We start from the raw sequence: 72,089 nt of genomic DNA, 5'->3' as shown, positions 1-72,089 counted from the left end.
ATTTTCTTACTCTGAGAAAAAACTTTTTCTAGACTACCTTGAATCTTAAAATAATTCTGTTCTTAAGTTTAAGTATATTATTAAGCTACCCAGTTATACTGTTATAATTTTTAAAGCAGTTTATGCATCGTGGTTACATCCTCATTCATCTAATATTTTTATATTTCCTGCACGGTAGTTTACATATAGGCTTTTGAACTTGCCTGAGCTTGTATGCGTATGAGAGAAAAGGTCAAGGCTAATAAATATATTACTTCAGTAATCTGCATGTGACAAGACTAAGAGTCAGGCATTAGAATTACATTTTCTGTATTATCTTGAAGTCACTATACACAGGAAAAAAAAAGGGGAAGAAATTGTTTCATAAAAAAAAATATGGTTATGATCTATTTCACATTTAACAAGTGTTAGGCAGTAGGACGAGGTTTTTCAGATATTATCTCTAATTCCTAAATATCACCTCAGAAAAGTGGCTATTATTTCTCTTTGTCTATCCTCACTACTGGGTAAATATACATACATAAATCTTTACCACAAGTCAAATAGTAGACTTCAGTCTGTCCAGAATGGGGACTAAGGAGCCAATGAAAATTAGTGCTGGGCACTCGCAGCCCAGCCAGCTCATCCCTAGACACAAGTACAGCTGCATATTTTGAACATTTAGACATTTCCATAGGGTGACTCCTCAATGGTAGGGCTTGTGCTCCAGAATCTTTATTCCTATCCTCATTCTAACCTTTTTTCCCAATCCGTTGCTTGCTCAAGAAACCTCCTTGTTTGTTTAACCTTGTAGTTTAGATATTTAAACCATCTTCCAGCTTGAGTTGCATCTCAAAGCTCTTTTTCTATTGATTTCCATCTTGCAGGCCACAGGCTGACTTGCCCTTTCCCAATTATCATTTGTCTTGCCTGTGTTGGGTCAGGTGTCAGGTTATCCCCCTCACTGCACATCTCCTGCCCTGTCCCAGGGATACCCAGGATGGCTGTCCCAGCAGTGTAGAGCCATTCACACAATCTTCAAATTGGATGTTGCACCTAGAGTTGTGCTTTTTGACATTCCTGTTTTTTTTTTTTACTCCAAAACAAAATACAAAAGAGAAATTTAGGAAGTAATTTAAGAAGAGTAATTTAGAAGAGCAATTTAGGGGTGTGCTCTGTGATCTCTAGTGGCTTCTTAACTCGTAATTTCTGGAAGTAAACTCAAGGGAGTTAACACTTTAAGACAGTCTGAAACCTGGACCCACATTGGACTTAACTTTCCCCATTGACTCCTCATTATACCTTCACTTCTCCATAGAAATGATTCTTCCTACCTAATATTTCTATAGAGAGGACTGATGTCCAAAAGGAAAGCTAGAGAGAGAAGGGAGGGTCAAAATCACAACGTCTACCTCCCCGGCAGGCCCCACAAAGTGTGCGCTCACAGCTCGGGGTTGACCCAGCTCCTCGGGGATTCATAAGCCCACAGTAAGGTTATGGGGTTGTACTTCTGAGTTTTCCTCACAGTCACTATTCAGAAGAGGCAGAGGAAACAGAGAAATCTCTGGAATGAGACTGGTAGCATATTAGAATATGAAATATGGGTTCTGGACTCCCTGCCATCTCTTGAGCACAAAGGGGAAGACAGGTGTTCCCTCCCGGGTACAGAATGTGGGAAATGGGTCATTTAAAACATTTTAGTGGAGAGACTGGATTTGATATATTAACCTGGGGTTCCCCCCAGAACTTTATTTTATTTTCTCAAAACTCATTTCACTTTATTACCATAATTTGTTGAATGTATTAGTTGAAATAGCTCTGCTTTTCTGACCTGTGAGTCAGAGATTTGACTCACAGGGTCTCACAAAAGCTGCCTTCAACTGGGAAGAGCCAAGAGCCAAGAGCAACATTTTGGCTGAATATCAGAGGCTGGAGTTGTCTGAACTGTAATAATGTTAAAATATATAAGATAGAAAATTTCTCTCAATAGCAATTACTGACACTGTTACATGGCTCAAATTGTCAATTATCCTGCTTAGAAATACTAAAGAGAGAAAATAAAATGAAATGAAATGAAATGAAATGAAATAAAATGAAATAAAATAAAATAAAATAAAATAAAATAAAATAAAATAATAAAATAAAATAAAATAATAAAATTAAATAAAATTAAATAAAATAAAATAAAATAAATAAAATAAACAAAACAAAAACACTTGGCTTGGGATCCTTATAAAAGTTGTAGAGGGATGATGTTACCAATACAGCCCATTCCAATGTCGATGAGATTTCCTATCTGGGAAATCTCCACGGAATCTCAGCCAAACAACCCAGATCCTAATAGCATCTTCTGGGCCAATGCTCATGTCTTTTTACAGTACTCTGCTTATCCAGTGCTCAGATTGCTGGACCTTCCTTCCTTTTCATAGGACCTGTGCCCCTGAATGGGGGATCCTAGACTCAGGGGCTTTTCTAAAGTCATCAGTTTCAGTAGAAGAGACACTGGCACTTAATGCATTCAACCATCACCTTCCATGTCTATAATATGTTATGATGAAGCTCTTTGCCCACCAGAAATGGAGAAATGATCCCTCTGATATCCCCTGTTAAGGGCTGAGTTATGTCCCTTCAAATTCATATATTTAAGTCCTAACCCTCGGTACCTCAGAATATGACTGTATTTGAAGATAGCAACTCTACTTACATTGTAATCTTGGACATCTAGTCTACAGAACTATGAGAAAGTAAATTCCTGTTGTTAAAGCCACCCATTCTGTAGTAGTACTTGGTTATGGCAGTCCTAGCAACCATCAGAGACTAAAAATTCTAGCATTATTTGGATATTTTTTTCAGCATCTGTGTTAGGGGTAAAAATGATTTCTTATTTCAATGTTTTCTTATTTCAATATCTTACCTAGACTAATAATGCCTTTGGAATCCCTCCTAATGATAATTCAACAGAAAACGAATTTGCAAGTTTTTCCCCCCTCATATGCATAAATGGAGAGTAAGAATACACATTGGGCCACGGGAAGTGATTAAGAAAAAAAGTATGCAAGTTTTTAGTAAAGGTAGGGAAGGAAGAAGAGAAAATCATTAAAACTCCGACATAACTATATACTCCAAATCTCTATTGTTTGTGATCACTGCTTTTCATTCTACTGAAATCAGAAATTTTAAGATGAAGTGAAATAGAAATTACAGGACATTTTAAAAAGAGAAAAAAGAGAAAAGGATTTCAGCTTATTAGGTTAGTTTTTTTAAATTTGTATTTGAAAAGCAAGTAATATCAGAGGAGTTTTAAAGTTTATTAAAAACAAAAGTTGTTTTATTTTAGTTCATTGAAAATAAGGTTATGAAGCTGAATAAAAGCTCATATTAATAAGGAGGTAAGACATTTAAAGATAATGAAGGGAAACAGGTTTGAGGTTTGGGAGGTGAGAGAAGGACGCATAGGGCTTGAGGTAGAAAAGCCATACAATGTTCACTAGAAAAGAGAGAATTTGGGAGCAGAGGAGAGAACCCCACCACTGTTTGTGTTTTTAACTGAAAATAATAAATTACTATAAAATCTGCATGAGGGTCCCTTTGATTTCATCCCATGTGGTCTGTGGATCGTAGTGGGTCCCCTTTGCCCTGAGGATCCCTGACAAGGCTCTGTGCTTTCCCTGAGAAGACATGGAGGTGAGGGCCTCCAGACAGACACACGCACATGCACACGCACACGCACACGCACACGCACACGCACGCACGCGCGCTCCTCTTGACTTAGCTTCTCCTCAGGGCCCATCTCCCTGGTAAATGTTGCTCTTCAACTATACAATCTCTCTGATCCCATTTCCTCTGCAATTTCAGTGATAATCTTCCCTTTTCTGATTTCAGGGGAAAAAAAAAAAGTAGAAATACTGTTCTTCCAGCACTGATTAAATGTGAGTGCTCTGAACCGGGGAGGGGAGGGAGGGTTGGGGAGAGATGACCAAGAGCCTTATGTGCTCTGTTCCTTTCTCTTCCCTGTCTCCTAGTATTCTGTCTTTTATTTTAGGGTCCTTTAGAAATGTCATTTTACTGGGTTTTATGTACTACATGTAAATGTTCCATGACTTGTTTTAGGTAAGTAAAGAGGGAGTGTTTCACTGATACTTTTATGAAAGGCCGTGATAACAGTAATGCCTACCGTTGAGCATGTACCAATGAGCCATGCCCTGTGCTGACACTTGATATTTATAAACTCAGTTAGTTTTTCTCTACAACTCTATGAGGGGTTGACTCTTAACAATCTACAGATAAAGAAATGAAGGCACTTAGAGATTAAGCAACATAGTTAGTAGATGGTAGAACTGTGACTCAAATTCAGGGCTTTTAGCCATTCCAGTACAAGAGAAAGAGATAAGACAAAGAAGGGAAAAGAGAAAAAAGAGGTAGAAAGGACAAGTAAAATAAGTCAAGTCCACTGGAATGATTCTTAATAATAAAACTCAGCAGCAAGTGTATTAGTTTTACAGAACTAAACAGTAAACTCTAATTCCTAAGCTAGCAGTTCTGGTAAGAAGGATTTTTTCAGGCATTTTTAACTGAGTTCTCTCAAGATCTTAATTTGTCTAAAGATAAAAATAATGCTCCCCTCCTTTCCCAATCAAATGATATTGTGTGTAAACATGCTTTCAAAAGAATTGAAAACAGATGTAATATATGTTCGATTTTCAAAAGCTTTCTGAACACATTGGCTTAGTTCTGTTTATGAAACAGATGCCTTGAGGTTTTCCTAACAAGTTTAAGAGAAATGGCCAAATTTGTAGCAAGAAGATAATAAAACTATCCTACCACAGAGAGCAATTGTCAAGATCCTAATGCCTAGAGCACAATATTGATAATAGCAGCAGTAGAAATAAATTGGAACAAATAATAAATGTGTTGAGTCAATCTGATTGAACATTTCCTGGCAGAAAGATAGCTAAGTTTCCACTGACTGTATTGAATACAACAGGAGCGGTTCACCAGGAAAATAACCAGTATTCACAATGAAGAGAATTACTGGGGCAAAGTACATTTTTCCAATGTTAACTCTGTTTAATCAAGTCCCACAGACTTAGCTGATGTCAGCCTAAACTTATGAACTGAAAAAAGCTCTTTAACTCCACGGTATTTTTTATTTAATTATTCCTGTGTTCTAACTAATAATGATAATGATTAAATCATTTAAACATTAAGATAGGATAGACTGGGAAATAATATTGTAAATAAAAATGCATGCATATTTCTGGCATATTACAATTTTTAACATATAGTAGTAGTAGTAATAATAATCTTGAATGAGTACTTTGTGCCAGGCCCTGTTTTAAGCACTTCATACTCATTCAGCTTGCTTTTATAAAGTTTGATACTATTATTATTATTATTATTTATTGTATAAGAGAAAACTGAGGTAAAGAAATATAATGTAATAGCTTGGGAGTAGAATATTTACTTATTGTAAATAACTTTCTAAGAAAAGTGCTAAACGAGGAGGTAGAGCTTATATTCTAAATATGGCTCTACCTTTCACATATTATATTAATATTTGAATTATACTTTGAGAACTAGTGAGATAAGGAATAAAGCAAATTCAAATGTATGAAAATCTGTGTTGTTAAATTAACATTACCCACTCCAAAGTAATCATTCTGAGTAATCTACATATGGATTCCAGTGATACAGCTAAATGCCTAAAATGTAACTACTATTTGAATTCTCTTGACCATTATGGCATCTCTTTTGGAATTTCCTCATTGGTATCAAATTTTAATTCTTTAAGGAAGGTCAGCAAACTTTTTCTGTTAAGGGCCAGACAGAAAATGTTTTTGGCTTTGTAAGCCACATTGTCTCTGTGGGAACTGCTCACCATTGTCATCCTTGTAGTGCAAAAGCAACCATAGACAATGTGTGAATGAATGGGCATGGCTGTGTTCCAATTACATGTAATACACAAAAACAGTCAAAGGGCTAGATTTAGTTCAAAGGCCTAGTTTAAGGGTGAATTTATGGCTGTTTGTGGAAGAAACAATCAAAGCCATTCAAAGGCAGGTAAAGATACAAGTGAAAAAACATATATATAAAGACAGAGATGGCTATAAAATATTACTATTGATTTCCTGTGTGACTCTAAACAGTCTCAAGGAAATACTAATAGAAGATGTCCAAAAGAGCTATTATAATAACTGAATCGTTTCTCTAGGTGATGAGTTTGTGGAAGAGAATTCTTGTTTTAAATGTTTAATGCCTTGTGTTGTGCGTAATTTAGAAGTAAAACTTTGATTTCAAAGAATTTTTAAACTTTTTGGTATGTCTCTTCTTTATTGTTTGTGTATACTTTAAATGAAAACTTTCCATTTAGCTTAACATTCTAATTATGTATTACAGAGAAATGTTTAAAGTAATTATACGCATTAGTTGCAGTTTGCAAGCATAAACATAAAATAATGAAGCTTAGAAAGTGATATTTTAATGTTTCTAGTGGGACTGACATTTCCCATGATGGGAGTGTTAACTAAAATGCCATTAGTGTTTAGAGGAATACTGTCTTGTGATTTACAAAAGAAGGTATTTGTTCTAGTTTCAGCTGCTAAATTGTAAATGCTTTCTGATGGGTTAATCAATGATGGTAGAGTCAGTTCACGTGAGCAGATTTTCTGCTATAGTGACCAAATTTTCTATGAAGAGAGTAAGATGGTTGTAAATTTTTTCTCAGGAGTAAAAATAATTTTCTGTTGCTCCAGTGATCTGAGAAATGCCAGATTTTATCAGGCGGTTCATGTACTTCTGTTTTATGCCGACTAGAAAGATTACAAGTCTTCATCTTTCTCTTTCCAGGGACAGAAGAGGCTGTGAGTCCAATTGCTGGAATTCACCTTCAGACTCAAAACCCTGAGCTGTATCCTGTTGCATGTTTTCGCACTTTAGGTCCGCCACCTCCCTATGAAGAAATTCTAAAAACAAACCGATTTTAGATCTGGATCATCACTTGAAAGTATTAGAAATTTTGTAATTCCAGAAACTTCAGATTTAGTAACAATTCTCTCAATTAATGAAAATTCCTGGAGAGCTATTGCTATAGTCTGAAAAAATAAATAAATAAAAGACAAATAGACAAAAGAAAGGCTGCAGGCAAAGAATTTTGTTCAAGGAAATGTTTGAATAGTGAATTAATGGATTCTTGATGTATCACTGCAGTGCTATACTTTCATGCTCCACAACCAAGTTCATGTTTCTTCATTAGTATCCAGACAGGCAGTAATTAGGTGCTAGGAGTAGTCTCCATTAAGTTTAAGTTTCCACTGCTGTACAGATCACACCATTCTCTGCCTCCGTATCTCCATCTTAGTCTGACCTCTCCCTAGTATGGAGTCAATAAAAATGGTCATAATTTAACAATGGCCCAAGCAGAGATTAAGACATGTCTAGACTCAGAAGCAGAAGGAGAATATTTGAATTAGAGTGAGGGGAGGGAGTAGGAAGAAGGGAAGTTTGGAGTTGGAGGGTGAAGGATAAACAAAGAGGAGAAGAAAAAGATTCCAAGTCTCAGCCCAAGAAGTTTTGTGCCTCTGCCTGAGGAGGGAGAGAATGTAGACAGAAGCTGAGAGACACTGCTTAAGACATGGACCATGTGTGATGCCAACAGGGAAGGAGAAAGAGTTTCCCATTTTACATGGTAAATGCAGACTCCAGTGCCCTCAGCCTTTCTCTGGTGCCTCAAGGCTTGTCATTTATTACAGCACCGTAGTAAGAACCTTTGGCATAGATACCAGTGTTCTCATTGAGGACTCTGACTGCAGAAGTAGCAGTGACATCTTTAAGTGGCATTTGAACAGTGGCCGTTAGTGGTGGAGGGAGGGGGTCACAAAAAAAGAAATCCATGGCACATGCCATACAGTCTTCTGCTAACAAATTTGTCAAACAAAACAATTGATATCTCACTCGGCTGTCAATTGATATCTCAAATTTAACTTGACCAAACTTATCTCCTAATCTTCTTTTCTTAAATCTGTTTTATCCAGACCTTTCCTGTTTCAGTTAATGGTAACTACAACCTTCCTGTTTCTCTTGCCAAAGAACCTGCAGTCATCCTTTAGTCCTCTCTGTGTTACTTCCTACATCCATTTTGTCAGGAAATCTCATTGATTCTACATTCAAAATATATCTAGATTCTAAACAGTTTCTACCTACCACATCTCTGGTATGAGCCACTCATGGTCAATCCTTTCCTGGACTGCTGCAATTGCATCTAAACTGGTCCGTTTGCTGCCATCTTTGTCCTCCTATATTCTATTTACAATACAGTTGCTAGAGTAATACTTAAAAAAAAAAACAAAAACTATTTTTAGAGCAGTTTTAGGTTCACAGCAATATTGAGCAAAAGGTACAGACATTTCCCATGTACCTCCTGTCCTCACACATGTATAACCTCCTTCATTATCAACATCCTCCACCAGGGCGGTGCATTTGTTACAATGGATGAACCTACAATGACACAATATTATCACCCAAGGTCTGTAGTTATTCTAGGGTTCACTCTTGGTGTTGTACATTCTATGGGTTTGACAAATTTATAATGACATGTACCCACCACTATAGTATCATACAGAGTAGTTTCACTGCCCCTAAAAATCCTCTGTGCTCTTCTTATCCATTCCTCCCTCCCTTATCAACTCCTAGTAACCACTGATCTTTTCACTGTCTCTGTAGTTTTGGCTTTTCTAGAATGTAATATAGTTGGGATCATACAGTATGTAGGCTTTTCAGATTACTTAACCATTCACCTACTGAAGGGCATCTTGGTTGCTTCCAAATTTTAGCAATTATGAATAAAGCTGCTGTAAACATCCATGTGCAGGTTTTTGTGTGGATATACCTTTTTAACTCCTTTGAGTAAAAACCAAGAACATAATTGTTGGATCATATGTTTAGTTTTGTAAGAAACCACCAAACATCTTCCAAAGTGGCTATACCATTTTACAGTTTCACTAGCAATGACTGAGAGTTCCTCTTGCTCCACATCCTCACCGGCATTGGGTGCTGTCAATGTTCTGGATTTTCGCCATTTTAATAGGCATGTAGTAGTATCTCATTGTTGTTTTAATTTGCATTTCCCTGATGATATATGATGTGGAGCATCTTTTGATTTGTAATCCTTTTACAATATAAGAAGTATCATGTTCCTTACCTACACTCTAGTGGCACTCCCCTCAGTCAGAGGATATGCCAAAGTCCTTGACATGTGGCCCTAAATGATCTGTACCCCTTTCAGGCCTTCTTTCTTATGACTCTCCCCTTTACTCATTTGCTCCAGAAACACTGTCCTCAAACTTATCAGATAATATTCTACCACCATTTGCCCTTTGGGGCCTTAGCACTTGCTGTTCCTTTTATCTTTAACACTGTTCCACCAGATACCAACATTGTTTCATTCTCTCACCTCCTTTAAGTCTTTGTTCAAAAGTCACCTTCTCAATGAGGCCCACCCTAATTACTTTAAACTGCAGTATCTGCCAACCCTTGTGCTCCCCACCTCCTTATCCCAGGTACACTTTTCTTTTTTCCAGAGCACTTATTTTCTATTGCACTACACAGCTGAATTGTATTTGTAATCTGGTGTTCCTCTTCCGTTGCTAGAATGGAAATCTGTAAGTAGAGAGATCGTTGTCTAATTCACTGATTTATACCCTGAGTGTCCAAAGCCGCTTGCCTGGTACTTTGTATGTATGTATGTATGTATGTATGTATGTATGTATGTATGTATGTATGTATGTATGTATGTATGTATGTATGTATGTATTTATTTATTTATTTATTTATTTATTTTATTATTATTGTTTTTTCTAAAAAGATGACCGGTAAGGGGATCTTAACCCTTGACTTGGTGTTGTCAGCACCACTCTCTCCCAAGTGAGCTAACTGGCCATCCCTATATGGTATCCGAACTTGTGGCCTTGGTGTTATCAGCACCACACTCTCCCAAGTGAGCCATGGGCCCGCCCAATGGTACTTTGTATTTAAACAAATTTTGTAAGTAATGTTCCCTAGTTCTGGTAATTCCCCAAAATAAGTGGATGAAAGTTTGATGGGGATGAGGGTAATAAAAGTGGGTGTGGGTAAAAGCCAGGGACTTAGTGCTGTTAACATAATCTCACTTGTATTCACTGATGAAAGAGGTCTGAAGAAACTCATATCGATGTACTGTCATAGTCCCTGATATGTGTGTAGGGCTTTATGATGCACACACTGATTTCATATACACTCTCAGGTTTTGTTCTCATGATAATTTTGAGACCTGGCTATTCCTAACTTCCAGTTACACACATCTATTCCCTCTGAAAACCCACTAAGGTTACAGCACAGGAATAACAATATTCTAATTCACAAGAACAAAGACAGTTGTAGGAAGATGACAGAAGCAAGTTAGCCATAATATTTTAGTGCCTGGAAAGATGAATGAGATGAACACAGATGGTCGTCATTATTGACTGGGGTTTTGAGTTTCTCCACTTTGCTAAGTGTCTTCAGGGAAAAAATTGAGAGTAATTACACACATCCATGCTGCCGCAATCCAGAAATGACCAAGAGTGAGAGGCAGGAGAGGTGTAGAGAATTCTGAAAATGATGAAGTTAATGAAGGGGAAGATGACATTGCAGCAGCCTAGACAAGAACCAGTTCCAATTTGAACATGACAGCAAAGAGATGCAGAAGGATTAGAAGCATGATTAAAGAAAAATAATTAATGTAAATGTGATGATAAGTTAATGATTGATAAAAGAAAAATGAAGTGAAAAAACAAGGCAATTATTAAATGCATTTAAAAAGTTAAATTAAAAATGGTTAAGCTATAAATAATGTAAAGAACAGTTTAAGTGAATTAAAATTTTAGATTAATAGTTTTAAAATGTGAATTATTCATATTGACAAGCTAGGCAGAGGGAAAGTGTGTGTGTGATGGAGGGTAGCAAGATACAATAAGAAACCTAAATCCTAATCTCAGATTGTAGAAAGGCAATTAATAGTACCTAAAATTAAAGGAAAAAATCACATGGTGGTAAAGCATATTATTTAGAGATTAGGTTATAAATATCTAAAAGAAAACACCAAAAGAGTTGAAAATTATTGTTTCAAGAAATAGGACATGGAGGTAATGCTGTGTAGGATAAGGTAGAGGAGAGAAGTACTGATTTTTATCATGAGTCTATCATACTATCTGACTTCTAAAACTAAACACATGTTACTTTAATAAAAAGAAATATAAAATTAAACAGGTATACGGCTGGCAAAGTTATAGCTTGCAACTGCAAGCCAACAAAAGAAGTCAAACTATAAGGAAATACAAATGTTAAAAATAAATGTCATTAGTAATGGGACTACAGGTGATTTTATTTTTTACATATTTCTGGATTTTAATGTGTATATATTACTTTTATAGTTGAAAACTTCAACAAATTTCCATTTTAATAAATAGACACAGACCCACTATATATATGTATATATATACCCACACATAAGCACACACATATCTTACTGTCTTTATTTAACAGATGAGAAAATGTGGACTCTGTAAGAGTGTTTGACTTGCCCAAAGTAAGTACATAGCTGATTAGTGTGAGAGGCAAAACTATAGAAAGACTAGGTATTCTGATCTTTCAATTCCTATTCCCAGTATTTTTCCACTATGATCTTCTAACTTCAAAAGTGGTAATGAAAATAAAGATCAGACAATATGGGTTATAATTACCTTTATCTCAAATAAGTAACTCTAAGATAAGAGTTTTTGTTTGTACCTTATGAACTATGTCTGTTAAAACCCATTTCATTTACAGAGCAGACGGTGGTTATAATTAACACCTAGAAAAATGTAAGCACATCTAGAAACAGGGCTAATGATTTAGCAGTTGGATTTTGCCTAAGACATTAGTGAAAGTCAGAAGAGAAGCAACCAGAATTTATTTTTAAGAGACTTGGCGTTTATACATCAGTGCAAGTCTAATCAAAGTACATGCTTGGTGTGTGGTTGGGTGGTTTATTTTGGGGGGTGGGGCAGGAAGTTTGGGATAGGATGTAGACAGGTGGGTAGGCCTCGCAGAAAAAGTTTATTTTCACAGAAACTTTTGTGACAACAGTCTCTTAACAAATATCACAGGTTACCATTTTCATTTGATGTCTAAAAAATAATAACTATATTAAGTATTGTGCAAGGTTCTGGAGACATTGTTAGTATTTTTGAAAATACTGGAGTTTTCACCAGTTTTTCTTTGGAATAGCACATGGTTAATAGAAATTGCTCTGACCTCCAGACAGAGACTGAAATTTCTGTAGCAAGTACTCTTTAGGATCCACTGAAAACTACTGTGAATAATAAAATAATAATACTAATTTGACTTTTATGATTATCATGACACTTAAAAACAAAATTTAAGGGCTGGCCAGTTAGCTCAGTTGGTTAAAGTGTGGTGTTATAGCACCAAGGTCAAGGGTTCAGATCCCACTACCAGCCAGCCGTCAAAAAATAAACTAAAAAAGAAATTTAAGATATACTTGTGTTCCTTTTTTGTTACCGATCTCTGAAAACTTTTGCCTACATCTTAGTTCTTTGATAGATCCTTAAAATTCTATTTAAGCTCGGTGTCTCAGATCTTTATTCTAATAAAACTGATTTTTTCCCCTTCCCTTGTTAAAAAGTGTTCATTTTTTAAAAGAGGTTTTTCTTATTGCTAAAAGGTATGGCTCTTTCTTTGAGCAACCACCAGAGGGCATAAAAGCCTGTCTATGATTCCAGGCCATTAGTTAGATTTGATTTAATGGCTAAATGAAATGATGAAGCTGGGTTACATTATCAGATTTTTGACAAACCCTTGCAGAACAGAATAACACTGATGTTCAAATTTTCAAAGAAAAATCTGGTACTTTAGCTCATATTGCTTACAATGAAACTGAGTATCAGGAGCAATGCCTGCCATCAGAAGACTCTAGAAAATTTGAAATATACTCCACCTTCTGAGGATGAGACATTTGAGACTGAGTTGCCTGCAAAGGCAAGCTAATTTGCGAATATGGTGCCCATGTGGTATGCAGTATCTACACCACTGACGCTGTGGGTCTAGCCTATTTCCTTTTTACCTGACCAGAAATTCTCCTTTAATTTTCAGCTTCACAGTTCCAAATTTGTTTCATTTGTGTCAGGAGTACAACTTTTATAAAAGACAACTTCAAAATTCAATATCTTCCACGGAAATGAAATAGTGATAGGACTGAATAGTATTCATGTGGACAATGAAATGAAACTCACCCAGAATATTATATTTAATGCAAAATTGAAATACTTCAGAACTGTGTAAAGAAAATAAGACAATGAAAATGTGTTTGCTATAAGACCTCACACTCAATACAGAATGATATAAAAAAAAATCAGAACAAAGACAGGGAGTAGAATATACTGTCAAAGAAATCTTACTTTTAAATTCATTCTGCTTTGTGATTTTGTACAAAGTAACTTCATGCAGCCATTTTATTTTTCTATATTAGATCCTGGCAAAATGGTATCATTTTTATGTTATTTTACCAACTATCGTTCTGGGAAAATGAAATAAAAGTAGTGCCCCCTTACATAATGAAATTATTTGGTGATAAATAAAATGTAATTTATACTTGTGCTTTTGGGAAATAGTTATTTTCCCCCCTCTAAAATTATGCCAGTCTATACCTATGATCTTATTCATGTGAAAAATAATATATATCAATAAAGATGCCAGATTTTTACATTATTAAGATCAAAAATGGTAATTATTCAAAAGTACTGAAATTTTCAATGAATGTAGCTTGCTTAATTTATTATCATGTTTGTTGGGGAGGGTTTACTCTTTGGAAAATCTGTTTATGGGATGTAATAAGCAAAACTAATATAACTTCCCTTTCTGTAGTAATTAATATAATGTCTCTCTTTATGTTTAATAAATAGCCAAGGTTTCTGTTTCTCCGTTGAATAGAAGAACTGACCATGCAAAATGAAGTTACCTGCCAATTCAGATTATTCTTTTATGTATCTAAATCTAGGTAAATTTATAATATTAAGTAGTCTCAAGCACCACTGATGAATTGTCTTTTACGTTTAGCAAGGCTGGAGCTATTATCTTCTTGAAGGGTGTTGAGGGACACAAAATAAGAAAGCCTAAGGATTTATTAGAAATAATCAGTGGACAATTGTATGCTTACCTGATATCCTGTGGGATGCTTACCACCTGTGACCATATGAATACTACATGAGGAGAGTCGGTAGAAGAAATGGGATGCCAATCTCTTGAGAGTGCTGAAACATTGCTGGAAGGCCAAGCATCTTTGGAAATATAAGGATTTTTTTTTCTTTAGGGAGAATATTCAGTTGAAAGGAATACTTTGATAAGCTGCTAAAAGCAAGGGGCAGCCACCCAAGGGGCACACTCAGGTCAGATAACAATAAATGGTCATAAAAAGGGTGAGTGTGTAACTGCAGGCTTTTGAGTCATACATGTTTGGAATTAACATTAAACTATATAAGGCTTTGGAAGAGAATTTGTTTAATATATGTGTGTATATATATATACATATTTATTTGTATTATAATTTTATTAGCATTAAAAGGGGATTTCATTGCGAAGGCAACAAGAATCGTCATACTCTCAGAACAGCCATTACTGAAACATTAATGAAACATTAATTCATGTGATTAAGTCTCCCCTGTGCTTTTAGCTTCCCCATTTTTGTTCCCCCAAACTGTAATTTTTTTTGTTTTCCCATTTTTATTTTGTCTGTTTTCAGCAAGGTTTATTAACTGCTTCACTTTCTGCCATATTAACTCAGTTTATTTTGTTTCTATTTACAAATTTGAACACTTTCCCACCTATAAATTGAGTCCTGACTTCTTACCCTAATCAATATCTCCCATTCAATAGCTTTAGGAAACAAAGGCATTGTGTAACGTTTATTTTAATGAGCAAAAAGAAAATTACCTTTTGCTACTAGGGCGTTTCTGAACCTCTTACCCTAACTACCTGGGTTACGTAGGTTTAGCTTTGCCTTCACAACTTAACTGAGAAAACACCAAAAAAATTTGATGATTTCATCCATCCTCCCAGTTTTCCACCTACATCCAGTCCGTCCCCAGCAGACTCAGGATGACAATTGAAGGGTCCATGTATACTTTCCTTTATCTCCCTTTATTTGTATAAGGCTTTATCACAAAAGCATCCCTTTTACTTGCTTTTTACATCCATTTTCCTTTTCAACTCCAATTTTGTTTTTCCCCCTAATTATGGTCAACAAAATTTAACCTGTAGTTTTATGAAGGCAGCCTAAGTTTTGCAACGAAAACCTTATAGTATTTTGCATTGTTTAAAAGTCCCCCAAACCTTGACATAAACCGAGATTAAAGAATTTACAATTATAGTATTTTAAGTAAAAATTTACCTTAAAATGCTTATTTTACTTAAAGTTACAATATTTTACTTAGGAGTTGTAGCAACTTTAAAATGTGAACCACTTAGTTTTTAAATTTTGAATTCAATTGGAAAGAACTTTTTTCATACAACCGTAATAAAGCAGACACCATGAAAATTGATTTTAAGGAATTGTTAATTGTTATTATTATTGACTGTGATAATTGTATTGTGACTATATTGCTGAAGTCCTTATCTGTTATATATAACATATATATAATGAAGTTTTTGTGAGAGAAATAATATGATTTCTGAGATCCATTTGAAATAATCAAATAAATATTCTTATTTTGTTTTTTGGCTCCAGGTAAAGCCTATAAGTTGAATTTGAGCATTTGTTCATTTTATACTTGCTAACTCTAATCCTAGCAGTAAAATTTAATAAACTATATTACCTTTTGCTTAGAGTATATTTTATTGTAAGAATAATACATGGATTAATCCACTGTATACCAAAATTCAGTCACTCTGAAAAAAAAAATTCAGTCAAACTGAAAATCACTTTTACTTATTTTTATTTAATGTTTTTTTTTTTTAAATCAACTCAGTTTCAAACTTAAATATATTTTAAATGGAGGCTTTAAGTATCATAAATTAAAAAAACTGACATCTTTTTCAAATTCCCATAAAAATAAATAGATGGCTATAAAATAAAAATATTCCATGTACCACCTAAAAATATTTTAAATATTATTGGTAGTAAGTATGCCAATCTTTAAGAAGCTCATTAATATAAGCTTTGCAATTGGGGATATGACATGGCATGCGCTTAAAACAAAACAAAACAAATAGTAATTTCCATTTTAAGAAATACAGAAATACATGTTCAAAACACTAGTGAATATAGAAAAGTTTGCTCAATTGAACTCAATTTAATTAAACAAATGCAAATCAAAACAATAATGTGATAAAATTTTTACCTATAAGATTGGCAACAGTATTTGAGATTGCTAATATTTTGTGCTGGCAAAATTGTGGGAATACAAGCACTTTTATACACTGTTGCTGGAAGGATAAATTAATACAATTTTTTAAGGCCAATTTGGCTCTACATATCAAAAATCATAATGCACATTTACATAAATTCAGCATTTACATTGATTCTAAACACAAAAATTAATTCTACAGCTATAATGCTATATAAGAAGGAAAAGTTGTTTAGAAAAGATATTCATTGTGACTTTGCTTATAATAGCAAAAACTGGCAACAATGGAGATGTTTAAGGGAACAGTTTGAATAAATAAGTAAACATGTACATGAACTATGCAGACATTAAGAAGAATGAGGTGATATGGAAAAAAGTCAATAAATATTTAATTGCTAATTTTATTTTCAAAGAGAAAATGTGGAGTGGCAGTATGGGGTATATGTTTTCAAAAGATCTACATATGCCATAAGTTGAAAGTTTTTCTTTAAAAGGATACAAAAAATTGGTTTTAGGCGCACCTCTTGGGAGAAGGATGTCGGGGAACATCATGGGGATAGGTAAGAAAGACATTGCTTAATATTGGCATTTCTGTACTGTTAATTTTTAAAAACCTAATGCATGTATAGCTTTTTTAACCATGTTAACAGAGATTCTGGGTGCTGGGATAATTGGTGTGATATGTTTGTTTTCTTCTTTATCCTTTTCTATTTTAAACAAATGAATATCATTTCAGAAAATTCTTAAAATGACTAAATCATCAGCTTTTTTGAATGGAAACATAGGGTACCAATACTGGATTGTGTATAATATTGTTTTACAGTTCACTAATACATATCAGGGACCAACATTATGCACCTAACAGCAATTATTTCTGAGCTCACAGCTGCAGAACCTGCTCCAGGAATGAATGTTCTACCGAATTCCCAGCTTATCCCCTTACAATGATTTTAGAACTACACTCTTCAGCATGAGAATGTTGAGATAGAAACAAAATTTTAAAAAATAATAAAAAAAATTGAAAGAAGATTAAAGTGTAAAAGAGAGGGTATGGTAAGAAGATTAATTTGGGAATCAGAATTATCTCTGTGATGCTGAAATCTGGCTTAATAAACACTTTGCTACATATTTACTGCAGCAAATACAATTATTCCTTGAACAACAGGGGTTTGTTGTTGGAGGGACAACCTTTGCTACATGGGGCTCCTCAGGGCCTGCTGTGGGATGTCAGTATCTGCGGATTTTGGTATAGGTAGGGGTCCTGGAACCAATCCCCCGCAGATACGGAGGGATATCTGTGTATTGGGTTGTACTTTTCAAGGAAGACATTGAAGGCTTTTTAGCAAGCATCCTCACCTCAATTTTCCTACCTTGGAAAAAGGAAAAAATGCTATCTTCTCATGGTTTTCATTGTACTTTGTGACTACTGAAGTCCCCTTCTCCCAAATATACTCTGGGAACATGAAACTCCTTGTAATTTTTAAAACATTAATTGCTCTCTCTTGATTGTATTTCTTCTTGTATGTTCTTTTTGCATATAATTCTTTCCCTTTACTGTTTCGAAAATGTCTATAATTTTTCTCTACTCAACTGAGTATCTCCTCCTCTGTGAAACATTCCCTGACTCCACAAGCAGACGTAGAGATAGCTTTTTAATGGCATTTCCTATATATCCACATTACAAGAATTATTTTACTGCACTCTTGTTTTTAATGTCTTTATCCTGTCTATGCCTTCGGCTGCTTGAAAACAGAGAGATGGCATTTTCAAAAAAACTGCACAAATGCATTCATGAGTAAAGGAAGAAACAATCCAACAAACAAATAAATCACATGAAATAGATGTTTAGCTATTCCAGGCCAGGGGATTATTGCCATTTGTTTACTCATTATTCAAAAATATGTGTTAAGGGCCTACTGTGCATCAGGCACTGTGCCAGGTACTGGGAATAGAGCAGTGCACAAGGCCAAAAATATTTTGGCCTCTTGGAGCTTGCCATGTCACAGGAAATTGAGCTATAGAAAATGAAACTATGCTCATAAGTGAGTTCAATGGCGGCAATGAAAAGAGAGCCCTTGGAAGTTAGGGACATACCAATAGGTAACCCACCTAGAGGGGGGTGAGAGAAAGTCTCCCTGAAGAAGTGATATGTTACTGGAGATAGGAAGGATGTTGCAGGAGAAATTGACAAAGGGAGAAGGCGTTCCAGGGCTAGAGGCAAGAGGAGCATGGGGCCTTTGAGGCAGAGAAAGAAACGCAGTCTGGTTGAAAGGTGATGAATAAGAGAGAGAGTGGGGAAAGGAGAGGTAGGAAGGGTACTCAGAGACCAACGCATGGTCAGCCAAAAAAAAATCACTACAATTTTTGTTACTTTATCTAGAAAAATAAGATGGCAAGCATGGATTGGAGGAAGGTAAAGAAGAGTTTGTTGTAATCATCCAGAAGAGAGAAGACAATTTAGGCTAGGATGAAGGTAATGGCTTGGACTAAGAGAATGACTTAGAGGGCTTATAATGAGTTGAAATCTGTAGCAGTTAATGTTTGGCTGGCTGTGGAAATGAAGGTAATGAGTGAGTCCAAGACAACGTTCGATTTTACTACTAAGCGTAAAACACCTGGTATGTAGCACACAGAATGGCGTGTTTTTAAATTAATTAACAGCAGATTATTCATAGACTTAAGACATAATATTATTGTATATGACACCATTATTTTTAGAAAAGCCTTTATATTATTTTTATCATGTTGTTATTAAAAATAATTGAAACAGCAAGCACCTTTGTAGAATAAGTTAAACAAAATGACCTCAAAAATTTATTCTAGGACTAAATCATTATTATTTTATTCTTCTAAATCATTAATGTAGTGCTTCTCTTCTCACTAATTTTTTTGTTTTATGTTTTAAAAAAATTTTGGAAGAAAATAGTTACATTCCTGAATATTACTCTCTCTCTCTGTGTGTGTGTGTGTGTGTGTGTGTGTGTGTGTGTGTGTGTGTGAATTTCTAGTTCTATGGGAGAATTAGTTAAGAGACTGTGTGGTACTTTGATTCACACTTCTGTGATCACTTCTCTTGAAAGTGAGGGTGAAATGAAAGTAGAGGATGTGAATAATTAAATCAGTCAGTGTCCTATCTATGGCGGACTGCTTCATAAATAAGCTAGTAATCTAGATAATATTCTGTCCCTTCTATAATTTTTTACAATTATTTGCATTATTAGAAAATTTTAAACAATATCCCCATCCTTTTTTATTTCTTTCTATATTTTGTATTTTTATATGTTATCTAATTTCCTTGTGAAGAGAAACTAAAAAGAAGTCAGTTATCTTAAAATTTACTGGTTTGAATAATTGCCAAATTAAGAATAACCTTGGAATTATTTTCAGGACCTCAGTTCAGTTTTCTGTGAAAAAATGCTAAACAAAGTATTGTTATTCTTATAAGAAGTTTGTTAAAGCCAATACATCTACTCATAGGAGGTACATATACATAGGAGACATGTATTTTTCCACAACCCTGTCATCTGCAAATTAAAGGCTGGCTATGAAAATCATTCATTTTATTCTTTAAAATAAATTTATTCAAAAGCACTTGAGTTCATACTTAAGTTGAGCAGCAAATTTGATTGCCAAATTGAGTAGGTGGTAGAAATTCCTACTGTACTTAAAAAGAAACAGTTATTCATGAAATATTGAGTCTGTATGACATCCCAGGCCCCCATGAAATACAACCTATATTCAAAGGAAGGAAACTCTGGAGATAAAAGAAATACTCTTCAACATTATACTCTAAATGCTCTACTTGATTTTAATCTCAAAAAGTACATTTGTTTGTGAACTAGCTACTGGTCATTAGATTTTCATCCAGTATATTTGAAATTTTTAAAGTTCACGGTACTAAAAACAAGAAAATTATATGATGAAGAATATAATTAGAAAGCTGTAAGTTGTACTATCTAATCCCTTGTGTAGAAATCACCTTTATTCATTATTTTTCTTAAAGTGGTTTCTAAAGTTGTGTCAGTTAACTGGGGTTATGCAAGCTGTAGAGGAATCACCTAAAATGTGTGCGAAAAATAACCTCTGAAGTTCTGGCATAGTATTGTTTCTTGATCTAGATGCTGATTACATAGTGTGTTTGGTTTGTAAAAAGTTGTCAAATTATACATTTATGATTTGTGTACTTTTCTGCATGTGTGTTATACTTAAAGTTTTCACATAATAAAATATAATGGACCCCTAAAATACACAGTTTAGTAGAAACCAGAAAAGAATATCATCATAAATCTGGGTAGACAAAAATTTTTAATCAGGACACAAAAAATGATAAACAAAAAGAAAAAAAAATAATAAACTGAACTACACTAAAAAAAAACTCTTCAGAAAATACCATTAATAGAGTGAAAATACAATTCACAAACTAGGCGAAGATATTTGCAAACATATCTTGGACAAAAGACTCAAAAAATATGTAAAGAATAGCTACAAATCAGTAAGAAAAAGATAGACAACCCAATAGAAAAAAATGGCAAAGAAATTGAACATGAAATTCACTAAATAGAATATCCAAATGGCTAATAAACATAAAATGCAGGACTTTCAGCATTTCAACAGTAAGATTACTGAAAAAAAAATATTGATAGGGCTATGTCAAGAAAATACAGGAGCTATCTAAAAGAGGCCCCCAGTGACCAAAAATTTACTAATTTGAGTATCAGAATTGGATTAAAACACATTGAATCAAAGAAAATCTGTGAGTTCATAGTCATGCTCAAAATTGAAAAATACTGAAAAATTGTACTTGTCACTCTTGAGTTAATTGTATGCTTTCCCAGGAACATCCTGGCAATTATTAATGGTACCCACTCTTACTCCTAATAGAGTACCAGTTTGGATGATAAGTTATAAATCATCCCACTGATAATAAAGCTCCTTAGTTTGTATTAGTAAATTGGTGAATAAAGGGAAAGAATTGAACAGAGAGACAATATATCACAAAATAAAGTTGTGATAAAAATAAAAATAAAAAACAAGGTTGAGAAAAAAAGTACAGCACAAATTAAGTTTTAAAACACATAGAATAATCATTAAATAACTAGTACACATGATCTACAAATTATTTTTTAAATGCCAATAAGAGTTAATCATATCCACGAGTTAATGGTGAATCAATTGCTATTCATTGTGAGATTAGGTTGGAATTGCTCTAGAAAATACTGTTAAAGAGATTCTGTGTGAAGTCATAAACAAATTCTGAACATCAGTACATGTACTAGGGTTTCATCATCTCATTTCACATTGTTCTTAGCTTTTAAAATTTCAAACACTTCTTTTGGGGTCTTCAAAAATTCACAACTTAATTTCTGTTTTTTCAATGAACTAATTTCTAGTTCAGTTAATATTGTTTTAAGATATTGCAAGGGTATTAATATTACTTATGTAAATTTCAAAGAATCAGAAAACTTGAGATTAAATTTTATAATCTTTTAAAAAACTACAATTTTAGAAATTTAAGATGATTACATTATGAATAAAATGTCATTAGCTCTCATCAGCGACTTCTTTAAGTGTGTTTATAATTCTATTTTTTTCAAAATATACATATTTTATGAGGTAAATTGATTTTTTCAGTAGAGTTGTGAGCCTTTGTTGCCTTCAATAAAGATATATTTGTTGAATTTTGTCATATGTCAGGTACTTTGCTCCGTGCTGATGAACCAGTGGTGAATGGGCACCTGTTTGGTAAATTCTAGTACAGTGGACACATGAAATGTACTGGGTTGTCCAATCAATAAGTGAGTGAGCTCCTTGGTTGAGCTATTATTGCTGTAATAACTTGGCAATATGTAGGCAAGTTTGGAGTAGTGGTGAAATAGTACACAAATCTTTTATATAGTTAATGAGGTAGAAGGTCACCACTGACTTCCGTCTTAATTTAGCATTTGCCTTTGACATTTAGAGTGTGGGGGTGGAACTTCTTATCTTTAACTTCCACCAGTAGCTGGTAGATGAAGCTGTTATTTTATTTTTCTGTTTCAACAGAATCAGAGTAACGGTAGACTTTGATATAGTAGTTTGAATTTGGAAGAATCATCTTCCTCAAAGTTATCAAATATCTCACTCACTTGCTGAGATTACAAAAAATGGACCAAAGGACGGGGAGAGAGCTAACAGCTTGTCAATCCTTTCAAAGATTAGAATTTCTGGCCTTTTTCGAAGATTGCTTTCTACCTTTGAAGTGTCATTTTATTTAAATATCATGATGTCATAAACTCTAATAGCCATATAGAAATCACCAACAAATATTTCTACATCTTAGCAAACTTATCTTAAAATATGGAGAAATTGTGTGTGGGTGGGGAGGGGAGCAGGGACAATAAGGCATAATATGAGAATAACAGAAAGAAGTCATAGGAGAAGCAAACTTTTTGATTAAGCTAGCTATGAATTTAGTTGGACGTGTAGTCTAAATAACTGTTCCTGGATTGACCCGTTATTTTGTTAACCTGAACATATGGATTGATTAATTAAATAATATATAAACACAGATTGATATGTGACATTTTATACCCGTGTGTCTACAGCATACATTTTGGCAGTCTCTGACCGAGGGGCAACATATTCAGCAGTTGAATAGGCCTTCCTCATGGAATAAGGAGAGTTTCTCTCAGGTCCAACGTCTGTTTGAAAGAGAGAAATGCAGAGACATAAGCATAAGTACGACTCAGTAAACATTGGAAAGTTAAAAAAAAAAAAAAATGCCATTTTATATGTTCTTCCCCAAAAGAGGCAATTTCTGATGAGGAGAGGGATTCTCTTAGTTTTTAAAAGGGATATTATGGGAAATCCAATATAACACAACAAATTCTTTAACAACAGGTATTTGCTTGACTCTCAGTTCACTTCTGCATTTAGCTCTAAATATAAATTTAGTTGATTGGGTGAAGTTAGATATATAAGATCATGATGCATCAAAATAACCATTCTATACTTGCATATTGAACACAGTTGTCACTGAGGATTTTCTTTTTCAACTAATATACCACTAACTGGGTAATTTAAGGTTTGAGTACCGCAATTCAGTTGTCCTTGAGCAACTAGAATTGTTAATGGTAATAGGAAGGAATTTGAATAAGCAACATTGTTTTGTTCTTGTGAGCTGTGTTTCCATTGGCTTGGGAGGGATGGTCACGGAGGCAAGGAACTGTGCTATTTTATTTCGTTCTTACCTTTAAGGAGGTATAAGCAGCAAGTGAGGACAGATCCAGCCAAAAAGCAACCCAGAGACCCAGACATTCCAAGCCAACAGGACCAACCAAATTTATTTTGGTTGCCAACAAATATATTGTGCAAAACCAGAGAAGAACGTTCCACATAAACGTCAACAGCATACCACACGGAGCCAATGATTCCTGGGGCACCTGGAAGAAAGGGAGATGCTGAGAATAATATGAAGCATTTTCCAAGTTTAAATCCAAGGAGACCTGCTTAATACCCAGAATGGATGGCGTCATTTACAGAGGTAATAATGACACTATGAATTCATGGGCAACTCAAATTTTGGACACCTCTTCTGTCTTTTCCTTTCTCTTTTCATCTCGTATATCTTACGAATTTTATCTCAGTTTATAAGGGAAATACAAAAATGAAATAAAGCAGTGCTCATCTGTTTGTGTAAATCTAAAGTGATCACTGTGGTTTTCTTTAATTTTCCTATCTTCTCAATACTATTTTGTATTGCATAAAGAAAAATACTAAAAAGAGAAAAAAAAAAAAACAGAGAAAGAACACATGACCTGATGCAAATAATTTAGAGCATATGTTAATTCAATACTGATTTTTTAATTGCAAGTGTATACCATTAGGACTATTCCCTAGATCCATAACTGAAGCTATGCCAGCTACATAATCAGTACCCATATGGAAACTGTTATTTTTTATTTTTTTATTTTTTTTTGGCCGCTGGCTGGTATGGGGCCTTGACTGGTGTCATCAGCACCATGCTCTAACCAAATAAGCAACCTGCCGGCCCAGAAACTGTATTTTTAAAGTCATTCATTTTAGTGTATTGGGGTCAAAAACAAATAACTAAAATAAAAATTGTTCTTTATTTTCACATAAATCCTGATATACCACCCCACACCATATGAGGGGGGTCTTCAAAAAGTTCATAGAAGGTTTCACATTGTCTTTTAATTCCATCTTTCCTCCAACTTTTTGTTGTATCCTTGTATAAGAATGGACCAAGAAATATTACTCCCTTTAAATAAAATTTAATCCCTACAGATCTCTGACAATTGACCAGTTTGAAATGATGCCACTAAGTTCTTACTTTTAAAGTGTGAATTGCATGTCAAGGCCTAGATGCAAGAAAGAAAGGTGGTGAATTGGGGAACAAAAGCCTAAGGTAAATGAGTGTTTCTAAAATTTGTAGCCTCCAAGAAAACTTTTACATTTTTTCCCCTTGGGAGTCTGTGATATCTATTTAAATCACTGTTTATTGCACTTTTCTCTTAATTGTTTAATGTAGAGTTTAAGAAGAACATATAACCTTTAGAGTTTAAGATCTTGAACATATAACCTTTAGAAAACATGGTATAAATTACCACACCTTTTCTATAATACTGTTACCTACAGGTTTAAGTAGAAAATTACTTCTGTAAAATTTAGAAACAGATTATGGACTTTAAAAATACATATATGTAGCATACCCATTCCGAATGGTGGTTCCAAAGCTTTTGCCATCGCTGGCCATTTAATCTAGTCATTTTTTTTTTTTTTTTCAGTCATTCCTACAGGGATTTCTTTCAGCAACTTGCATTTTCTTTAAATTTTGTTTTGTTATTTTTATAAAAAATGGGGCATCTAGTGATGCCTCAGAAAGTATTCTAGAACAAAATTGTATACAGCCTTAAATAATGTTTCAGTTTGTTAAATAAAACACATTGTTATATATATACAAAAGCTTTATGCTGTCAGTAGGCTGGATTTGGAAATAAATGCCTTAGAAGAAAAGAATTACTAAATTCTGGTCACTTTTTAATACAACCTGAAGATTTTTAGAGCCTTGAATCAATGTTTCTGTGTGAAAAAAATCCAAGATGCCCCAGTTTTGAGTGTATAAAGGGTTAGACCTTCTGCTAAGAGCTTGCTTGGCCCACATTGAATCTTCACAGTAGCAATTTAGGGTAGATATTTTTGCACCAGCTTCACCCTATTTTGCAGATCAGGAAACAGATGTAGGTGAAGATATCACACATATATAGATCCGAGTATTTTTCGTTCCAAAGTTACTATCCATTCACTACCCCACGCTGCTTGGTCAGTTCTCATTTATAATGACTTTGCTAAATTTTTGCTTCTGCCATATAAGAATGGTTTTCTCTCTAAAGGGTGTGCCCTTTGGTTTACAATATTCCTGCACTTTGATTTCTTGAACAGTATAGCTCCTCCTGACTTGCATTAAGATCCAACGAAAGCATTATGTTGTGATAGAGGAAGACTAAGTTTTGAAATTGAAGGTAGACCTGAGTAAAATATCAGTTTTGCTGTTTTGTTTATAAATACCATATAAAGAAAGTGCTTCTTGACTTATTATTAGTCATGCTTGATTTATTAATCTTCAGAACTCCATTTCTTTATCTGCTTCTTAAGCGGGGATAATAATATGATCTGTTTATTGTTACATTAACAGTCAAATGGGTTGGCACATGAGGAAAAAACTAACTTGGACTTGGTACAACTTAGTTCATTTGCTAAAAAGAATTGGTGGGGGTGGGCATAGGTTAGGAGGTGGTGGTTTGGGGCTTACTTTAGGGTTTAACTTCTGGAATAATAACAAAAGAAATTATTTTAAAAATCTAAGGCATTATATAACTATTTAAATTGCTAAAAAGTAGTTTGAGAACTTTGGCATAACTTGATCGGGAATATTAACAAAAGACTAATAATTATCTGACTCCATAGCTAAAGAAAGTAGAGCTGGTAGATGTGCTCTTTATTACTTCAATCTGGAAAAGCAAGCTACATATAATCCTAGAATGAACTGTACCCTTCTCCTTCACCTCAAGTCCCTAACCCATTATCTCTACCCCAGTCCAGACCAGTACCTGCTATTAGTAGTGTGGTTCCAGCAACAAAGCAGATGCGGACTTTAATGTATGGCTCATCAGGAAGGAATTTCACGCAGTCAAGACCAAGGAGTAGGGTGATAAATCCAAACCCAGAGAGAACATCTGCAGTAATCATCAATGCTCGAGTTGCTACCAGTTTCACTGGAAGACCAAGGCATACAGTTACAGCAGAGTCAGAGGAAGCAAACATGTTAACTCACAGAGGTATGTCAAAAAACAAACATTAACATTAACACAGGCCCACTGATAGAAGTCAGACTTCACATTTGTATGAACTTGAATGTGAGTACCATTAATTTTTTCATAAAATTCAAAAATATTATGAGATTATTTACATTATTATTTGTTTAAGCATCTCTTACTTAGTTTTGTTGACATCCTAGCAGATAGTATCCTGATAGATAATGGGGATTAAATAAATGTTTTTTCTTTTTGTCTCCTGCTCTGGGTCTTGTTCATAAGTATTACAGCTGAATGCTGAATTGAAGGTAGAATACCTGTTCTGCTGAAGTTATCCTACAAATATTGAATGAATAAATGATCACCATAATTGTTTGAAATTATACTAAAAAAAATCATTTTAGATAATTGGTTGAACTTTGGCACAGGGAAGGAGGATAAAATATTTCAAGACTTCTCTTGCCAATTTAGGCTGGTGGGAGCCATCAGCAGATGTTAAGAAGGAGGTAATTTCTACTATTAGGTAGAAGACTATATCTGAAAGTCAGATCATATTCTTTTTCAGCCCTTCATATTATGACTCTTCTTGGCCAACACTCCATATTAACCCTTCAACTTGCATCATTAAATGTGCATATTTTAAAACTACAGCTATTAAGAATATATGGTAGAAAGTCTAGGAAAGAGAAGATCAGGCAAATGAAAATGAAACAGTGGCAGTCTTCTTCGGCAGGAGAAACATCTTCAACTGTGAAAGCCTCCTGAACTCTGAGTCACAGTTTTGCTTAATTAAAAATAGGAAAATTATGTCACAAATGTAACAGAAAGAGAAATCAAGAAAGTAAGCCCATTTACAACAGTCACAAAAAAATAAATAAAAGTAAAACACCCAGGTATCAATTAAACCAAGGAGGTGAAAGATCTCTACAATGAAAACTACAAACCACTACTGAAAGAAATTAAAGACACAAAAAGATGGAAAAACATTCCATGCTCTTGGATTGGAAGAATTAACATTGTGAAAATGTCTATATTACCCAAAGTGATCTACAGATTCAATGCTATCTTCATCAAAATACCAATGACATTCTTCACAGAAGTGGAAAAAACAATCTTAACATTCGTTTGGAACAAAAAAAGACCCCAAATAGCCAGAACAATCCTGAGAAAAATAATTAAAGCTGGAAGCATAACAGTACCTGACTTCAAATCATACTACAAACTTATAGTAACCAAAGCAGCATAGTACTGACATAAAAATAGACAGTTGGACTAGTGGAGCAGAATTGAGAACCCAGAAATCACCCCTCAGGCTTACAGCCACCTGATATTTGACAAAGGCAACAAAAACATACATTGGGGAAAAGACTACCTCTTCAATAAGTGGTGCTGGGAAAATTGGATATCCATATGCAGAAGAATGAAACTAGACAGGCACCTCTCATCATATACTAAAATCAACTCAAAATGGATTAAAGACTTAAATATAAGACCTGAAACTGTAAAATTACTAAGGGAAAATATAGTTGAAACACTTCAGGAACTAGATCTGTGCACTGACTTTATGAACATGAGCCTGAAAGCACAAGCAACAAAAGGAAAAATAAACAAATGGGACTATATCAAACTAAAAAGCTTCTTCACAGCAAAGGAAACAATCAACAGAGTGAAACAACGAACTACAGAGTGGGAGAAAATTTTTGCTAACTCTGCATCCAACAAGAGATTAATATCCATAACTTACAAGGAACTTAAGCAGTTACACAGTGAAAAAAACAAATAACCCAATTAAAAAATGGGCAAAGGAGCTGAATAAACATTTTCTCAAAGGAAGACACACAAATGGCCAAGAGGTACATGAAAAAATGCTCAACATCACTAGTCATAAGGGAAGTGCGAATTAAAACCACACTGAGATATAACCTCACCCCAGGTAGACTGGCTATAATCAAAAAGATGGAGAATAACAAATGCTGGTGAGGATGTGGAGAGAAGGGAACACTCCTACACTATGAGTGGGACTGAAATTAGTACAACCACTATGGAAAACAGTATAGAGTTTTCTCAAACGACTATAGATAGACCTTCCATGCAATCCAGCAATCCCACTTCTAGGTATATACCCAAAGGAATGGAAGTCATCATGTCAAAGGGATACCTGTACTCCCATGTTCCTCACAGCTCTGTTTACAATAGCCAAGAAATGGAACCAACCTAAATGTCCATCGATGGATAATTGGATAAGGAAAATGTGGTGTGTGTGTGTGTGTGTATATATACACACACACACACACATATATACATATATACACCATGGAATACTATTCTGCCATAAAAAATAAAAAATAATGAAATTCTCACTTTTGCAACAACATGGATGAGCCTGGAAAAAATTATGTTGAGTGAAATAAGCAAAGCACAGAGGGATAAATACTGCATGTGCTCACTCATAAGTGGGAGCTAAGAGAGAAAGAAGGAAGGAAGGAAACACCACAGTGGTGCGTTGGACTTGCAGAGGGAGAGAGCATACCTAGGGATACCAAGTGGAGTTGGGGGGTAAGAGGGATGGGGAGGGAGGTAGAGGATTATTGGGTGTGGGACACGGGGTATAATCACAGTTTGTGGTAATGGGCATGCTGCTAGTATGGATCTGGCCTTCACATCTTGGGCACGAATGATGACAGTCAGCTTTGTACCCCATGAATATTCTTAACCAATAAAAAAATTAATTAATTAACTAATTTTTAAAAAATTATGTCACAAATGGAGGGTTAGTTACCCAAAGTCAGAAATCTTACTATTTTAGCTGACCAATGAGTAAGAGTAATACAATTTATTACTTTCATGATACTGTATTTATATTTCATTTTCATAGTGATCTGGGATTTCCTTGCATTTTAAATAATTTTTTCCCAATGGTGAGGTAACTTTAGGACAAATTTGGTAGTTGCTTGTAAAATGCAGTCCATTTCCCTTATTTAAAATAAAAAATATTTTTATGATGCATCTGAGAGAGAAATCAACACATAAATCAGCTCCTACCTTATTAATAGATGAATATACTATATATATAATTATCTTATTAATATATATGAGTATATATTTATTTCTAGAATGGAATTTATAACATGAAAAATTCAGTGTTATTTCAAAAATTTAAATTTTCCAAATCTAAGGGTCATGTTTCTCAAAATTTAGGAAGCGGAAAAATATATGACTCATTAGATAGTATTACTTTTTTATATGTCAACATATCCTCTTGATCACCAAATGGTATATACAAATGGGCCTCCCACTCAGGGCCCCAGAGCAAGGGGTCCCTGCACTTTGAAGTATCTCCCTTTAAATTGTCTAAGTCCCTTTTTGGAACCTGGGACTACCCAAGACTGGCAGTACCCTCAAGATGAGGTGCCCTGAACTCACCCAGACCTTCATGGGCCCTGATCTTTCTCTTTCCTTGGAGACTCTCCAGTCCTCTATTCCACAAAGAGAGTCTCTGAGGAGCTCCAGCACCCATGCCTCTTGGGTGGGCCGGGGCCTCATGGCCAGCCCAGTTCCAGGAGGGCGGCCTTGCGAGCAGATTGCTTATGCTGGCTGATGCAGAATTTCTTTGCAATCATGTGAAATTTGGGTGCCAGAGTGGTGTTAATATGCTGATTTAAGGAGACTCAAATTATCTGTATCAAAAAGAACACTGTAAAACAAATATTTGTTTTCCACACACCCTAGGTATACAGGGCAATGGAAAGAGGTAATAATTGAGGCTGTATGAAAAAAAGCAAAAAATAAAAATAAAATTCTACTTCTTCATAGATAATATCCTAACCAAGAGGCTATAAGTATGTTATTTTCCTAGAATACATTTTACAAGAGCCAACATATGTCTGTTGTCCTTAAACATATGATAGAATGTTTTAAGGAAAAGTAATGCATCTGTAGTATGTTGTTTGAAACTAATAGATAAGAACAAAAGAGAAAAAGGACAGATAGTATAGGCAAAGGATAAGAAGGAATATATTAAAATATAAAAAGTGCTTTATTCTATGAAGTGGGCATATGAGTAATTTTATTTTCTTCTTGCATAAATCTACATAATAGTATTTGGAAATGTGAAATTTTAATCTTTTGTTTTCTCTTCAGCTCAGACCCTGCCACTGAATTTTTGAAACAGGCTGAGTGTCCACGTGAATTTCCATTCCTATTTACCAAATCATGCTTCCTTGTAGGTAGAACTAGGTTAGCACAGGGAAGGGAAAAGGAAAAGAATTAAGAGGATTTATCTTAAACAAAAATAAAACAAAGGCCTCATGAATTATGTTAAAAAAATATTTCAGGCACCCAACTCCTAAGCAGCGGATGAAGATATTTTAGAGCACTGCTCTTTTTAAGTGCTTTCCCCTGCACTGAAATAGCAGTCCAGGGGAAAAGTCACATTCCACAGGTTTACTTTTCATTTATCTTGAGAAAAAAAAGTTGCCATGTGGTATCATCACCCAGTCATAAAAGAGAGTAAAACCACTTTGCTTTAATAACAGGATGGGGATTTCTTGGCACGGTTCAATGTTCTATAAATGAATAAATAAATAAATGCTATGCAGAAAGATTGAGAGTATCAATGATAGATTTTTTAATTTACGAGATCTTTTTATTTATAGAAACATGAGACTTGCTAACACCTAACTGTAATTTAAAGCTAAAAGTAGGATGGATGAGGGAGACAGCCTTAATACCGTCTGTAACAGTGAGTCGCATGTGTGGATTTTTTTCATCCATGCTTCTCCATGGTCTGAGTGTCTCTTTAGCTGTCTATCTCTTTCTGTCTCTGCCCCTCTACCTTCACCTCTCTTTTAGCAAACTTTTGATTGAAATAACTGTAAACTTTCCACTGGAACTAAGTCATTGCTGAAAGACAACTCTGAAATGCTTTTCATCGAATCTGTCAATTCTAATCATAAAATCACAGCACCCTAAATAGTTCATTTCAATTCAGAAAGCATTTACTGTAAGACTACTGTGTATAAGGCACTATGCCAGACCCTTTGGGGGATAACAGAGATGAATGAGATAATCTTTTTACCCTCAAGGAATTTACAAGTATATGGGAAAACAAAATATACTGAAATATATTTCAATTCACATTTCAGAAATGAATCCAATTTCAGGTTAAAACATTTCAAACTAGACAGAACTTCATTGCAGTACTATAGAAAACAAAAACACACAATGAAAATCTGAGCTGAGTTTTCTTTGGCATTCCTTTCTTGGCAAGCAGGGAGGTCTAAGGTATACATACAGGAGTGTTCCGCAAGTATAGAATCGTAATCTTCACAGGTGCGAATCCCATCAAATGCGTTTGTGACGCACTCCCACCAGAGGCCCCGGCATTTTGAGCTCACCTAAATGTTGAAGACACTGTGTGAAACAACTCATGCACACATAACTTTGGTTCCACTTGATCAAAGGGACAACTTGGCTATTGTGTTTGATGGCAAAGTGCAGTGGTTACAAGCATGATCAGAATTTCATTTACAACAAACAATGCATTTTAGAGTATTTTTCCTTAAGCACTGACAATTAAAGCCTTTCTGGACCAGGAAATAAATCTACCTTCTGATTTGGGGGGTGGAAGGGGATGGAAGGGGACAGAAAATTAAGTCATGGCTAAGAGATAAAATCAGAACTATATATATTCAAATATCTATGACTGGTTCCATCACTGAATCATAGTTTATCATGGAGACAATTCATTTCACTTCCCCGTGTTGACATTTACTTATTTTTAAAAAAATCAATAAGACACTAGATGCCAACTTTAACATCTAGGTATACGTTAATTTTTCTTCATTATCAACACTGAGTTCTGTGAATAAAGGTGTTATTTTTAGGAGGTTGACAAACGTGAAAGAATTAGTAAAGACAGCCAATAAATGAAGTCACCATTAAATGAAATATAAAGGCCCCACATCTCCTTCTTGCCTACTTTGCTGATATCTTACAAATGCTTAAGCTATTATATGGATTTAAACAAACTGCACATTGATTGCATACAATTTGTTAGCAGTAAACCACTTTTACTTGGAAACGAGGTGCAGATGACTCTTAGTGTCCACTTAGTGCTAAAAGGTACCAGTACCCTGAACCTTCCCACACGTTATCCATAAACTATAAGTCACAGTAGCTTTCTTAGAACTGTAAACATGCCAACAGAAAATAGTCTCAAGTATTCTTGACAGAGCCCATGCATAAGAAACAGAGCTAATGTGATTGTTTCTTCTGACTCAATTACAGATGCACATTGCCTTAAATATCTGGAAATAGCCTAGTAAAGTTTAACTAAGAATTATCTTGAAAAACGAAAGCTTAAATTTTTCCCAAAGAAAGAATAAATTACAGAGCAGGGTGGGAAGAGGAATGCAAAGAAAAGGAAGTTAGATTGGTGTGGAAAAGAATGAAAAGGACATAAAAATACTTTGCAAAACAAAGTAATATCAATGAATACAAGCACTGTGAAAGTCCCTGCCCCATACTCTGCTTTGAAGCTGTGTTGTGTGTCAAATAAAACTCTACTGATTGCAATTCCATCATAATTTCGAATGTGGTACCTCTATTATTACTTTTTTTTTTTTTTTTTTCGTGACTGGCACTCAGCCAGTGAGTGCACCGGTCAGTCCTATATAGGATCCGAACCCGCGGCGGGAGCGTCGCTGCGCTGCCAGCGCAGCACTCTACCAAGTGCGCCACGGGCTCGGCCCTCTATTATTACTTTTAATGTAAAATAATTATAATCGTTAATAATCATTCTATATTGAGTCTATACTCTAAAACAGTTACTACTTAAGCATATTACTATTTTATTTATTCTTTAAAAGACCTTATGAGATATTATTATTATTATCATCATCCATTTTACAAATAAAGAAATGGAGGCACAGGAAAGTTAAGTGAGAATCCCAAGAAAGCATAATCAACGGAGGAAACTGGACTCTAATTCAGCAGTCTGTGTGTGCTTGCTCTTCAGCATTGCAGTCTACTTAAAACTCATTTTTTAAAAAAAAATTCCAAATCCGGATTTGGATATTGGCAGGTAACTTTGAGTGAAGTAGACCCTGACATGAATTTCATCCCAAGGCTGTTATTCCACAAAACCTTCCTTTGGCTTGTTCTTCCTCAGGATGAATCTGGAAGTGATGTTCTGGACTTTATGGAAGATTATCTGACTCAGGGAAACACAGAGACTAAAAGTCTAATGAAGAAAATCCATCTTGTGAAATCTAATACATCAATTTCTAAAGACGTATGTGAACATCTCACTTTATATATGCATAGACTTTAAATATAAATTGACACTCTTATTAACTGTGTTGTAACCTGGGGCAAAATCTTATCTTTTTTTGAATCTCAATCTCCTTATCTGCATTTAGGAGATAAATGTTAAGATGGTTACAAGAACTTAAATTTACAAACACACACAATATAAATGATTTGCTGAATAGACAAAAATAGTAGTAAAGTGCTTAAACATCACAGTAACCTGAGTAGTGGCTGTGTTCAGCTTCACCAACTAATCATAATGAAAGTAGAGAAATGTAGATGTTGTGAGATGAATGTGGCCCTCAAAAAGATATGTTCACGTCCTTTTCCCCAGAACCTGGGAATGTGACCTTATTTGGAAAAAGGGTCTGTGCAGATGTAATTAAGTATCTTGCAATGAGGAGATCATCTTGTATCCTTATAAAAGACACTCAGAGGGGAGAGGCGGAAAAAAGAGAAAGAGGCAATGTGACCACAGAGGCAGGGATTGAGTGATGCAGCCACAAGTCAAGAAATGCCTGCGACCACCAGAAGCTGGAAGAGGTGAGGAAGGGATTCTCTCCTAGAGCCCTCAGGGGCAGTACAGCTTTGCCAACATCTTGATTTCAAACTTCTGGCCTCCTGAACTGTGAGACAATAAATTTCTCTCTGTTAAGCCACCCAGTTTATGGTCATTTGTTACGGCAGCCCTAGGAAACTAACACAGTAGAGACAGTTTGTGCAGAACCGTGACACTATAGCAGTAAACAGGTCTTCTCGTAGCCTGTTGTCCTTCGGTCTCTCCATTAACAGGAGCACAGTGTGTCTGGTTTATTCTAATTCAAGCTGGGTGATATGGGTTTGAAGCCATTGTTCTACATCAGACAGTGGCTTCCCACAATTTCCTGCTATCTAAGTCGTCCACTAAACACTAAAACAAACTAAGCAACTTACTATGGTCATTCCTGTTATATATGACGTTATTTAGAAAATGGTCTAAGATAAATATGCAAAAATTCTTATCTTGCACTAAAAAAGGTATTTCTGTCTTGCCAAAATAATCCCATAGTGGTGTCAATTTCAAGGCTATTGATCATTTACCTGCAGTGACCATTTATAGAAAAGCAATGAGCTCACAAGAGAAAACAAGGAATTCAATTTCATTAGGTATTAATGCTCAGGGGCATACTATTAGATTGCTTGGTGTTCACACTCAGTTAAAGTATGTGAGAATAGTGGCTGTAATTAACCAAACTTCAGTGTTAATATGGCACTTACTGGAGACACCCTTAAAGGTGCCTTTGTACACAAAAGCCAAGGTTAAAAGATTTAATGTTATTTATCAGATTTAGGAAAACCCTCTTCGATATAATATATAGTCTTCATTTATCTATCCCTCTGCCATAAAATAGCTTATTATGAACATTCTAAAAAGTAAGCAAATCTAAGTTCATGAAAGTTTTAGGAAAATGTTTTTACAAAGCAGGCTGATGCTTAAAATATTATGGTTAAACTTTCTTAAGGGCAAAAAATGCAAAATAATAACTAATAATTTTTATCTCACAGGGTTGTCCAAAATAGATTCTAAATTTAAGCTTTCTCCTTTTCACCCGCAATTTATATATTAATACATAACATAGAAAACAATGTTAAAGAAATTTGTGTATCATTTCAATGAATACCTATCGTTCCCGAAAGTGAGGCATGGATTATCTCCTAAGTAGAGAGAAGTCAGTTTATCCAAGGTTATGACAATAGAGTAGAAGTCACACACCTGAGGCCAGAAAAACCTCTTAATTAGTTGCCAATAGTTAAAATATAGAGATTTTACAGAACAGTCCAGATTTCTGGCTTCCCTTGGAAACTTGGGCAGTCTGGCACCTGGACTCACTGTTGCAAACGATTAGCAAGAAAGGAGTGGCTGCTCCCGTGAGGTGGGGCTTGTGCTCACCAGGCTCCCGACACTTCCTGCCGTCTGCCTCGCTTATGTATGTTGGCTACCTGGTTTTTTAAGGCATTTGAGTTTTTCCTCCTGTATAGAAGGGTATATACAAGGGTACTTCAGGAAGTTCATGGAAGGATCGTATTATCCTGTAATCCTATTTCCACAAACTTTTTGAAGTACCTCACACCAATGAGAATAATTCCCCTTGCTCTCAACCTGTCAAACTTCTTCCTATTATTTAAGTTCCACTTTAAAGAAATCCTTTCTTCTGTGAGCCCCCCTCCTCCCCACCCAGTTTTTCCACCTGGAGGTAACTCTCCCTACCCTGAGATCCCACAGTAATTTGTCCATATTTTTATAGCACCTATAATGTTGCATTATCTTTTGTATATACCCTTAGTGCATCTGTTTCTGTCTGTCTGTCATTTTTCAAACTACATTCATTGAATGTCATCATGTGCCAATCAACATGCTGGCTAAATGCTGGAGATACAGCAACGATGAAGACAGACATGGCACCTTGCTTCAAGGAGCATACAGAACCGCCTTCTTGATACATATGACGTACTCAGTAGATGTTTATTGAGGAAAAAAACCTGTCAAATTTTCTAATCCACCCATATTAACTCTCATTTGAACTTTGGAGTAGAAAATGGTTACTGATACACCATGCACACAAATGCTGCTAACATGTGCTTTCTACTTGACTGAATAAACTAGAACAGCCAAATCCAGGAGCTGAAAACTATTATTTAGGCTGGAGAGTTGACACTGCTTTAGAGTTATCCTGGACCCTGTCTACTCACCTGGCTCTGAAAAGTGTTTACTACAGCATTAAGAATAAGTAGGAAAGAGACTTAGAAAGTCTTAGGAAACCACATTGATGATGACTCTTCACAGTTGAGTTATTGTGGGCATAAATCAGTTCCCTAATCCTGGAATTTCTGATTCTGAACCCTGTAGCAGTCTCCTATTAAGACTCCTATACACTAGTCTGTGCCAATTTTTCTTACTCCTGAAATACAAACAGAAATATATATTTATTACTAGTTACCCACCATCAAGCAAAATTTTTCTTTGTCAGTATGCATTAAGGTATAAATGTATAGAGACAAATAATGTATATACTAAAGAAAAATGAAATGAGACCTTAAGATATATTATTTCAAAAACTACCTTGCATATACATATTACAAGAATTTATAATTTTCACACCACTTTTCCATCCTTGTGCTAATATGCTTTAGCATTAAAGATACAACTTACCTGTATCCAGTAGTTATTTATATATATATTTATTAAGGTGCAAAAGTTTTAATAATACTATAGTAAATGACGGTTTTGCTACTATAACTTGAAAACACTTTCAATTTTACATTAAATGCATTTGAATTTTTTAAACTAGTATTTTAAACTTTTTACTTTTATATTTAATTTGTATTTTTTACTATCCCAGGGTCTAAAAGAACTCAAGACAATCCCTAATAAGAATGATGAAGCAAAACTAAAATAATGATAGTAGAAGCCACCTTTCCTTTCGATTCCTTTTATGTTCTCAATTTACAAGAAATGGAAGAAAGACATGTTTATTTATTAAAATATATTTGTTTTAGCTCTTCCTGGTTATTTGTAGAGCACTGACTAAAGGTATAAATGATGAGGAATGGGATAATGCAAACTTAGTAGGAAATATAATTTTTGTGGTCTTCACGATTATATGACCTGATTTACACACTCAAACTACCTGAATATTTCAATTTTACTAACTCTTGTTTAATTTATTTAAGTTGCATACATTATAATGCTTTCCTTATAGAAGTGTGGTATCATAACTTTGTACAGATTACTGCCCAGTGACAGAAATTACAATTTGTATTAAACAAATGATTTAAACTACTAACTTCCTTTTTTCTCTCTCTCTTTTTTCTTTTCATTTATTTCTCTCTTTGAACCACCAGGCAGAAAAGCCATATTCTCTAGACCAGAAAACACTCTTCACTAACATTCTCAGACATCCCAGGGGATTAGATCTTTATTTCTAACTTATTAAAAAAGATGAGCCAAATACTTATCTTGGAAAAATTTAAATTGTAGCAAGATACAAGATGTTGATTAATAAAAAAAAAAAAAGTATTTGTTTCCTTACAGAAATACTTCTTCTCACTTAGGGCTCAATGAGAAATTTGTAAAGATCCTCTCATCTTATATTTCATTTGTTTATTCATTTTTCAACAAGTAGCCTACCTATTTTAATAGGATCTTCATCAATCCATGTGAATAGATGCATCATGAGTTCCTATTACGTGAACGTCAGTACTAGATCTACAGGAAATTAAGAGATGAATAGAATGTTTGTAGCCTCAAACATCTGCTGAAAGAATTTGAAATAAACTGGAAAATAAAACTATTGTATAAATAAACAGAGTGCATGCTATACATAACAATTTCAATTTTTACTTTATGTCTGAAAGAAATGTAGCATTATTAATGCAAATAGAAATCCCAGGAAAGAACTTGATTATAGGGGCAAAATAAATTCAAATGTGAGCAACCTTCTTTTGAGGTAATAAAATTTTAATCATAACAGTGCTTGTTGCATAGGAGGTTCTTAGTAAATAATTTACAAAAGATTAAATAAAAATGGAATCATCTTGTGAAAACACTTTTTCCCTCTGTTAATTGAGAGACCAAAAACATTGTGAAAAAAATATTGTATTTAAGTATGGATAATTAAGAATTACATATCTTATAATATAGCTAACATATTAATAGCATTATTATTTTACAGTTTATTTTCTTTGTTAAATGTAAGCATTCGATGGATAATTTTTGCTATTTGACTCTATTGTCTGCCTTGTTCCCCTGATAAGACAGAAAGGAAACAATCATAAGTATAAACATGGGAAAACCCAGCTCAGAGAAGTAAAAAAAATTATGCAAGAAAATTAATGGCCAAAATAGGAATATAACTTAAATCTCATGTCTCTCTGTTCAGTGAACATTATGCAAAATGTCACTTCCTTCTCTAGAACAAAAACAATACAATGAACTGCAAATAGACAATAATACATCTAACATTAATTGGCTGATTCATATTTTCCTGGCACTTTGGTAAATGCTTTAGATCACAAACTCATTAAATCCTCAAAAGAAACTTATGATGTGTGTATTATTATTCTTCCTTTACAAGAGAGGAAATGTGGCTTACATCAGTTTAAATGCCTGTCTAAATTCATACAGCTACTGGCAAGGTGGGATTTAACCTCAAGTCCCTCTGACATCAAGTCTAATCTGCAAACTTCCCCACTATAACCTACTATAACAAATTGTGTTCATGCCTGTAGGTGTTGTGTAATAAGCTAAAACAGGAAAAAAAAAAATAGTGGGATGGTCCAGGGACATTGTTCCATGATGATTTTAAATTACAGACACTAACTTTCCTCCATTTAAGTTCTAGGTGAGTGACTCCACTGTCCCTCCAATTGTCCCAGAACAGTAAGATGGATTTCAACCTTTACTTCTCTCTCTGTTCATCACTTTTTTTCCCCGTATGCAGACAATTATCAGTCCCATCAATTCGAGGTTCCCATATCTCTACCTACCTCTTCACACTTGCTATTGCTTCTCTCCTGGTCTATGGCAAAAGTCTCCTAATTGGTCTCCCTCATACTTCGTTTTATCCCTTCCAACCATTCAGCACAAGTCACCAGAATGATTGATTTTTTAAAAAAATGAACATACATGTTTGCTTACAGGGAAGCCCTCTTTATGCCTATGGCATAAGATCTATATTTTACATGATATGCAAAAGCCTTGTTGATCCAGCCCCTGTATCCTTCTCTCTAGATTAGAAACTCTTACTGTGCTGAAATACATACAATCCCACGAACACACAGTGCTTTCATACCTGGATCTCTGTGTGTACCATTTGTGTGTTTGGAACACTCTCTCCTGCCTCACTCATCTGTCCTTCAAGTCCTACTTCAGATATTTCCTCTTCTCGGTCGCCTTCGCTGATTATCCGAGATTGGATGAGTTTACAGGAGGGATTATTCCTTATCATAGCACTTGCCACGTCACGTTATCAATTCACCTGCCTGCCTCCCTCACTACACTGGGAGCAGCCTAAGGAAGCGTCATGTCTCATTCTCTATCCTTCGTAACCCTGTAACTATGACAGTGCCCGTATACAGCACCTGTCAAGGAATAATTGTGAAATGAAGTAAGACAGAAAAAAAAAAAAAAGAACAGAGATAGAGAGAGAAAGGGATGACTAAAAAGATAAATGAGAAGGGAGTAAGGAGAAAGGAGAGGAAGAAAAGAGAGTAGAAAACAGAGAGAAGGAGAGAAAGAAGAAAATGAAAGAGGAAGAAAGGAAAGAGCAAAAGAAGGAGGGAAAAAAAGTAGGAGGATGAAAGGAAGGAAGGGAGGGTGTATGAAGTTACAGAAAAATGGAGACTCATGGAATTGCTAATGGAATGTCTGGGGAAGCTGCACACACCATTGGTTTCTCGTGACTGTTCAACTCTCGGGGTTTGCAGACATAGTCAGGGAGTCCCAACGTTAACGAAAATAAAAACTAAAATGAACCTTAGAAACAACAGAGTTCAACACTATGTTGTAGTTGAGGAAATTGAACCAAAGACAAAGGATGTGGCTTGATCAATAGGAGGTAGTTAATATGGGTTAAGATGTGAATACAGGTTTGAAAAATCTTAAAACCCAAGTTCTCTTTGCTACATTCCCCTCCCCAGAGACATAACTGAATAAAGAATGACACAAGCAGGATGGTGACCAGAGCCTTTGGTCCCTGATCCAGGGCTGTGCACACTGCAGTTTCGTGAGCTATTTCTTTTTTCCTAATATTTTACTTAATACAAAGAACTGCAGTCTTAGAGGTAAGTATACTACAGTAAGACAAAATAATATTTGAGCTCTTTCTGCCTCCTCTTTGAATTTCACCTCAATCCTCTAACAGGCCTGGAGCTTTTCTTCTGTACTTTTGTCATGTGTCCTCTCATCTGGAAGGCTCCTGCTGCCATTTCTACCTTTTGAAATCCTTTGCATCCTTTCAAGGCTTTGCTGAAATGCTTTTTCTTCCATGAAACCTGCTACAATGTCCCTAATGGGAAATGATCACTCTGTCTTCTCTGCTCCAGTGGTACTTTGTTCATTTCTTTCTCAAAGCATGAATTGACCCATGCCTTTTGTTACAGTTTTAAGTGCATCTTTTTTCCTTTCACTAAATATACACTCCTGGATGGCAGGACCCATTCTTGCTTTATCTTTGTCCCCCTAGCAGGATTAGCACAGTATCTTTTATATGAGATGTATTTTATGTATTTGTTATGTTGAATTGAATCATAGAACCCATTTTCCAACACTCATGCCTATATCATCCTAAAATGTTAACAAAGCTAGAAATCCATATGCCCATTTCTTGATTAAATTTTCCATGGGTATGATTTTTTTTAACACTTTTGCTGTTTCTACTTTTGTTCAAAATTGTTTAAGGTGAGCTGATAATATGGATCAAAGATGGTATGTAAGTGGGAAAGAAGGCAAGGAGGGAGAGCAGTGTAATTGAATTAGTGAGTATCAGAAACATCAAATTTATAGTAACAGTGTGACTTCATATCCTGGCCAGTTGAAGGAGCAACTATTATGAGAGATGCCTGTCCCTTTAAAAATATTGACAAAGAGATTATAGAAAGAGAAAATGGCCCAATTTGTCATGGGATTCTTCTTTTAATGTGAAAGCTTCTTGCGGAACATTACAGCAATACATTTCAAGTGCGAGAAATAATAAAGAAGCTTAGAAATACTCAGTAACCCTTGTCCAAGGTTAGCAAGGATTTACTTGAGGTGAATAACCTGGGCTGCTCATTCCATTCATTTTAACTAGAAGTATTCTTGCAGAGGGCAGGTAGCAAATTGATTGAATGTTCTGAAATGAAAACAAGAAGGCATTTTAAATGCCAGCATTCCCAATCTCTCTTGGCCACGATTGGCCCTTTCTAAAACTCTATTTCTCACCAAGGGAAGTTAGCAATTACATCAGCTTAAGCAGAAAGACTTCCAAATTGTTTTAGAAAATATTTTAACAATGCCTTTAAATGGGATTTTACTCTTTTTTTTGACATTTTTACAAACATAATTTTAAGCATCCTCAAGTCCAACATATTTCTGTATTAATCACCTACTACTGGCAGTCTAGATAATGGCAAACTAATGGCAGCAGAATGTTTTATCTGCACTTTTCCTTGAGTGTTGTTCAGAAGGCATATTTTTTTCATTCAATGCTTATATGCATGGCCAGATAAAGTGCATCACTGGACTCACCTATAGCAGACATCCTTTACAGTAGTTCAATTCTATCACCATTTTTAGAAATGTAATTTTCTAGCACTAAAGAGGTATTTATAACTCCATTGGTTTTAAAATGCCATGTAGAAGTAAGAGGAAAATTAAAAGCAAGAAACATAAACAGCACCAATAATCTGCAGCAAAATAGAAAGATTATTTCTTTACATTCCTAACTCCAACTTGAGAGTAAGTATAATAAATAAAATTAGAAGAAAAAATATATAAACTAGCTCTTGGGTATTTCCTAAACTTCACAGAGGTTATAGACATGATAGCATTTGTTAGGATAAATTGTTCTCTTTAGGATGTAGATTAAAGAGCAAATTGTGTTGCTATATGCTCTTTGAGTCCCTGAAATATTGTTTCTTTTTCTTATCTACATTTTCCTCAACCTTATTAATGAATAGCAGCTGATTCTGAAGATTTAATTTTTCACTCAATTCTACCTCTCTCAAATTCCTATGACCACAGAAAGTGCTTTTGAACTTCCTTCTTCCTGAGCTTTTCCAATGAGAAAAATAAAATCCTCAAATATGGACATACTCACTCATCTTTTGCACAACAGTCAATTCCCGAGAGCAACTCATTTTTAAGGTAGGATTTCTTAAATCCTTGTCTGTACCCTGTATGTTGGGATGCACTGGAAAGACTCTTCCTCAGAATATTCTCTTCTACTTGAAAATTTATTAAAATAACATTTTTCTGTTGCATACTCAATATCTTATGTTATTGTTACTCATTAAGAAAGTCTATCACACTAAGTCACACTAAGTCTATCACACTTAATGCTGTTATCCAGGTTAACCAATTTATCATTGAGAGAAAGGATGTTATTGGAACATTGTTCAAATGGTGTATGTAACAATAAAAGAGGTGAATTTCTGGAAGTCCTAGTGGCAGAGATTATGTAATTACTCTTGTGTAAAATTATCCTTATAAAAAAAAAAGAGGGGTGATTCAGTGACCTCATCTGTAAAATGGGATAACAATACCTACTTCACAGATTAACTGCGAGGATTACATGAGCTAATAACATAAGGACTCAGTAAGTAGTAAATTAGTCCATGTGGGCTAGTTTTGCTATCATTAGTCCTAGTAAAGATTGACTTTTGTATATGGCAGTGAGGCTGAGAGAAAAATTGGACTGGCTTGGGTCAGAAAAAGAAGTTGCTGACTTCTTACCTCCAGGGAGTCATCAGCATTCACCATCCAGCAGTCTGTCCAGGTGGCCACAATCAAAAACCCAGCAGAGAAAAAAGCAAAGACGCAGGCGACGTACTGAAGAAGATCCCTCATGGGGGCGACCAGGTCTGTCCTCAAGGGACACATGGGCAAATACCAGTCCTGGGCTCACTCAGGTAGCTGGAGCACTGTCACCTTTCAGTGTTTCTGGTACCTGGGGATGTGCAAATGCTGGTCTTTTACTTTGCTCACACCCTGCTGCAGGCGTCTTAAGTTGCAGTAAGAATAATATAAACAGGCTGGAACCAACAGAAGGGTCCAGGAGGTCACTATCCAAAGCAGCTGGCCTCCAATCAGAAGGCAGGTCCATGAAAGGCCTGAGTAGGTTTTGGGTGGGGGAGAGAAGGAGCCTTGGTAACGTATTCTGCCCAGACTGTGGCTAGTGCCAGACAATGGTCACCAGAAGCATGTGCAGTACCAAGAAGGAGGGAAGGAAGAAGGGTCTCCCCCATGCTGGGGCCTGTAAACTGATCCTTCTCAGGCCCTCCAGGGAAAGTGAACAATTCTCCACCCCCTCAGAGGAAGGCTACATGGTTGACTGAGTGTTATTTTATTCTTAGAACTATTTTAATATTCTCTGACTTCATTAGACAGGCCACTGTGAAACTATGCGAAACAAGTGCTTGTTCAGGGAGTTTGCATTCCAAAGTGTTGGGCAGAACAGCCCCGTGAAGGGTTTCTGCACTGAGCTGCAGATAGAGTCAAGGCTCCTGGCCTTTCAGCACCACAGTGGGAACTAGTGCCCATTTTAATCCAGACAACTCTGTTTGTAAATCCTTGCTCTGAAGCTTACAGGTGGAGAGAACTTGGGCTGTGGCTTCTGTAAAATGGGGTATTAATACCTCTTTCAAATAATGCTTGTGAACATATTGGGTCTGTAAATTATTTAGGGAAGTGTCTGAGGATAACATGACCAAAATTTTCCTATATTATTATGTTTCCCCCCATAGACCAATGTGTGTTTGAAAATATGTCAAACGAAAAAAAGCCTGTTTATTTTATGAAAAAAAGGTTGTTTTTTAAAAAAACGTTTTTGATATAGCAGGGGCAACTGGAGTTTTACTTATATTTGAATAGGTAGCCTTATTGGATATAAATATTGATAACCATTATTCTTCTTAAAATACTTAAAAGAGCACATTACCTCCATTTTGTCTCCATCAGATAGACTTCTTTATACTAAAATAAAAATTTTGAATGATAAAAGTAAAAAAATATTTTTTGATATGGTTCTTAATGCAAGACAGAGAGTGAGAAGGGGGGAAAGAGTGAGAGAAAGACAGGAGCAGGGAAAAGAATCAGAAATAGGTCATTCCTCTGGAAAGAATCAGCTACTAAAATAGTTATTTTAGGAACAGCTCATGAAAGGATTATTTTTTTTTCATTTGATAATGATTTAGTCTTATTTAGTGTAAAAAGCTAAAAGGCTAAAACTAGTATTGATAAAGCATTCTTCAAGAATATATTAAAATAGACTTTTGTGACTAAACTTTATTTCTAATTTTAAGTAATGCTTATTCAAGTATTTAATATGTGAATTTAAATGTAAAAGCTGGATATAAAACCATATGGGGAATTGCCATACATAAGGCTATAGAGTAGTTCTCCTTAATCTGGGGTTTTTCTTTCCATGGTTTCAGCTACCCGTGGTCAACCAAGGCAGGAAAATATTAAATGGAAAATTCCAGAGATAAACAATTCATGAGTTTTAAATTGTATGCAGTCCTGAAAAGCATGATAAAATCTCACTTCATCCCGCTCAGTCCTGGACAGGACGTGATTCATCCCTTTGTCCAGTGCATCCACCCCGTATATGCTACCTGCCCCATTAGTCACTCGGAAGCCATCTTGGTTATCAGATCAACTGTCGGATATAGTGTGTATAGCATTTGGTACTGCCAACAGTTTCAGGCATCCTCTGGGGGTCTTGGAATGTATCCCCTGTGGATAAGGGGATGGGGGATGCTGTGTATGATAACAGTAGTTATCACTAGTTTGTGAGGTACATTACAGATGCTTTTTACTTTTCTTATTTTATTTGACTTATTTTACTTAACAATTAGAAAAAGTAATACTTATTTTTTGAAGTGCTCATTCATAGAATGTAATTACCTATGGTATAAGGCAGCTACAACACACACATGCTGCTTTGGTGAGTCATAAGTGAAACTTGCCTGTGCCCTAAAATATAAAATGCTAATGCTCTATTGACCTGGGGGAGCAAACCAGTTCCAAAAGCTCATGCCCATTACAGGAAAAGTCCTGGACTTAGCTGTTAGCTTGCCACACAGGAACCTTTCACAATGTACTTTTCCTGCTAACAGGGCACCTCAGGGCAGTAGTTCTTAAATTTGAGTATTCACTTGAATCTTCAAGGCCACTTGTTATAAATGAAGACCCACGAGCTCCACCTCCAGAGATTTGGATTCAGGAAAATGAGAGTGGAGGACAGCAATTCACATTTTACGTATGTTTTATATAAAATTCTGATTCTGAGAGCAGTGATCATACTTCCAGAGATTAGTTCAGAACAAGAGAAGAAAAATCAGCATAAAAACTACAATAGTACTTTTCAGAGTCATGTGCTACAGATCACAGACAAAGCTGTAGGAAAGAGGATATTAGAATTATATCTTTGGTACTAATTCTTCCCTAGCTGGTACCAATAGTAGGTCCCAAATCGAAATATCAAAACTTAACAGAGAGGATAAGGAAGAAGAAAAATAAATACTGAACACATGCATGCATTTCCACATGCAAACACACATCTGTACACATATGTCTCTGGGAATCAGAGATTCATCCACAAGGAAGATCTAGACTGTGACTTATTTATTTTATTCCCAATGTTTACTGGACATTGTATGTGGTTGGGGGTGGGAAATTATTTAGGTGAGTATAGAACTGTTCCTGAATTGAAGTTTACTACTTCTAGAAAAGAACATAAGATGATCATGATTAAACATTAATTTCTGTGAGTGAGGCCATAATATGATAGGAGATCCAAGAAAGGAGGGTCATGCAGACTGACAGAGCAGCAAAGATTTAATTGATGGAGTGCAAGTGCACTTCTAAGGAAGAGCTAAATGTGCAGGAAAATGTGAGAATGGAAAGTGCAGATGCAGAATAAATCACTCCCGAGTCTGTGTAGACAAATCTCTTTTGCTTTCTGTCATGCTCTAGACTGCAATATTTAGCTTTATCAACTCAATCATAGTTTAGTCCCATTTCATCCAGCACAAATTTAGAGACAGCCTACTCTGACTCCAGTTTTAAGTTAGGTCCGGGAGACACAGAAAATGAAAGATGCAAAACCTGGTCTCAGTACTTGAGAAGCTTACCCTTCAGGGAATTGACCCAAGCCAGGCACCAGGCATGCACATGAGAGGAGGCAAAGAGTTCCATCCAAGTAACTCTGACACAGCCTCAAGTTATACTACCCTGCCAGTAACTGCACAGGCACATCAATTGGAAAAGGGCAGGGGTTCTGAATGCATTATTAACACGAAGAACAATTATCACTATGTGTGTGGCTCAATAGGGTTTACAAATGTTTTCAAATATATTATCTCATCTCAGCTCCATGAAGACAGACATATTTGTTTTGTTCACCAATGCATCCCACATGCTTAAAATTCTGCCTGGCATATGGTAGGCTCTCAACAAATATATATTGAATTGAATTGAATCCTCACAGCCCCCACATTTTACAGAAGAGGGAGTAGTGCTGGACTTTCTCTTTCTAAAACATCCAGGGTCATCCTGGATAGATACTAGCTGGCAGAAGTAGCCTGATCATCTTTGCAGCCCCAGAGCTGTTTGCTCTGCAAGCTTCCTATGACAAACGTGTTGTCAATTCACTGTGCATTGTGCTCGCATTCACCCAGCATTTGCACTGCTCCTGGCTGATGTTTTAGAGCCACCTGGTGATCAGGTGAGTGGCACCCTCAGTCTACCACTCTGGCTATTTGTCTATGAAAGGAAATAACTGTGGAACTGGAAATACTGCAATCGTCCTTTTGGTCTGCAGGTGGAAGCAGCCTTGCATTTTCAGTGGAGCAAAACAGCAAGATGTTTTTGTGTTAACTCTGCTGTTTCTGCTAGTGTTACAAAATGTCCCTTTTATATTCATTGTAATAATGTGAGTCTTTAAAAGGAGTAAACTGATTTATACCATGTCTTATAAATAAACTCCTCACTACTTTTTAAACGCGCAGTGCTCACTGGGAAAATCTGCACAATAAAATCAGTTGCTTGTGTCAAAGGCCGCACTGGCTATAACTAATGCCAAAATAAATCTAAGATGCTTAATATTTGTCAGATCTTGAGCAAGCTATTTAATATTTCTGAGACTGGCTCCATGTCAATAAAATGAGAATTATGAATTCTGTCTCATAAGATGGTTATGAAAGATAAATAACATTTGTAAAGGTCTTAATACAGTGCATAGAACATGATAAACAATTAATAAATTATATCTATTATAATTTTTGTTACAACCTTGCACTTTTATCTATGTGTCATATATACGTATAGGTATGTGTATGTATGTCCATGTACATCTATACATAAAATAAGTTCAGTAAATTGAACACACAGGAAAAAGAAAGTATGATCATGAAGCAACTTTATTTTTTTCTCCTGTGGTCTTTTCAAATCCATTCAGTTTGAGTCAATTCTTCCCCTGCTCCTTGCGTAATATCTAGGGTAAACTCCATAACAATTTCTGTTATTTTCAGGTAATGTAAATTCTTCCAGTCACTTCAGGACACAAAGTTACAGCTTCGTTCCAGTGATGTAAATGCCTGTACCCTTGCGGCCATTCCTGCATCACGCAGGCATCAGAGTAACATACCCACCATAATCTTTGCCCTCTAGATTTCTCAGCCTGGGATGTACAGTAGTCTGCTATGTTTCTCCAGATCCGGGGAACAAACACCAAGCTTCAGAGTAAATGAGCTGAAACCCTTTCCCTAGGCTTAAAGAGAGGTACAAGGACCCCCACTCCCTTCTCCATTGTGACAGGGAAGTGGTACTTAATACATACAAATAGCTGTCTCCAAAAATTCTCTACTGATCTTTCACTCTTTTCTTGGAGTTAACCTTGTTTGGTGTTTGGGGTTTTGTTGTTGTTGTTGTTGTTTTGGGGGAGTGAGGGGAGGGGTGATGAGGAGGAGAGAGCTGGTCCAGTGAGGGTTGCAAAACTGGTTCTCAGACACTTCTTTCGTAACTCGTGCCTGGAAGTCTCTCATTTCATATTAGAATGTGGTATTTATTGTTTAGTGGCCTTGGTCAAAACTGGGACTAAAATGGCTCCAATTAAAAAAATCTATTACCAGGCTTATGTGCCATTAGACTGGAACCCTAGGGTTTATTCTGGACAGACCATCCCTGGATTTGTAGTGTTGACTCCTGGGTACTACCATTTAAGATAAACTGGAGCCCATGCAGAGGAGAAAGTTCCAGTTAGTGAGATTAGTGAGGAGGTTGGCAACCATCTCACATGAGGTATCACTGAAAGAATTTGGGACAAAAAGGTATTTTAAGTCTGAAAAAAGGGGACAGAGTAGACAGGACAGTGGGCTTTAAATAATAGGAGGATGGCCCAAAGGAATTATGATTTTTTGAAGAGGATTCAGAGAACATAAGTAGAAAATATTGTAAAAGCAGAGAGAAACAGAATTGTACTCAATTAAGGAACAATCTTCCAACAATTAGAACTGACTGAAAGGGAAGTGGTCTGCTTTGGTGAGTTTCTTGACATTGGAAGTTCCAATAGTAGCGGGATCACCACTGATAGTGATGTCACCTAGAGGCTTCAGAATTAATTCATGGTGGGAATAATTGACCTTTCTAATTCGGAGAATCCTTGGAAAATCACAGAGCTCTGGAAAATTTATGATCTTAATTTATCATTTACCTTACACAGAATTTGAGTTTTACTTAATGCAAACCTGAGATGACTCAGTGAATCATCCATCAAAAATCACACCTCAAATTCAGCAGCAAGAAATCTGTCATTACTCATCCTGTAATTTATTCCACCTGGAAAAACAAAATGTTCATCATGGTACAACACAATTAAGCCATCAAGAGTGCTTTAGGTGAACCATGATAGAATACACCTGGTGTCAAAGGTTAGCATTTTACTCCCTTTGAGTTCGCAGGTAACTCAGAAAGCCACCCTGGAATGAAACGTTTCTCTTGGACTACCTACACTGTACCTTTCCACATGTATCCTTATGTTCAGTATTAAATTTAAATTAAAATGAATCCGTCTGGACCAGGCTTAATCCCACAAGTTAAAGATTTTTTTTAGTTGATTCAAGAACATACAATTCACCATTATTAATTTTTTCTTACCATTTTGCATTTCCTTCTTGTTTCTTCTTCCAATATTTAAATATTCTCTTATGGAGTCAGTGTCAGCTCTTCTTTTTAAATCATAAAACTATGTGAATAGTGACTGTTCAGTGTGTACTTAATCCTTTTGGGGCAAGGAAACACTGAGGTTGTCAGGAAATTATATGAGATCTTCTTATAGACTGTTAGGTGGAGTCCCTATCACTACACTCATGCCCACCTTTCCAGTCCAGTTAGCTTGATTGATGCATTCTCAGCCCAGCTCATCTGCTCCCACCTAAGCACTCTGGAATGAGAAGCACACAAAAGGAGTCCCTACCTAAGACACTAGATGATTAACTTTCATTTTTATTCAATACAGAGGTACTAAATAACATCAGGGATATAAACAATGTTATCGAAGGCCTAGAGGCAGAAGGACAAAGTGTAGGATTAATAAGCAATGAGTGCTCTGTTATGTCCAGAATTTAGCATATGTTTAGGACAGGAAAGGAAAGGGAAGCTTTTGCCTGTGGCATGGCAGGTTATGGTAAGCTTGTGGAAGATCTTCAGTTCCAGATGAAGGAGCATGAATTAAGTCAAACTTATCATAAGAGCTACTGAAAGTCTGACAAGAGAGCAACAGTGATCAGTAGACAGATTTTTTTACTGCTACCTGTAGACTTAACTTTGATCTGCCCTGACCCCTAAGCTTTAAACTGGAGTGACCTCCCACCAACCAGGTATGGGGAAGCTAATAAAAACAAGTCCTAGCCAACAATGTTTTAGAAAATTACCCCAGGTTCTCTCCCTTTACTCTTTCCCTTGCTCTTTGCTCCTCATCACCCACTACCACCACCCCACTTTCCAATGGCTTCCTGAATTTGGAGCCTTTGTAGTTTGTAATTTAAATCCCAGTGCTGACCCCTTGGACTTGAAAATTGATTTTTAGATTCCTCAGGCTTTACTTTTAGTATGCCCTAGGGTGCAACTTGTACTTACCCTCCTGGCCAATCTGAATAATCTCCATCCCATTGTATTCCCTAGAACCCTAACCTATGTCAGTTAATTTACAAGAACATTTTTCTTCTGCCTACAAAAAAGAAGCAATTCCAGGCCTTGATTGTGCCTCTGATTCCTTGACACATGAACAACAGTTCTTCTAATTTAGAAATAAATCGATCAGTCTAATTTTACAAACATTTTCTCTACACCTTATACATCTGTCAATATTTTCATGGTCACCTTTGAACTGGAAAAGAAAGGAATGAGAAGAGAACAGAGATTTAAAGCACTTGATTCTTGAGGGAAGAGGAGGTTTGGAGCAGGGGGCATTTTACCACTCCCTCTCCATAACCTATGCTGTACTCCATGTAGATGACCATTGCTGTAGCCAAAAAATATCCTGACCATTGCTGACTTACATCTTTGCTCATGCTGCTTTGTCATTAGGAACAACCTCAAGTCATTAAAACCTCAAGTTTACTTATTCCAAACCTATGTACTCCTCATGATACATTTTTTCAGAAAGCCCTTTATTACTAAAACTGGAGGAAATCAATCTTTTTGAATATTTCCTCTGTACAACTTGTGATGGTTAATTTTACGTGTCAACTTGACTAGGCCACAGGGTGCCCAGATATTTAACCAAACATTTCTCTGGGTGTTTCTGTGAGGGCGTTTTTGGATGAGGTTCACATTTGAATCAATAGACTGAGTAAAGCAAATTGCCCTCTCTAATGTGGGTGGACCTTGTCCAGTCCACTGAAGGGCTGAATAGAACAAAAAAGCTGACCCTTCCTCAAGTAAGAGAGAATTCTTTCCTGGCAGCCTTTGAACTGAGACATTTCAGAAATGTCAGAAGGCTGACATTTCAGAAGGCTTTTTTCTTGCCTTCAGACTCAAACTGGAACATCAGCTCTTCCTGGGTCTCCAGACTGCTGGACTTCAGATAGGAAATGCACTATTGGCTGTCCTAATTCTCAGGCTGTTGAACCTGGACTAGAATTAAACCACTAGCTCTTCTGGGTATCCAGCTTACTGACTAACTCTGTAGATCTTGAGACTTGCTCACCTCCATAACCGTGTGAGCCAATTCCTTATAATAAATATCTCTCTCTTTCTCTCTCTCTCTCTCTTTGCGTGCACACACACACACACACACACACACACACACACACACACACACACAAAAGAGTACTTCAAAAAGCTCATGGAAAGATTCACATTTCCTGTTAATTCATTTTTCCACCAACCTTTTGAAGTACCCTCACATGTATGTGTGTGCATTCATCCTGTGTGTGTGTGTATATACATGTATATATATACACACTCACACACATACACACTCATCCTATTGGTATATCCTACTGTGTGTGTATATACACACACACACACACACACATACACATCCTGTTGCTCTGTTTCTCTGTAGAACCATGACTAATATACATCTTAAGACAATTGTATATCACCTTCTCTTTGCTCATCCACATTTTCTCAATTAGGTGCTCCCATTCTAGCCATAATGCACTTTCTTTCTTAGCCCCTGATTACTTCTGCCTCTGAACATATGTTTGTGCTGTTTCTTCTGCCTGGAATGCTTTTTACTTTTCTCACCATTTATTATAATCCTAAGCAATCCTCAGGAAACTGTATTACCTTCATAAAGAATGATTTGATATCATTCCTTATCAATATACAATATAGTTGATCATCTTGTCCCTTTACCAATTCCTCCTTTTCCCCCCTCCTTCGCCCCCCTTCCCCCATCAACATCATATCTGTTCACTTAAAATCAAGGAATTGTTGTGATTGCTGTGTCTTCTTTCCCCACTCCTCCACCCCTGTTCATTTATTTATTTACTTATTTATTTTTATTAGCTCCCACAAATAAGTGAGAACATGCAGTATGTCTCTTTCTGTGCCTGGCTTATTACACTTAAAGTAATTTTTTCTAAGTCCATCCATGTTGTTGTGAATGGTAGTATTTCATTTTTTTATCTAGCAGAGTAATATTCCATTGTGTAGATATACCATATTTTCCTTATCCACTCATATTCCAGGTTTTCAAAATTAATGAGAAGAAAGCTTTATCAATATTTCTCATTTTAGTTGTATTTAATTGGAATATATAAACATTTTCCTTTGTATTATTTCATTTTGTACTAAGAGACATAATTGAGAAGGCGTCATATCACTATTTTACAGATAAGGAAAATGAGGACCATTTGTTAATTGACTTATCCAACCTGACAAATCTAGAAAGTGGGAGAATCAGGATTTGGATCTAAGACAAACAAAGTGAAACACAGGCAAGCGACCAGTGGAAATTATGAAATTATGAAACTATGTAGATGAGTCAGGGAAATGGGAGTCCTCCTGAGGAGAGCAGGGCCTAAAAGTGGCACTTGTTTAGGGACAGGCTTCCACTCCACCTGTTACCTGTCCAAAACCCTGACTCATTAAGATCCTATAGCAGCATTCTGATGTAAGATCCTCTTCCAACATTGAATAGAATAGAACCAGGGCCTGGCATGTGTGATATTTGGATTATCATCCTTGTTCCACAAAAGCTCTCTGCTGAAACTATGAAGCAAGTCACCTCATTACTTTAATTTATCAGTGAAGTAGTTTCAACCAATCTGGCCTCAGGGAATCATCACTCATGAAAGGTGAAAGGCTCCATTGTACTTTATATCCTGTTTTATACATATGTGAAAATGTTGTGTAAGTTCTATCCTCCTTAACAAGAACTTCTCCCATTCTTGACTCTTCTCTCTTATCTCCTGATCCTGCAAGCTGAGAGCTGAGATTCTCTTCTATCTCCAAGGGTCTTCCGAAATGCTGTCTTCTTATGAGTGCATTGTGAGCCCTTATTTGCATGTAATCTCTCCATTGAATTAATATTAACTCTTTGCTTGCTGTAATAATAAGAGGTAATTATTATTATAAACATGCATTTAATGGATGAGGAAATAGATGATTATGGTGGCAATGTAACTCATCCCAGTTTTTACGACTAGTAAATAATGAGCCAGGATCCAAACCCAGTTCTGACTGAGTCCAGAGAACACGGTCCTAACACTGCTATGCAATATAGACTTCTACCTTGCATTGTTACCATATATTTTCCTACTAGATCACTGGAAACCCATGGTTAAAACTGGAAGGGACTTTGGATATAATCTTGTTCAGCCCCCAACCTCCTTCACAAATGAATAAACTGAGGCTCCAGGAAACCATTTTGCCCAGAGTGACACAGCTGTAAAGAGACAGATAAGACCCAAATCTCCTCCAGTTTGCACTTTCCTTACTGCCCGTAAGATTAATAAGGGCAGAAAGGCCACCTGCTCATCCTCTTATCACCCACAACACTGCACACACATCTTGCTCATAGCAAGTGTTTAAAGAATTTCTCTTTATTAAAGATTTAACTTTCTGTAGAAAACATTACTGTAAGATTCCTTCTGGAATTTCATTAAAGTAATAAATAAATAAATAAATAAATAAATAAATAAATAAATAAATAAATAAATACAATTAAACTTCATTGGAATTTTTTGTGTGTAATCAGAGATCACTAATTAGAACACACAGAGAGATCCGAGCTTATCATGTTTATGAGTAACATTCACAGAATGCAACCTAGTAACTAACTTATTTGCAAATGTAAGGAGACTTTAAACAGAGGATATCAAAATATTTTTTTTTAACCAGGGACCAACTAAGGTCCACTACTCTAAACTGATTTGTAAAGATGAAACTAACTAGAAGTGATAAAGCCCACAATGAAATCTAAGAGCACAAACTCTTATGATAGGACACTAATCACATGACCCCCTCCATTTTAGTGAAATGTTCCAGCCACAGAATTTAAGCATCAGTGAAAAAAAAAAAAAAAAGGTTTTGGGGGATCAAATGCATTAGCAGCATTTCCTTGGTACCTCCTTCACCTCATTTTTCTCCACTACCCTTTTAAAGATTTGTATCACTATCAAGAAAAAATAAAAAGCATTTTTTTAGCACAGCGTGCAAGATCTTTCCCAATCTGGCCCTTCTCTGTTTCTGTAGGTTCACCTCTTACGAGTCCATGAAAACATGCACCCTGTTTTCTTGCCATTCTGAAACGCATGCTGTTCCTTTGAACCAGTGTCACCCTTTCTGGCATCTGGAAAAGGCTCTTCCCTTTGCCTGGAAAGATCCCTGCCATTCCTCTCCTCCTCCCTCTCCACTTAACTAACTCCCCTGCCTCCTTCGAGACTCAGGTTCAATAATCTCATAGCCAATTTATTCTAAAACCTGCCTGATCACCAGAATCACCTGGAGGTTGCTATCAAAAATCAGATGCCTACAGAAATGGTGATTTCCATGCATTGTAATTTCTTAAAATCAGATCACCGGAGGACCTCAGGAAATCGCTGCCTTAAATAAGTCTTCTGAGCCCACCCCTCCCTATTACATCAGTTCTCAGACTGTAATTCTCTGTGTCTCTCCTCTTTGGAAGCTCCTTATAGTCAGACATGTGCCTTCAATTTCTCTAATGCTAGCATTATATCAGTAGTGAAGGTTGGATGAATAAATGAACAAATGAGTTTGGCAAACTATTAGCTTCTTTACTCAAAAAGTTCCCTTGTCTATAATATGACTATATCTATTCCTTTATTTTCTGATACCTATTCAAGATCCTCTATCTTAAAGTTAATCTTTTTCCTTGCTGTATATTTCCATGACAGATATTTTTGTTAATTTTTCTGTAATAACACTGTATAGTTTTACTCGTATTTATGCATTTGTGCATCTCTCCCACTGAGTTCTGAGCTCCTGAAGTCAGAGACTTTCTTTAGTTGTGTGATTCCTTCAGCAGTCATCAACCTACTTCATCCCTGTTATTGAATTAAATTCACATTTTGTATTTCTTTAATTTTCTCATCTTTCATATCATATCATTTTCTCAGAATAACATTGTTATGACTATTTAACATTCCACAGAACTACAGTTCTGCACAAGTGCTGCAGAAAATCTTATATGCTCAAATTGGGCTCAGTATTCTTAATAATAAATAAATCTGTAATTGATGATTTTAACACAATTTATTCTAAAGGCAGTGATACAGATTTGTTTGCAAATTGTGGCTCAACCATTCAAACCTATTGTCCCTTCAATTCCAATCTATGCCCAGTGGGACCTGTCAGTAAAAACAGCACAGAAGGATGGTTGTGATGCTTGGTGAAAATGAGCCTACTGAAATGGCTGAGCCAGATGTGATGGCCTGAGATCAAGATGCTAGCACAATAGAGACATAAATTGGAGCCAAGTGGCTAATCATGATTTTTTTAAAAACAGGAGAGCTAAGCTGAGGAAAGTGTAAGGAAATGGACAAGAATCAGAGAAGGAAGGTGACTAGAAGAAGGTAATGACTTAGATGGAGAAGTTGAATCTTCAAAAATGAAAAACTATGGGGCTTCATTTTACATTAATGCACAAATACCCTGCTTGGGTAGAGGAAAGATTCTTGAAGAAAATAAACTGGGATCAGCTGTAAATGTTGAATAAATAATTAAAGGAATAATGAACAAATGTATAAATGAAAATCTGATTTTACTTATGTCCATAATTTCAGGTAGTTCCATTAAAACCTGTTCTCTAAACCCCTTGCTATGCTCTTTGTGCAGCAATGTCTAAAGCTCTCAACTGTAACTGGGATGAACTGTAAGCAAACTGGTTTCTTTCTTCATGATCTGTGGTCATATCTGGGGTATTTCCTCTTACTCTCATCATGTGGACTCCTTTCAGCTGAGTTCCTGCAGTGGACAATGGCTTTCTCTAGTATGACCCAACTCAGATCTATAACAAAGCTACACTTATAACCCTGGCATTCCAAAGAGCTCAGGGGCTGAAGCAAAATTAAATGCCAAGTTTGCAAAACAAAATGAAACAGACTAAATCCCCTCAGTCAGTTAACATTTGCAAAAATGCTGTCAGTAAATTATTAAACAAACATTATTTCTTTGACCTGCTTTTCCATATGAAAGCAAAACTTAGGGCTGCTTATCATTTATCCTAAAGTGTATCTTATAACTGGAGTTTAAACATCCATTTTGAATAAATAAAAATAGTAGGAAGGAAAGAAACAGAAAGATTACTTCACAATAACACACAAGGTACCTCTGAAAATTTTGGAGCTTATGCCCCTTTCTATAAAGAAATACAGTATAGATACGAATCCAAAAGTCCTCTACGTCCAGTGCTATGTAAACTTTATTAACTGTTTCCTATCTGCTACCTTTTGAAAATGTCAAGTCTAAAAATAGACCTAATTATTCTCTTCTTATATTCCCATTATTAATGCTTAAAACTAGAGCAAACATTGTATTAAAAATCAGCATTCAGTACATATAGAATTTTAAAATCTTATTTTAGATATAGTAGCCTTCAGTCTTTCTTTAAAAAACACTTTCTTTTTGGTTTATTTTTAACAACTGTCTTCTTAAAAAATAAATGGATGTGAACTGAATAATTTAAACTAGTGATATGCCTGGATCTAGCTAGATAAGTTGGTGTCTGCATGTAGGAAAGAACTCAAAATCTACGTGCTGAATGCTGTGTGCTGTACGTATTAGGTCCTACCACAAAAGGACTGTTTTCCAAACAGATGGCCAACAGCAAGTCCAATCCTGCAGAGTGATAAAGAATGGGGTATTTCAGGGTGTTAGAAAGTGCAGGAGAGGGAAGTAAACAGCTTGACACTCCTTTAGATGGCATCCTTCAAAAGCTATGAATTTTTCTTGGCTAAAGCAATTCATAGAACTTGATTACTTACATTTGGCCCTCTATATATTAAGGACCTCTGACTATGCCTCAGGGAAAACCACACACACACACACACACACACACACACACACACATGTTTCTCAGTGTTGAAAGAAACTAGAGAAAGCTAGTATTGTCTCCAATGATTGATGGCCCCACCTCTCAAATGGTAGACAAGACTGGATTCTTAGAATCTAGAGATTTTTGCCAGCCTTTTGATCTCTCCAGCACCTTTCTATGTCCTGAGTTCTCTGATTATATGAGACATAACCTAATGAGCTCAAATTCTGCTACCTAAAATCCCCACTCATACTTTCATCACCCAGAAGGGAAAATAATAAACAGGAGAGTACAGCTCAGCCACCGACCAATTTCTTCATTTCAAAAGGGGAAGATAAGGGGGAGTCCAACATTTCTTACAAGTAAGATGAGTTTTTTAATTGCAAGGGAAATGTATAAGGATCTCTCAGGTCCCTTGCCAGACTACTAAAGCAATACTTCTCTGTCTTACATTTTAAAAAGTATGGGCACATTTTGAATGATATAAAATGTCATATATATTTTCCACGTCATTGACTGATTCTGAAAAATTCACTCATGAAGTAAAAATGCTGCCTGAGCACTGTGCTAGATAGCGATAATTAGAGATGACTAATAGTCTGTTTTCTAGGAGCTCACAATCTATTTTGAGCACAGTAGCATTACTGAAGGCAATGCAAATTAGTTAAATATGAGTATTACAACTATAGTTGAAGCATGCCCACTCCTCACACTTAAAAAGTTCAGAAAAAGGTAAGTCTTTCTGAGAGCCCTTATGCTAAAATCAGAATTAAGTCAAAATTTTCTTAAGCTTGTCAAGCAGATTAAGAATCAAAGAACATATTTCTTTTTTCATAAATGAGTCACTCATAAAATTATAGTATGTTCTTTGCCTGTATGATTAATGAAACTGTTTATAGCATACTTCTATTTCATAGGTGCGAAGTCAGAATTTGCTAGCTAATAGGCTCATCACCCTGGTGATGTCACAGAACTTCATAGGACTTTACTTTCTATGGGAAGAAGGAAACCAGCAAACAGTTCAGGTACCAAGGAACAAGTCAGGAATGTAATTTCAAGGGCAGATTTAGTGGGAAAATGGAAAACATCAGAGTCTGACTATTCTCTAGGCTATGGAAGAGAAATAGGGAACAGATTGAGTGAGGCAATGAACTAAGGCTCTGGAAGACCCAAACCCCAACCCTAACTCAGATGGATAGTCTTTATTTTAGGAAAAATATGTCACTGTGTTGAGTCTCATTTTGAAAGTATGAGTAAGAACAGAAGAAAGCTCTCAGCTCTTCAAGTTTTATTCTAAACTGGATTTCCTGAACCATACACATGTCAAAGAAAGGACATTTGAGACAGAAAGAGTCAGGCTGCTTATGTCAGGAACTGGAAGGCAGCACAAACAAAGGGCTGCTCTTTGAAAAGTCAGGCAGATATCAGCATGTACAGAAAGGACTGCGACGCAGGCAGGGACACCAGAGGGAAGAGAAAACTGAGGGGTTAAAAACTGAGGCCAATATTCCAGGAAATAGGACCTGGGAAAAATAGAGCTAAAGAGGCAGGCCTGGGCAGGTAGATCAGATGCAGATACAAGCCCCCTGCATTAGGAAGACCTTGATACCTAAGGCAGGCCTTTGACAAATCCCAGCTTTTGTTTTCCCTTAAGAAAAGAATTGAAGGAAAGCTAATTTGGATATAATTGCTAGATACCAAAGGCCATATTACACACTTTCACAAATGATAGTTCATTTAATTCCTCTTTGATTTTGAGGAAACTGGGGTTCAAAGAATGTTGGTAACATCCCCAAGTTTCAGAGGATATAAAGGAGCTGGGTGTTCATCCCGAAAGGGTCTGGTGATGAGGCTGACAGTGGTGACCGACTCTTTTTGCAAAGCTTCAATTCATGGGTTGAAAAAAAATCTCTAAGTGCTGTCTAAATGCAAAATCTATCATTAACTAGGCTTCAAGTACAGTAAGTCTTGTTGAGAAGTGAGTAAGGTGGGAATTGAGGAAGTCTGGGAGACAGGGCTTGGGACCTAGAGATGGGACATGTTTCACACGGGGGAAGGTGCTCAAAGCCAGACTGAGACTTCTGAGATGTGAAGGCAAACAGATCAGAAGGTAGAGCACAGAGACAAAAGATTACAGTGGCCATCAACAGGCAGCACCTCAGCCAGTAAATGCTTAACCACCTGCAATAGCAGACAGGTGGGCTCCAGGTCTGGGTGGCTGGTGGCTGGTAACACAGACAACCAAGGAGAATGGCCAAAACTGTGAGGGCACCGAACTGTGAACTAGGGTTCAGAATCCAGCAAAACCCCAGCTGCCAGTTGCAATGTATAAAATTTTTATTGATTAATTGTTTCAATAAGTATTTATTGAGCACCTACTGAATTCAAGGCTTTGCTGCAGTTTGGGATAGTGCAAAAAATAGACAGAAAGCACCTTTATAGAACTTACTTTCTATTGGAAGAAGGAAACAAACAAACAGTTTAGGTATCAAGGAACAAGTCAGGAACATAATTTCAAGAGCAGATATTAGTGGGAAAATGGAAAACCTTAGAGTCTGACTATTCTTTCTGTCTGAACAATTAGCCTGTGGTTTATTAAGGTCCTTCTTAATAGGGATGCACTTGATCTCAAAGCCTGGAGTGTTATTTAACCTGGAAAGTGTAGATTTTGGAAAAGTGAGATAGCCGGAAAGTCAGAACTGCTGTCAGAGGATATATCAAAAGGAAATTATTATAAACAAATATAACTCTCACATATGTATGATGTTTAACAATCAAGAGTACACTTGTGATCAAAACATGCATTTTGGCAGGTTGCACAGTACACAAGTCGAGCTCATCATTCATATCATCATCGTTAGGAATGACATCCCTGCAGATAAGTAATGCACAACCTACCAGGCTACTTCTAGAAGCCCTTAATTTTTACCATAAGCTATAATAATTGATGTTAACTTGGAAGTAGTGTTGACCAAGATACAAGACACTAAAATTATTTATTATAGTTGGCAAAACACCAAGTTAAATTAACCCATTTATTTTTTTAACTTTTTTGTACAATATGTAATCATTCTTGGTGTGCATTAACCAATTTCTCATTAACTTCCCTCCCACTCCCTCTCCCCCTTTCACTTCTAGTAACCTCAGTTCTGTTCTCTCCTTCTGAAAATGCGACATGTTATTGTGATCGTTGTTTCTTTCATTTAAATTAACTGGTAAGTTCAAAAGGCAGATAGCTAAAGATACAGCATAAATTGGAAAAAAAAAATTATTTCTCCCGTCTTTCTTCTAGAGAAAGGAGGCCCTTTCATGACTCAATCAAAATAGGTGAAGAAGTAAGACCTACCCCTAACTGATCTTCCATGGGCTTTAGAATAAAAAACAATACACGTCTTTCAATTCAGTCTTAAAGACATAAAACATAACAGAGCTAGACCACGTCTCAGAGATTTCTGAAAGGGAAAGAGACCCTCCTAAGGTTATGTAAGTACTGACAACTGTCTCAGTTTCAAAACTCGGGTTGCCTAAGGGTCCGTTTAGTGTTCTGTCACCTCTACCACAAGAATGTCAGCTGTCTAGGGTAAGAAGAAATGTTCCCCGTGTGCTTCAGCCTTTCTCAGAATACAAAATTTGCCTTGAAGCTTTGTGCCAATTCTGACTCAGTTCACGGAAACGTCACAGGTTTCACCTACCCACACCTGCTTTTATTTGAACAAGGGAAAATAATATTTAGTTCTTTCCTCCAACAACCAAGTCTCAACAGGACCAAAGCTGCTTTAGTCATTTTTCCAGTCACTCTTACATAAGAAATTTTGCTTATGATAATAAGCCTTTCCTAAATAAGATGATAAGTCACTGCCTTCCCTAAAGATAGGCGTGAAGAAATATATGATAGAATGATTATGATGACATAGAACTCAATAAACAAATTAACATATTTACACTTGTTGACACAGAAAGATGTTGATGATATATTTTTAAATAATAAAAAGCTGATTAATTGTAAGAGCTCATTTTTGGAAAGTACACATATAGTTGTTATTAGAAAAAGACTAGAATAATTTAAAGTAGAGTTTAAATAGTCGTTTCCTCTGATGGATATATTTTAGATTATTTTAATTTATGGCTTATCTAGATTTTTAGATTTTTCTACAATGAGGAAAAATGACAAAATAATCAAATTATTCTGGTTTCTTACTGCATGTTTCCTTATGAGTATTTAGGACTCATTAGGTTAAAGAGCACTTTCATGCATCCAACATACATTTACTGAGCAACTACTATAAACCAGACCTATATACAATTTCATCTGAACTGCACAATAAATTGGTGAATGAGTCAGTTAAAAGATATGTTGGAACTGGGACCTGAATGGTAATCATCAGAGAGAAAAGATAGGCTCAGGTAAGATGAGCCAATATAACTGACCTGGCTTTAGGACTGGCCCCTTAGAGGCAGTTTCTGCCTGAGAATGGGGTCTAAATTAGAGAGCTGCATATGGCAGCAGAATTTACTAGCCAGTAGAGATAAACTAAATGAGGCACATAACAGTGTTATGTTGAAAAAAAGCCTATCTTTAAAAAAGCATGACTCGAAACAGTATAGTCCAGAGCAATGGGAAGGAGGGCCAATCAGGTTAGCATCTCTGACCACCTGCTTGAGATCTGCATTCATAGACACACACTTAACCTCCAGGAGACAGGAGAATGTCCAGATACTAGAATGCCCCCAAAATGTCCTGCAAGTCACTCTGAATAAACCCACTTAGGTCAAATGTCCACCTCTGTTCCTATCACTGTGGCAAGATGAGTGAAATGCACTGACTGGCTTAGTCTAAATCATTATATTAGGTATCTATGGCTGTGTAACAAACTACTCCCAAACTCAGCAGCTTAAAACAATAAACATTTCTTTCTATGGATCAGGAACGGAGGATTAACTCGGCTGCATAGTTCTGACTCGGTCTCTCGTGAGATTGCTTTAAAGCTGTTGTACTTCATCTGAAGGCACAATTTGGGGAAGATTTGCTTCTTCTCCATCCTTGTTGGCAGACCTCCATTCCTCGCTGGTTATTGGCTGATCAGCAGATCCTGGTTATATGAGCCTCTCCATCGTCTGCCTGAGTGTTCCCATGCCATGGCAGCAGGCTTCCCACAGGGTGAGTGGTCAGAGAGAGAGAGAGAGAGAGAGTGCTTTCAAGATAGAAGCCACAATCATTTTGTAGCCTAATCTCAGAAGTAACATACCATAAATTCTTCTGAATTCTATTGTTCATACAGACCAATCCCAGGAATGTGTGGGAAGGAATTGCACAGGATATGAGTACCAAGAGGAAGGAGATCACTGAGGGCTCCTTTGGAGGCTGGTGACCACAGCCATGGACACCACTCTGCAGCCAGGTGCAGTATCAGTTACTTCAACGCCACATGGGAACCCAACATAAATTATACCACAGACTTTTAAGAAGGAAAAAGGGAGTAAATGTTCTGGGGATATAACCAGGAGGTATCCACTATAGCCTGCAACTTTCTATTTCATGTTAATTAATATAAATGTTTCTGGGCCTACCTAGCGCCACTAGAGATTTTCAAGAATGAAATGGAATCAGAAGTGCATGAAATGTTTTCCATTAATTCTAGTGAATTATGAGGAGTTCCATAATAAAGTGGGCTCTGCGGCCAAGAAGTCAAGCAACAAAACAAAATTAACAGGTTTCTTTGGGGATAATAAAGCCATTCTAAAACAAAGCATTTGCAAGCCCTATTTACCGTGGAATACTCTTTGGCACATAATAAATGAGAAATTTGGAAAAAAAGTTTTACCTTGATCCCCCTCAAATCCTAATATAGTATATACTCCTTGCTTATTCAACATGCATGTATGGAATATCCCATTAGAGAAATTCATGCTGGAGCAACAGTATTGAGTCACTGGTTCACAGGCCAAATGTCTCTGTTCAATGTGTTTCATCTGGTGTGTGAGTAAATTCCTGAAGGAAGATAATTTATGCCTATAATTCAAGTCCTAAGCATCAATTTTCTAAAAAGTCACAAGATAAAAAGATTGTTTCACAGAAGTAATAATTAAATATATATTATCTTTCTATCCAAGTTTCACACGGACTTCTACATCCATTGTCAAATACAAACCTTTGTAGTTATCAGGGCAGATAGTATTATCCTATAATAAAGTAAAGAAAAAAAAAAAAAAAAACCCTTTCAGAATAACAAATGAATCTCTCTAGTCAAAAGGCAGTAAGATATGAAAGAGTCTTAACTGAAGACAAGAAAGATTGCAAAATAACCTATGGTTTCAAATTTAATGTTGAAATTAAAATCTTGAATGTTTGCATCTATTATGTTCCTTGAACACTCCCACATTGTGCCCTGGAGAAATACTAAGGCCTTTGTAATCTTCAGACATTTTTAGTTTTGGAGGCCCCAGCTCACATCATATAAAATGTAATGGAAATTATGGTATGCTGCCCAAACCCTTCTACAGGAATAAGGCACTCACTCCCCCAATCTGCTGGGAATATTAGATGCTGGTGACCGACACCCGGACGCTCTCCAGATATTGCTCAATTATAGGGAGTTTCTCACCCAAGATACTCTCCCTCCTGGGAAGCAGCCAGCATTTGGGGATGTGAGAAAACAAAGTCATGGTCCTCTTCCCCTATTTGGAACAACTCTGAAGGATTGCCCCAAATCCAGAGCTTCCTATGAGATTGGCCAAAGTCTTGTTGTAACTGCATCAGTTTAACTTTTCTCTCTGTCTAATCTTGCCCCATCAGCCTCTTATAGGAGTGTTCCTAGTACACTCTTCAGTAAATTTCCTGCTGCCAAGTGTCCTTCTTAGAGTCTTTCCCCTCCCACCCCTACCCCCCAGAGGAATTGGGTTAAGTCCATTGATATTCAAAGAGTGGACCTAAGAAACAGTCTTTAAAGTGGGAATTTTAAAGCTGGGTCTCCTACTGACCCGCTGGGTGGTAGTAGGTGGAGTAATCATAGCAGTGGGCATGCTGTGTTAGTGACATTGTTAAAACTTTCACTGGTGGTGAGCTTGGATGGCATAATTTTGGAAAGGAATACCCTCATATTCAATACGTCATACATTTGTAGAAAGTCAATGAAAGGCTGAAGGTGATAAAGTTCCACTTTATTTTTTTTATTTTTATTTTTTATTTTTTTTGTGACTGGTAAGGGGATCGCCACCCTTGGCTTGGTGTCGTCTGCACTGCACTCAGCCAGTGAGCGCACCAGCCATCCCTATATAGGATCCGAACCCACGGTCTCGGCACTCCCAGCGCCACACTCTCCTGAGCGAGCCATGGGGTCGGCCCTAAAGTTCCACTTTAAATCACCAATTTAAGGTGAATGTCAGAGGCAGCATACAAAAAGACTCTTATCTTCCACAGTTAAAGGACCAGAAAAAGAAGGCCCAGACTCAAGAACTCCAAAAGTGTTGATTTGTTGCCTGGAAAGTCTTCTATGCCAAGATAAGGGCCCTGATTGAGAAGGAGTAGGATTCTAAGACTTGGGATGAGGATATCTGGGTTAATGTACTTGAAAATCTTACTTTCCAACTTGAATCTGTAAGACTGGTTCACCCCTCCAAGTTAAAGAGTAGTGCTCCCTGCTGCTTAAAAACTATGTAGAAGCTTCTGTTTTGCAAAGCAATGTATGCCCTTTCCACCCTTGACTATACCCACACCTTTCCTCTAGAACAGTAACCAGAGTTCAGTCACAACATAACTTTGCCGGGGAAGAACTAGGCCTACTAAGAAAGGAATGGAACACTCTGAAGAAGACATTGCTGGACCTAGATAAAATATAGTGGCAGGAGCTAGGAGAGTATGTTTAGGATTGGACCTGAAGAGTTCTGAGTGAAAAAGGGTAGGCAAAACACAAAGTTTCATAAGGGAGAGTTGACTGATATGGTGGCGCAGTCCACGCCATGGCAGGATCCTAAAGGAGTCAGCTTGGGCTGCCCTCTCCGAGTTGGCAAGGCCACTGGAGGGAGAGCTGCTGGCAAGGCCACAGCTACGAGCACTTGCTACAACCGTAAGGGCTCCTGCCTCGGCTTCGTGGCTTTTGCCCTCTCTTTCGATATTTTGGTTAGCATGGCAGTTCTCTGAATTCCCAAAAGATTGTAAAAACAACACAAATGATTATGCGGTCATTGAACTAAACATTCCCACAGAGGATTTGAGTAAATTGGACAATTTAAAATTATCCCCTTATGATAAGTTGACCACACCAACATATGTTCCAAAAGCACCGCTCATGACTAAATATGAGCTGCAGCCTAATGTCAGTTGGCAAACATCATTTACTGGAGATTATATTAATGGCAAGAGAATGGTTGGCATTAATGAGAAATTATATGATTGGGACAAATTAAGTACATGGGAATGAAACTGTAGAACCCCCTTTACTTGGTGATGTCCAGTTTTAAATAAATCATTAAGAATTAGATATTGGGATAAAAATATATGCTGTAAAATTATTAAACCTACAAAACCTAAGAGTTAAATATAACTGGTTTTGTGAGGGATGGTGCTGTGCACAAGGACACTTTAACATTTAGATCAAGATTATAGGGCCACACCAAATGCATAACCTTAAAATGTGCATGATAATGCTGCTCAAATATCCACTGTTCTTTTTCCATATGAACAGTAGGTTCATTCCATTAGAACATAAAATCATTACACCCCCATTAGAATTTAAATGTTAGCATTGTTCCTTTTAGCAAATTTGTACTTACATTTAGCAATAGACATAGGTCATATGATAGTACTGTCTATTGATTTGTAAGCAATAGCCACCACCCTGTTAATAGGGTAGATATTAACCACAGCTTGCCAACCAGAAAAGGTCACAGGTTAACTTCAAGACAATGAGAAGATGGTCCCGATCTGATAACCTGATACCAAAAGGAGGAAGCACGAGCTAATCACCTGAGACATGCTAATGAAGGAAACAAACTGGCTTCCCCTGTCCTTTTTAAATTATTAATTCAAGCTTGCTGATGTAATAAAAATGGTACCCAAAAACCCCCTGCAGAGAAAAATCTAAATAAAAGGCATTGTCTCATGCTCTACTGTGCTCCAGCTGCAACACGCTGACAGCCTGCAGAGACAGAACATGCATACTGATGCATTGAGGTCTCTGTCTGTGTTTGTTAATTTCACCGGCTTCCTCATCCCTCTTTTAAGGACCCACAACTCGACTGGAGCTGGTCTCCGGCAATATAGGATCACTCTTCTTGATACAGATTTTATATTTGATCAAGAACCCTGGAAGACAGTACCAACAAGCTGCTACGCTGGCTTTTGAAAGCTTGGGAAAAGAGATGGCTCATACTAGCTGAAGCAGGAAGACTAGAGCTCTCATGGAAGATGGTGGCTGGAATAATCAAAAGGCTCATAAAAGTGAGTATGCCGGAATAGTTGTACCTCCTAAGGCTGGAAGCTTGCCAGCCAACTATACTCTATGGAAGGGTCCAAATGATGATCTATTTACCAGTACAGTAAAGAATGCACTGGTGAATAGGGTATTGGAATAATTGAAAAGACCAGTGATGTCTATCATCAGTAGGCCAGGGCTAATGGCAGGAGAGGCTATTGCAGAACAAGCTCCCTGTTAACAATGGAGAATCCCAAAAGAATACAGGCCACTGGTGGTGATTAAACATCTGAAGCAGGGACATATAATTATTGTAAAGTTTAGAGTAGCAGCAGCCAGGGGACATACGAGATTGTGTAGACCTACAAAGATAGTTAATATGCTATAGTGTTCTTAAGCATAGATAGATGGATGGCCAAAAAGAGTGTTGCTTAATGCATATAATTAGAACAAATTAAGAATGGATAAAAAAGAGGCAGAGGGAAACTGTTCCAATAAAAGCCCTAGTTTTAAGATCTGAGCCAGTTCTCAAGACCAGAACCCATTGACTAAAGGGGAAAAAGAAGAGACAAGATCCCAATGAAGAGACACCCAAAAATATTCAGAGGCCTTCCACATCAGTGAGGTTTTAAAGGGCTCTGTAGTGTGGGACATGCTGAGACATCACCATGGGGGGGGAAAAAAAGAAAAGGACTACCTTCAGCAGTCCTCTTTGAAGGGAATACTTTGTGAATACTTCTTTGACTTATTTGCCAAGTGACATTCAAGACTGCCAGCTTCAAGTGGACCTAGAAGAATAAAGGGCTCTGTAGAAAATCCAGGCTGCAGTGCAGGCAGCCTCACCACTTGAGCCAATCAGACCCTAATGTTACTAGAAATACGAGGGGTCTTCAAAAAATTTGTGGAAGGATTCACATTATATTTTAATTCAATTTTTCCATGAAGTTTTTGGAGTGCCCTTGTCTGACAAATTTCAATAGGAGAATCACAATATAAATCCCTAGGGCTCTAGAGCAATGCCATGCATGGCATTTGCAGCAGAGAAATAAGCACCATTTTAAAAATAGTTCCTTATATGCTACTGGGACCTGGTAGATGGAGTATCTGTCCAAGGGACAACAGGGAACCATTTAGCCAGAACTATCCACGATGAGTTCGTCATGAGCTACATTCTGTTAGAACCACAACATCATAAGATCAGACAAGTTCATAGCAATTAATTGTTAAACAGAAGAGATACATCCAGGAAGATATGAACAGGACCAGAGCTACGTGAATAGGTGTCCCAGACTCTTAAGCCATACACTGTATAATAATAGTATAATATTGGTACATAGCCAAACCTTGTTCACATAGGGACTTTCTCATTTTTGGCTAAAGGAGGAGAAAAAAGTTAAGCTTAATTCACAAACATATTGGTTTGGTTCAATAGATGGTGCAAGTCAAAAAGGACCATTCTGCATTATAGTCTCACTTAGGGTAGCAGTACAAGTCAGCAGTGAGAAATCCTCCTATTAGGCAGAACTTCAAGCAGCACAACTGGTCCTTCATCTTGTATGGTAAAAGAAATACCTCTTGGTGAAAATATATACCAACTCAAAGGCAGTGGCAAATGGTTGGTCTGGAATCTGAAAGAAGATTAGATTTGGGGAAAAGAGGTATAGTAAAAAAACATGTGGATGGATCTGTGGGACTAGCCACAAAGTGTGATCTTTGGATCACGTGTTAATGTCCACCAGAGAACATCCACGATGAAAAAGGCACTAAACAACCAAATAGGGAGTTGACATCAGCCAGTAAGTAAAACTTATTTACAGCTACAGCTGCAGCTCAGCTCAGCTCCTGCAGAAATCTGATTGATCTGTAGCTCACCCTAACCAACACACAGAGGAAAGAAACAAACCAAAAAAATTATACTTTGGCTTTCACTATTCTTTTATTCACAACACCTGGAATATAATAAAATATCATAAGACAGTCAATGTCTTATGCTGAAACAGGTGATGAATTATCAAAAGAAAAGTTTGTGGAAGCAGTCACACAGATGACCCAGGCCTATTTACTGAAATTAGCAGACAAAGACTTTAAAATAATAGTTAATAAATGTGGTAAAGCATTTACAGGAAAAGGCAAATATAATGAGTAAAAAAGAGAAATGTTTAAGAAGAGAAATGGAAGTTCTAAAATGAACCAAATGAAAACCCTATAACTAAAGTTACAATATCTGAAGTTACAAAATTTATAGAATAGCTCAATAGCAAATTGGACAATAAAAGAGAAAAAATAGTGAACTAGAAGACAGGTCAATAAAAGCCACTAGCTATTTCCATTTAGAAGAAAAATTGGGGAGAAAATTAGTGTCCTGTGGATTAATATCATGTAGTAATAACTGAAGAAAGTTTTCTCAGAAAAAAGGAAAGAGAAATTGGGAGAGAAAAACATATTTAAAAAATAATCACTCAAAAATTTTAAAATTCGATTTAAAAAGACAATGCACAAATCCAAGAAATTCAATAAATCCAAGCAGGAAAAATACAAATAAAGATATACCTAGACACTTCTTTGCCCAAAACTAAAAGTAAAGTGAACACTTTAAAAGAAGCCAGAGACAAAAAAAATAAAGATAAGAAAAAAAAAAGAAAAACATAAAAACATAATGTATAGGGAAAGAGAGATACAAATAATGACTATTTTTTCATCAAAAATAATGCAAGCTACAAGATAAAAGAAAGGCACATTAAAAAGTTGAAATAAAACAAAGCAAAAAGTCAACCTACAGTTCTATATCCAGTGAAAATATTCTTCAAAAATGAGGGTGAACAAGAACTAAATAAGATGATATGTGCTTAAATCAACAACTACTAATGGGCATTTTGTAAATAGTACAAAGACTGTGAACTCTCAGTGCCTATTATGTGACTAGCACATAGTGGGTGCTTGATAAATATTGGCTGAATGAAAGAATAAGATATCATTACATTGAAGTGTTCAATGTCTGTGTGATTATAATAAAAGTTTTTTACTCTTTATCTAAAAAAATAAGGTAAAATAAAGACTTTTTATGTAAACAAAATGAAGACTTTTTTTTATATAAACAAAAACCTACACTAAGAAATTCTTTAATTTCTTTAAAAATAATTCAGTTATTTAGGGAAAAAATAGTTACAATGCATTGTGGGGTTTACCACATTTAAAAATAGCACAAAGAACAGGAGGGGTAAATATATGTATACTTTTGTATGGTTTTTTATCAAATGAACTGCTATAAATTATTCCAAGGTAGACTATGATAATTTAGGAATGCATATTTTAATCACTAGAGGAATCACATAAAAATAAAAAGCAAAGAGATTGTCAAAATGGCAAAAGAGGAAATTAAATGGAACTCTATGGGGAAAAAAAAGAAAAAAAAGTTAATCCAAAAAAACCAGGAAAAGAGGAATGAAGGTAGTACAAAGAACAGAATGGGAAAAATAGAAAAATAAAAGAATAGCAAGATGATAGACTGAAATCCAACCAAATCAATAATCACATTATAGATGGACTGAAAACTGTAGCTGCATTTGTTTTTACCTCACTAATCCTTCTCATTTCCACTCTATTATACCAGTTCCTAAAATGGTCATCCTGACTCAACATCTTCACATGCCACAATGCCAGATAAATCTTTCTAAAACCCAAACCTTGTCACTTTATTGCCTTATCAGTTTCTTTCTCAACTACATGTGAGATTACAATCTCCTATCTTTAAAAGAAGGCATGGAGCTGAGTATTGGAACCTTAGGAAATGTCCCCATTGTCCTTCCTGAAAACAGCTTACACTGTTTTAGAGAACTGTGTAAATCTTTTGCCTTGGACTAGACTTCCAACTCTGCTCTAGTTCTTTGGGAACCTACATTTGGTTTGAAAGGATTGTTTTTTGTCCACTTCGCCCTAATGCTTTTAGTAAGTTTCTTCTTTGCTTCACAGTAGCAGCCAAGGGTCAGCCAAACCTCAATCTCAACTCAACCCCACCCCACACAGCCCAGCCCAGCCCAGCCCAGCCCAGTTAGGAATTCCAGCGCCTGCTAGGAGGAACATTCAAATAGTTTGCACTGCCAAAACTTGATCATGCACACTTCCTCACATCAAAGCTCCACAGCTCCTTTCAAGCCACAGGTTACAGCCAACAAATTTCAGAAGTTCCCTGGACATTCCTCTCTCCTTCATATGTTTGCATCTTTATGCCCCTTCTTTCTTCTTTTTCAAATACCCTACCTGCTTTCTCTGCTTTGAGATCTCTTACTCATCCTCTAAGACCTGGCTCAAATCCTGCACATACTCTGTGAAATGTTTCCTACAGAGGATTAGTCTGCCTCTTTTTCCTTGGTGCTTCGTGGAACCATACAGATTCTGTTCAATTGTAAATATTGTCTATCTGCCTCAACCATCAAGCTGTGAGAAACACGATTTTATTTATCCGTGTCTCCTCCTTACACTTAGTACTAAGTGATAACATTTAAAAGCTTTTCTCTAAGTGATAGTTGACTGAACATACAGTTTGTCATAATCTAGAATAAGAAACATCAAAAAAGGAATGAAGAGTTGTACCCATTTACTGGTTAGAAACAACTATAGGATTGCTATAAAGTTGTGCTAGATTCCACTCATTTAACTCAGCTAGAGTTACTAAGCACCTACACAGAAGGAACTCACTGGTAACAATAATGAATCAAATTTGGAAGTACTTCATGCAAGGTGTGTGAAGCCTGAACTTAAGTGTTAAGGTCATTTGTCAGAGAGAAACACTAATGATAATCTTTATTCAGCAAAATAAAATAAGGCAAATTATAGTGCAAACAAGATTGTGTGAGATGCTTAAAACACTCAAATGACCAAATAGTAGCACTTCACAAACATTCAATTATATACAGAAAA

At 36.2% G+C, this 72,089-nt stretch overlaps 2 protein-coding genes across 2 annotated transcripts in view; one reads left to right on the top strand and one right to left on the bottom strand.

Annotated features, from left to right (window-relative positions):
- The window catches only part of TMEM207 (transmembrane protein 207), a 17,410-nt gene extending 10,448 nt beyond the window's left edge, over positions 1 to 6,962 (top strand). Inside the window, exon 5 of the mRNA XM_063106602.1 lies at positions 6,826 to 6,962. Within this exon, the coding sequence (XP_062962672.1) occupies positions 6,826 to 6,962 (137 nt within the window). The remainder of the gene's footprint in view (positions 1 to 6,825) is intronic.
- Positions 6,963 to 22,955: 15,993 nt separating this feature from the next.
- CLDN16 (claudin 16) lies at positions 22,956 to 43,653 on the bottom strand. The gene is made up of 5 exons (XM_063079950.1): positions 43,488 to 43,653; positions 31,998 to 32,100; positions 26,501 to 26,665; positions 23,621 to 23,812; positions 22,956 to 23,071 (listed from the first exon to the last, which is right to left on the bottom strand). Exons 1-5 carry the CDS (start codon positions 43,632 to 43,634, stop codon positions 22,956 to 22,958), a joined length of 723 nt encoding a protein of 240 aa, XP_062936020.1. The 5' UTR covers positions 43,635 to 43,653.
- Between the last annotated feature and the right edge of the window lie 28,436 nt (positions 43,654 to 72,089).

The sequence above is a fragment of the Cynocephalus volans genome, chromosome 1 (genome assembly GCF_027409185.1).
Source record: "Cynocephalus volans isolate mCynVol1 chromosome 1, mCynVol1.pri, whole genome shotgun sequence".
NCBI lineage: Eukaryota > Metazoa > Chordata > Mammalia > Dermoptera > Cynocephalidae > Cynocephalus > Cynocephalus volans.
Note: the sequence above shows the minus strand (reverse complement) of the source record. Positions and strands in the feature narration are given on the sequence as shown.

Excerpts from the sequence above, each read along its gene's own strand:
- CLDN16 (XM_063079950.1), bottom strand. The coding sequence starts at position 43,634 with ATGTGTCCCTTGAGGACAGACCTGGTCGCCCCCATGAGGGATCTTCTT. Across the intron at positions 23,813-26,500 it reads AACCACACTACTAATAGCAG|GTGCCCCAGGAATCATTGGC; the intron begins GTACTGGTCTGG and ends CCTTTCTTCCAG. Across the intron at positions 23,072-23,620 it reads CTGCTTATACCTCCTTAAAG|ACGTTGGACCTGAGAGAAAC; the intron begins GTAAGAACGAAA and ends TCTTTCAAACAG.